This window comes from Cornus florida, unplaced genomic scaffold (assembly GCF_030987335.1).
Source record: "Cornus florida cultivar Cherokee Brave unplaced genomic scaffold, ASM3098733v1 CherokeeBrave_3.0.0_Hap2_Chr04, whole genome shotgun sequence".
NCBI classification, from domain to species: Eukaryota; Viridiplantae; Streptophyta; class Magnoliopsida; order Cornales; family Cornaceae; genus Cornus; species Cornus florida.
Genome location: NW_026775574.1, coordinates 13,751,759 through 13,812,706, shown reverse-complemented (window position 1 = coordinate 13,812,706; position 60,948 = coordinate 13,751,759). Strand labels below are relative to the sequence as shown.

At 35.0% G+C, this 60,948-nt stretch overlaps 2 protein-coding genes and 1 non-coding gene across 3 annotated transcripts; all 3 read left to right on the top strand.

Annotated features, from left to right (window-relative positions):
- Positions 1-16,888: 16,888 nt before the first annotated feature.
- Positions 16,889-19,392, top strand: LOC132302176 (uncharacterized). Its single transcript, XM_059799051.1, has 3 exons — positions 16,889-17,879; positions 18,118-18,174; positions 19,110-19,392. The coding sequence occupies exons 1-3, from the start codon at positions 17,000-17,002 to the stop codon at positions 19,142-19,144; spliced, it is 972 nt and encodes a 323-aa protein (XP_059655034.1). The 5' UTR covers positions 16,889-16,999; the 3' UTR covers positions 19,145-19,392.
- A 3,916-nt stretch (positions 19,393-23,308) lies between these two features.
- On the top strand, positions 23,309-24,570 carry LOC132304739 (uncharacterized). Its single transcript, XM_059802463.1, has 2 exons — positions 23,309-23,952; positions 24,414-24,570. Exons 1-2 carry the CDS (start codon positions 23,309-23,311, stop codon positions 24,568-24,570), a joined length of 801 nt encoding a protein of 266 aa, XP_059658446.1.
- A 27,739-nt stretch (positions 24,571-52,309) lies between these two features.
- On the top strand, positions 52,310-52,416 carry LOC132305672 (small nucleolar RNA R71). Its single transcript, XR_009481666.1, has one exon. It is a non-coding gene; the product is annotated as a small nucleolar RNA R71 (small nucleolar RNA).
- The last annotated feature ends 8,532 nt before the right edge of the window (positions 52,417-60,948 follow it).

Genomic DNA, 60,948 nt, shown 5'->3' with positions numbered 1-60,948 from the left:
AATATCTTCGAAATATCTCAGCCTTGTCCTTATCCGGAGGAGTCAGACCATTTCGATCGATCCAAGATTCAGTTCGATCGATCGAACCCATCTTCGATCGATCCAAGTTAAGGTTCGATTGATCGAACTTCCTCCAGCGAGAAAAAGTTAAAGTCCAGCTCATTTATTCCGTCCTTCATCCAATCATTGGAGAATATGCCTTGCACGACCACAGCTCATCATAGGGTGTATTTGACCTACCTATATAAGGAATATGATACACTTTTTGGAGAGGAGTCTAGAGTCTCTTGTCACACATTGAAAATTATTTTTGAAGACTATTCTTGGAGAGGAAGAAGGGAGGGAGCTAGAGCAACCATTGGAGGAGATTCTCACCAACAAGGAGTAGCTATGGAGTTAGCCCTTGGGGGTTGGATCATCACTACCATGAGTGGCTAGACATCTTCTTGGGGCTAGAGTTAGCCCCAAGCATGCTTTCTATACTCTAATCTTGTGTATTATTGAGGGATTAATGTTGTATGATACATCTTGATATTCATGTATATATAAATCTTGATTATTTCATGGTTTGTATGGTTTAATGCTTCTAATTGACTATTCTATTCTACCCATATGTCTATGTATGCTAAAGTAGGATATTCATGTGCTTATATCTAGATTTAGTGTTTTTGATGCATATCTATGTGTATTAATGCTATAGATCTAGAGATTATCAAGATGATATACTTAATGAATGCTATTTTGGTTCATTTGATGGTTTATGCCTATTCTTGATGGTTTGTGCCTCTCCCCTAGTCTAGATAGCTTTATTTTCATGCTAGTAGTGTAAATTTAGTGTAGTGGTAGTATAATGTTAGATGGGAGAACAATCTACTCTTGATTTTTGATATTCCATGCTTGTGAGTCCAAATGGCATATTCCTCTAATATTGTGTTGCATGTGGATTGTGAGCTTAATAAAGGATTAATGACTTGTTTTGATCTATTGTGCTATCCCCATGTTGTCTAGACAATATATGCTCTATTGTTTAGATATATTGTGCTCTTCACATGATGTTTAGACAATACTTGCTTGATTTGTCATCCTTGCCAATTGAATCAACCTAATGCACACACACCCTTATCATATTGCAACACATCCATTACCCTCAATTGATCACTTGTTAGTAGTATATAAAAGTATTGCTTGGTGGTGATCTCTACACCCCAAGACCTCTCTCTCTCTTGTTTACCTCATATTATTTTATTTAGTTGAATTCAATCTAGCTTAATCAACTAACCAACCAATTGTGTGATCACTCGACCTACTAACCCTAATTACCATAATTTCACAATTCGATACACCATCAAATCCCTTGGGACGATCCCTACTCGCCCTATATATATTTTATATAGAGAAAGGTAGTAGTGGCTTTCTATGAATGTAAAACTTGGCCACCTCCTAAATTCACACACAACTTTCAAGCTTGACTTGGTATCGCGACCCTTGTAAAAGAGGACCCGGTCATTATTATTCTATCACTAATCAAGAAACTAGTGAATTGAGACATCGATGACTATGCTGCGAGCCTGTGAGGAAATAGATAGGGTTTCAGAAGTGAATATATTATAATATATATATATAGTTATGTAATTTAGTTATATTTTATAATATGTAAGGGTATTTTTATAAAAATACACTATAAACGGGGCGGGGTGGGGCGGGGTTACCCTCCCCCCGTCCCCGCCCCGTCCTCCGCCGGAGTTTCAAATACAATCCCCATCCCTTTCCCATTTACATAAATGGGTCCCCAAACCTGCCATGTTTGGGGCGGGGACCCACTAGGTATGGGGATTTTGCCATCCCTAGTCCTATCTATCTATAGTTCTATACCCACCCTCTCCATTACGTAAGCTACACCAATGTAACAGACCATGTATCTCTAACAACAATGGCAATAAACTTTAAAAGACTTGCACTCACTTTCACTGTTACAACTTTAATGTAACAACTGTAACCTTCACTCTCTGTATAGTATCCTTCTATAATTAATGACTCAAACCTACCTTTTAAACTAACTTTTCACCTAAAATATCTTAGATATTTACAAACTTCATAAAATTCTTACTCTTCTATAATCTTTTTAATTTATGAACTTTTACAAACTCTTCAATGTTATAAAATTATTCATTCATCTCTATACAATATTCGGGTGAGCCACCCCAAGTAGTCAGGGTGGTCCGACCGCAATTAGAGCATTGCGAGTTCAAGCAAGGGAGAATGTTACAGTGGGAGACTTGTCCCACATCGGATCCAGATGGGAAGTGATATGAGTATAAATGGGTGGGTATGCAACACTAACCAACAGTTTGAGTTTTTGGGTAAATAGGCAAGTGCCCACCCGTTTACACACATCCACGCACAACATAATATTTTACATGGTTCACCCAACTCTAGGGTTATGTCCGTGGAGAGAGATATTTTATTATTATGAATCAAAAAAGAGAACATACAACCACATGTCAAAACCCCATTCACTCGCTCATCGCCTCTTTTGAGGCTACATGTATACACTCGAGAATTACATATACTCTCTCATCTCCTCACAACAGTCATCCTTAAACCCCTTACATCTTTTCTCTCATTTATTTCTCTTTCTAAATTTCTCATATTTATCTCTATTTATAGAGTCTTCAATATTAGAAATAAGAGAGAATGGAGAAATTGTATATTATATTGATGTGTATAATACAATAGTACATAGGGGTTTATATAGGAGAGGTCTGTGTGGAGATTGAGTAAGTAAACTCCATATAAAGTAATGTTATATATGGTAATGAGGGTAGGTGAAGACGGCTAACCCTAACCCTATAATACAATACATAATATAATCTAATAGCCCCCTCAAACTCAAGGTGAGTATGAACTCAACTTGAGATTGAAGGCAAGATCATGAAAGTAGCCTAACAGAAATTTGATAGAGATGGGTTTTCATCCATGATGCTGATGGAGGCACGGTTAACAATTGACGTGGCAATTGCTGGCACAGCTACTGGCTGTGTCTGATATGGCACTACTGCTGGCATCGTTGCTGGTTGTGTCTGACATGGTAGTTGTCATGACAGGTGACGTGGCACTACTACTGGCACCGCGGTTGACCATGTATAAGGATGAAGAGCTGACGAGGCTAAATTATGGCACTATGTTGTGTAACTGCGTTGATGTGCCTTGGAGGTTGATTGGGCAGCCAAATAAGGTTTTTGTTAATTATGAACTTAAGATTGAAGGTTGGGATGTGGAAGCATGTTGATCACCGCTGAGGATGGGGCTGATGGTGCCATCCCTGGCGGTGACTACGATAAATTGGTAGATTATTTATTAGGGATCAAAAGGCTCTGATACCATGTTAGAAATAAGAGAGAATGGAGAAACTGTATATTATATTGATGTGTATAATACAAGAATACATATGGGTTTATATTAGAGAGGTCTATGTGGAGAGTAAGTAAACTCCATATAAGGTAATGTTATATATGGTAATGAGGGTAGATGAAGACGGTTAACCTTAACCCTATAATACAATACATAATATAATCTAACATTTAAAACCCAATTCCTTGTTGGACAAGTAATCCCCAACTTGCCTACAAGGTACCATATCAGTCTTCAATTCTAAAATAGTAGGAATAACTTCTTTTTCAAATCTTCAGCCTTTTCCCCAAGTTTTCTGGCTTCCAAAGCTAATTAGGAAACTGTTTCTCACAATTTCTAATAACACACTGTCAAGTTAAGCAGGTTCTGTCCCTTGGAACAGGTTCTACTTTGGTAGTAGCTAAAGCCATCTACACGCCTAGCTAAGTGGAACCGGTTCCACTTTCGCATTAGCCAAAGGTAAACAAAAAATTAGCAATTTTGAGCATCCCAATTCTTCATGTAATTAACACGTAATCAGACTATATCTTCACGTGCGTGCTTTACCATAGCTCCGCCTCGAACAATGATCTTTTCATAGCTCCACCTCAAACTGAAGGTTTCTCCACCTTAAATAAAGCACTATGATGAATTTGATAAACACTCTAATAATGCAAAGTCCTTGCATGCCACTTGCATTGCGCAGCCTCTCTGCAAATACATGGATGACAACTTGTGCCGAGAAAATAATAAGGTACCAAGAGAAAACAAGTGGATCCATATTTTTTATTTCATGTGGTCCTTTTCACACTTGTACTTAGTTTAATGAGAGGAAATTTTCAATGAATGAATGAGATATCTTTGTTGGTTCATTAATTTCTACTCCTTTAAAATCAATGAGAGGGGGAAAGAGAACAATAATCATTGCATGAACCCTTCAATTTTTGCATGATTTTGGATTTTAATTTTTATATATTTTTCTTCAAATTTCAAGTTGATTATATTAAGTATAAATAATATGTACAACAAGGGGACTTGGCAATCAAACAATCTTGAAATTAGCCCAAAAGCTTGAAGCAATAAAGTTAAAGAAATCATTTTAACACTAATCTTTATGCTCCGTTCGGTAGGAAGGAAAAAATTGAATGGACGGGAGAGAAGAAGGGATGACTGAGACATCCCTAGGGAAGAGATTAAGTGTTTTCATCTTTTTGTTCGGTTGGATGGAAGAGAATGGAAAAAAACTAACAATTTAATTTAATCTGTAGGATAAAAGGAAAGATAAATTTTTAAGTTATTTTTACCATTAAACCCATTCCTTACTTTATTTATGGGATTTATTAAAGATTTATGAAGGGTGATTTAATAATTTAAAACTTCTATAATAGGTTCACTTATCTTTATTATCTCCTATTTTCTGCCCATATTTGGACGGATGAAAATTTGTGAAGGCGGAATGATGACTCATCCTTCCTATTATTTTTTCTTTCCTTATATCATATCTACCGAATGAAGGAAATTCCTTCCTTCCTATTTTCCTTACACCCCTCTTCTTTCCTTCATACCGAACATAGCATTAAGAATAAAAGAAGGCCCAATCTTATATGACTGTTACACTCTAACAACATATTTATGTGAGATATTATTTTGTAATTGACAATTATCGGAAACAAAACAACTCCTAATCGAGTTGTAATTTCAAGTTACTATATCAGGATCGACAGTGTGATACCCCTCGATTCTAGAGCCACGAGTGATCAAGTTCGAGCACAGATTCGAGAGATACCAACCAATTAAGTATATAAACAAGTATAGAATACAAGAAGGAATAAATAATAAATAATTAAATACGCCGAAAGAATTCTAAATAATAAATCCTCAAAGTACTAATAAAATAATCCAATATTTCAAAACCTCCATCATTATTACAACTTGGGAATCCATCTAGTGGACCCCTAAATAATAATATCCCAGCTGGAAATTAAATACTGAAAAAGGAAAATCAAAACTAAACATAGATAATAGTCCTATGTACTCGGAGGAGTGAGTGACTGTCGTTGCTCCGCACGATCAAGCTCTAAGACTGGAACTGTCGAGCACCTAAGAAAAATAATAGTGGGTCAGGCCCACGAACAAGTTTTACTCTAACTACAATCCAAATAGAGACCCAATATGAAGATACATCTTAGATAACTCAACAATAATTATCTAATCCATAAATATATATATCCACACTAAGGGACTCTCATTGGACTACAATGCGATCTCAACCTGACTAGTAGGCAACATGCAAAACGCACCTGAAGTGAGCATGAGTACCTAGACCTAACAGGGTACACCACTAACCATTATAGCCAGCTATGCATCCCAATGCATATACCCTCCCTAACCATCGATCCTGAGACTCAAGCTCATATCGTGGTGCTATAATATATATATATAATCCATCCAAAACCAAAGTAGTGCCGTTTAACTATTTGTTGCCTTAACACGACATATAAGTAGGATTTAACCTTATAGTTAATCCATTCCCTTATTTCTGAGTAGGTAGGATTTAGTATTTTGAACTAATCCATCCCTAGTATGCCACCGTCCCATACCGGTGCATACAATCCACAAAAATCCAATAGTTGACAGAATAAAATAAAATAATTCTTCAATTAAAATCCAGAGATGAGTATAATGAAAAATCAAATATTTTCTGAGCATATTATACTGTAAATACAGGAGTAAATTTATTACCATCCATTTAACTTGCTAACATGAGGGCAAGCAATTAAATCCTTTAAAGCCATTAACAGCATGCAAATTTAATTCTAAATCTCATGATGTTCAAGTTTATAGCATGGATTAATCATTTTGGGATTTTTTTTTATGCTTATTTAAATCATTGTATACCATCCTTACAAGTTCAGAACTACACTGGAGCCCTTGAAAACCCAAAAATCGTCAAAATACACCTACTGTTGTATTCACAAAAGGGGAGCCGGCTCCATTAAAGGTAGAGCCGGCTCCACTCCCAAAGGAGCCGCCTCCTTACTATATGGAGCCGGCTCCACTTCAATTGAGCTGCCTCCATTAAAGAAGGAGCCACCTCCACTCCTCACAGTCTCCATCTTTTATAGTTTCCAGCGAATTTCAGTCCCTCTATCCTCCTTTGCTGAGGTTCCTAGGTGTCTAAACTAGGTCTCAACATATCCCCATCATGTATATAACCCAGTATGCATCACAAATACCAATTAAAAACACATATTCATGTACTACAATTCAAGATTAAGCAATTTCAAACAACATCATATAATACTGTTTTAATTCTGAATTAGCATGCAACTAAAACCAGTTTTAATATCCGATTAAACCCTGGAGATTAATTAGGCATGTACAGAACACAAGTCTAGGGAAAAGAGTTAGAATATAAACTTGCCTTTGAGGTTTTGGACTAAAATCTCACCGTCGTCTTCTTAAACTTTCGGCAATTTCTTGACCGTTCTTAACCTCTACCGCTCCTGGTTCAACCCACAAACAATCTTCTTTCTTCCTCCTTGGTCCGACCTTTAATCAATGGCCGAAACCCTAACTGGTTCTCTCTGTTTTTCTCTCAAACCTCCCTGTTCGTGAATAGGGTTTGTGTTTTTCAACCCTAAGCAGACTTATAACGCTGTATTTGTAGGCAAAATAACTTTAACCTAATTCTATTCATGTGAGGAGACTGAAAAGAAAAAAAAACTGAAATAAAATATAAAATAAAGTCGGTGATTTCATACATATATATAAAACCCTAAAACTATATAATACATATATAATGAATAATAAAACTAATTTAATTATTAATAATAAATAATAATTAAACTACCCTAATATATATATATATATACCCATATATATACGTATAACCACATCCATGGGTATTAACCGTACCCATTTAATCACTTATCCAAGTAGTCCATGAGACCTAAACGGTTGGTTCATTACTACTATCTAAGCCCAACTCCTTAAAGTAAAATAAACATTTAATCACATAATTTAATTAACCAATTTATTCATTCATTCATAAAAAATAATTATGTCAATTTCCACATAAGCATACAATGTAAATGAAAACAAATAATTAAATTAAACAATTAAACAACTAAACAATTAAACAATTAATCAAATCATCAAGAAATTAAATAAATAAATAAAAATACAAATAAAAGAATTAAAAGAAATACCGAGACTATCATTTTAAAATTAGGGGTATTACAGACAGCGACTGTGTAATACCCCTAGTTTTCAAAAGGATAAAATGGGAATATTTTGGTTTGTTTTTCATTTTTATTTAAATTATTGGACTTATTTGTTATTTGGTTAAATTAGTTGTTTTATTATTATTTGTGTGTATTTAATTAATTGTTTATAATTGAGTTATCGTAACGTAGGGTTTAGGTTTTATCATAGCCGCTGTCTGTTTCAAATTAGGTAGTTTCATGGGCTGATTAAGGTTGGAATTAGGGCTTAGTCTCTAATTTTTACACGGATTAGGGTTATTGTTTTGGGCCTATAAATATATTTCTTCATGTGGGTTTAGGGTTTAGCAAACAAACATCACACAACCTGCATTCACGTATCAGGTTTTCAGAGAGGGAAAAACAGAGAGTTGTAGAGAGTTTCAGAGAGAACCTTTGGGGATTGAAGGAAGAATTCAAGGAGAAGGTTGGGGATTGAATTAGGAGCAGCAGAGGGAGTTAAGACAACCATTGTTGCCGGAGTTGACAGAGGTCTGCAGTTCCACAGTCTGAAACTAAAGGCAAGTTTCATTCTGTCTCCTTCCTGTAAACTTGTGTTTAGTGCATTCTATATAGTCTCCAGGGATTAATTCAACCTTTAAAACTAATAGTTGATGCATGTTATATTAGACTGTAACCTGTTTTACGTTTAAATAACTGAAATTGGGTTTTTCTCAAACTGTGTTGTTTTTTATTTAAACTTCTGTTAATCAAGTTCATAATAGAATTTGAGAAGTTTCTATGATTGTTGGGACTTCTATTGAACCTTAAGAACTTTAAGGAAACTTGGAGCAGAGGAGTGGTCTTCGCCGGAAGCGAAGAAGATAAACAGAGGAAAAGAAATTATTTCGGTTGAAGCTTTGTTAATAAATTCATATTGGAATATGTAGGGTTTCTAGGACTTTAGGAACTTGAATAAAACCCTAGGAATGTTAAAAAGATTTGGGATAGGACATTGGGCTTCGCCGGAAGAGCAGACGACAACCGGACGAAGCAGTGAAGTAGAGAGGGGCTCTCAGGGGTGAGAGCCGGCTCCTAAATGGTGGGAGCCGGCTCCCATGAAGAGAGATCCGGCTCTCCATGAGGGAGAGCCGGCTCTAGAAGCCTAGGAGCCGGCTCCCATGGAAAAAAAACCCCTACGGGTGTTTTCTGCAATTTTTCTGAAGTTCAGGGGCTTAAAGGTAATTACTGGATAGTGATGGGGGGTTTTAAATGATTAAAATTAACTTGTTAAAGCCTTCAAATAGTTGGTTTATGCTAAGGTGCTAAACCTAAATGCATGTCATAAAACATAAGCTTATAATAGGCCTACTGTCAAGGAAGGAGGAATGCTTGTTTTGCTAAGTTGTTTTGACAACTTAATTTGGACTGATATTGTAATTATTGTTAGAATTTATATCAATGATATATTTAGCATAGTTCAGTTCCAGGAATGTTGGTTATGACGTCATGTACTCGTATCTAATAAGTTGTATATTGTCGAGAGTAGTGGAAGGTTAGTTGCTAGTTTCGTGTTAGCAAATTAAATGAAACTGGTATAAAATACTTTGGAAGTTTCATATGATGTACTTAAACTTTGGAGTGTCATTATATCCGACACAGAATTTATAATGGGGAATTACATAGATGCCATGAGATTTAATTATAAATTTGCATGCCGTAAAGGATTTGGGAGGAAGTAAATGCTAGTCATCATTTTAACATTTAAAACGAACTAGTATGGATGTGTTGATTTGGAATTCTAGTATAATGTGCAGTTTAAAATTCTGATATTCATTATATTATGTTATGGAGGATAATTCCTGGTTCTGTCAATTACATGGAAATGGATGGTTTAAATTGTTTATTCTTATTTTAACAATTTAAAAGGAGGATCTATGATTATAAACATATACTAGATGCATGATAGGATCTTATCAATATCTGATTTCTATTGTGTTGGTTTCCGGATGGATTTGATGTTTAAACATGTGTGCATCATTGATGGATCATTTGTATTATATGTACCGGTATAGGACGGTGACATATTAGGGATGGATTAGATCAAAAAAGCTAAGTCCTACCCCTTTCATACATATGGAATGGATTAACTCAAATAGTTAACTCCTACATGGATGCATGTCCTGTCAACTAAAACAGTTGAACGACATAATGGATGGTTGCTTTACTTTTCTGTATTAGGAAGAGATTTAAATATATACTTAAGTGCTGTGATATGAGCTTAAGTCTCCTGATCATGGTTAGGGTGCGTATATCGCCTAGGATTGATAACCAGGCCTGATGATGTTTCCTTGGTTGTTCTACTCGGGTTGAGACGGATTATGTGGGCTGGTGAACGTCCTATAGTGTGTACTTATATCTATATGGACTATCTTAGCTATTGTTGAGCTATCTAGGATGTATCTGCGTATCGGGTTTATGTATGGATTGTAGTGGCATGGAACTTGCATGTGGGCCTAACCCACCCTTATTTTTCAGGTGATCGTCTATAACAGGTTTAGAGCTTGTTCGTGGTGATGCAGATACAGTCATTCACTCTTCCGACTAAATAGGATTTTTCTTTCTGGTTTTAGTTTTGGATTTTATTCTGTAAAGTTTTATCAGTTGAGATTATTAGGGGTCCACTAGTTGGATTCCCGAGTTGTACGGATTGGAAAATTAATTTATATTAAAACTTTTATTTTTGGAGGTTTTACAATTAGAATTCTTTTCAGCATATCATTATTTTATTCTTAATTCAGTTTTATTCCTGCTTGTTTATATATTGATTGTTTGGTATCCTTCGGATCTGTGCCCGGACTTGATCACCCGTGATTCTAGAATCAAGGGGTATCACAGACTGCAGAATTGGAAGTTTGTTCAAAGTTACCATGACTGAGATCATTCAAGAAAAGGTAAGAACAACAATTTTAGGGAGGAATCTAAAGAGGTTAGGACATATTCTATACTTGGTATATTTTAAAAACTTACCAAAATAGTATTTTCATCATTTCAGAACCTAAAATTCAAGTTTGGCACACTTGAACTAGTTCAGTCTTTCTTGAACTGGTTTAAAGCCTTCAGTTGGCTTCGAAAATCAACTTTACCATTTTTGAACCGGTTCAGCATTCCCTAAACTAGTTCAAAAAGTCCTGTTCAGGTTATAACTTCAGTTTCCTATTCCTGATTTATTTCTTAGTTGGTTTAGAACTGTACCAAGTCCTATACACGAAAATTTCTATATTTTCAGAGGGATTAGGTCATTGTAAATTCTATATAAACCCTGATAGACATCTAGGTTTATTCATGGTTTTTGCTCTACAACTTCATTAATCATAAAAAGCCTTAAGAAGATTATTTTTGCAGAAAATTCAAGAGATTTGTCTGTTGGTCTTTTTAGAACACATACATAATCAAATAGTGAGTTTAGAGTTGTGTTGTTCAAATCCTGATTGTGATCATACAGTTGCATCTACATCGATCAGAGAAAAGCAGATATACTTCTACATCGAATTCAGATATTGAAAAATAGAAGTAAAAGCGATCACACTTTGAAAGGGTCAAAATAATTCATGGAGTGTTGTTTGATCTACCTGCTACTCTTCTACAAAGATAAAGTATAAGTCTGAGGTCAAGTTATTGTTGGACGGGACGTCGCAAAGCCAGAGGATTGTCAGCTATTGGTATTTGGTAAAATGATAGGGTGTGAGCCAGAGTTAAAGTTCAGTGTATTTTGTTTCAAACATAGTGGATCGATTTACTTTGGACTGCACAATCCACGAAGTTTTTTCCGCACAAACAGTTGACATTTTTTATCAATTGGGATTTCCTCGTTAAAAATCCTGGTGCCATCTCTAACTCTTTAATTTGCTTTATTTTATCTTGCATAAGATTAATTGTTTGATTGTTAAAATAAGTAAAGTTGGAAAGACATAAATCTGTTTCTAAAAATACAAAACTTTCTAATATTTCATTGCGTACAACTCATAATTTATTTTAAATAACAAGCATATAAAGGTAAAAAAAATTATAAAACTCCATTTCATTTTTTTTAACCGAACATTTTCTCTTTTCTAATAATGTGTCATTTATAATTTCTTATCATTCATTTTATTTAATTTTTTATGGGGTAAGTATAAGAAACACCCCTAAAGTATACATTTCATAGTATTTTTACCCCCTTTTTAAAAATGTGTGCAAAAAACAACCCTATTCTTTTCAAATTGTGCAAAAACACCCCTTAATTAATATAATGCCCATTTTACCCTTTTAGTCTTCCAAAATTGCCCCTACTTACTCTCCACCCCCAAAACAACCACCACCGGGCAAAGAAGTTCCTAAGATTGAAGCATTGCCATGGAGTGTCGCACCACCGTTGGCGACCATAATGGGTTTTGATGCACCATTGCCTACATGCTTGACTGGTCTGAAGGCTTCAACGAAAAAAGAGGGGCTCAGTAGCTCTGTTTGAGTAAAGACAGAGTGCTCAGGCCCACGTACACCAAAGAAGAACCAATGAATGAATATTAGCTTATAAGAGCAAGGTTCACTTTTATAATGAAGATTTGACTTACCTAGCTAGCGTAAAAGTGCATTGAGGGGGTCTTACTTGGAACCAAAAGGTGTTGTGTTAACATATTAGAACGGAGGACTCGGCTGTGTTGAGTCGGCGCGGCATCGACGGGCAAGGAAAAGATGGGCTCGACTGTAGTAAGGGATAGCCAGTGAGTGACGGCTTGAATGGCCATGGTACAGTATCGTGCACGCTGCTATCATCATGCCCAGGTCCTCTTCACAGCCGACCGCAGTTCACCGCCACGAGTTTACCGTCACAGCCCGTTGCTCGCCTACTGCCGATTCAATCCAGCCCTCCACCGGCCGAGCTCTCCTTGCTGTTCTCTATCTTTTGCTCACCGCTGCCTCCATCACGGCTGTGCCATATCGCCGAGATCTTTTTTGCTCGCCGCCGTCTCCATCACTGCCATCCATCATAGCCGAGCTTCACCTCACCGGCCGTCCCTCACCACAGCCGAGCCCGTTTTCTCATTCCCGCCGATGCCGGGCTGTAAGGTCATAGCCAATTCATTACGGTCATTCAGCCATCCCTACTTGTCAGTTCCATCTCACCGTCATCCCGTCTATCGCCTCAATCCCCAATAACGGCTTTGCAGTCGTTGGAAGATCCGAGAACGCTTCGTCGGTGGGGACGAATAGGGTAATTTCGGCACCACCTTCACGGGCTTCACCTTCGGATACCCCCACGCAGTGGCACCACCGCTCTTTGCCTTCTATACTGCCACTTACCACCACCAATTTCATATCCATGGTCGCTACTCTTTCCTCTGCCATCTCATTGCCACCGTTCTCACCGTCGTCCTCATAATTGGAGTCATCTTCTTCATCGTCTGACTCGTCCTCCGCCCCCGCCTCCCTGAGTTCACGGTCGCCTTCGCCACCGTTTTTCTTCATCATCGTCTGCTATAAACCAAGACAGAATTGCAAAATGGGTGTGCAATTGTCCTTTTTGGTTTTTTTACAAAATTTTATATTTTTATATATTTTATAAAATTGTTGAGTAAGAGTACTTTAGTCAAGTTTAGTTTTAAATATGTCAGAGAGACTTAATTGCACCAAATTGAAACTTGATGGGTGTTTTTTGCACGGGAGGAGTGTGATATGCATTATAAGCATACTTGAGGGGTGTTTTTTGCACTTGACCCAATTTTTTGTATTTCATACTGAAAATAACATTATCTTCAACCATTTTAACTTAGCGTTTCCTCATTAACTAGAGTTAAATTATGACTAATAGATATGGCTAATTCTTTAGGACAATTTGAATTTCTTATTTTAGTATATACTTTTTTTTTAAAAAAAACTCAAAATTAGCTAAACAAACTCAAAAAAATTACGGTTGACTTGAACATAGAAATTCAGTCTTAATCACAAAAAACTCGAGCTCGAATCGATTGAAACACAAGTGATAGAGCACCCATTGGAATTATTTATTACATGTGATTTATTTTATTTAAAAAATATATTAGTTTAATGATTTGTATAATCGCATGAGAACAGTAACAATGGATCACTCGTATATTGCAACGAGTTTCGGAAGTTCCTAATTCACTTATATAAAGATTTGTTTGGTACGCATTTTATTTTTAGTGTTTTTATTTTTGTCAGGTAATGAAGTAGTGAACAGTGAAAAAAAAAAAGTTTGATAAAAATTGTTTTGTTTTGCATAATATCAAAATGTTTCATGAATAGTGGCCAAAAATCGAAACACCAATTTGGTGTTTTTATATGTTTTCGCACTTCAGCGTTTGGTATTATAGCGATGGACAATAATATATATATATATATACACTTGAAAAACTCTTAAATGACATTTTTAAATTAACCATTATATTTTTCAAACTTGCAATACTTTTTTACTAAGTATGTTTTGATATTTTTGCTTCCAAAAATCTTACAACAACGTTACCAAACACAGTTCCGATTACTATTTAAAACACTCTACAATAAAACACTAATTTTATTTCAAGTTTTAACAAAAGTTAAAAACAAAATGTACCAAACAGATCATAAATCAGCCAAAAACATAACGAAAAAAAATAAAGAATGATCAGATAAGGCATGCATATTAGCTCAATCCAGCTCAATTAAACTAGACATAATAGAATTCAAGATATTTTTGTCATTATTTTTTTCAAAATACCTTTTGATAACACTTGACCACGCCATGTTTTCTATGTTTTACTTTCAAAATTTTGAAAACATGTTTTTTATTTTTAATTAAAAATTTTGTATAAAAAATGAACGTTATCAAATAAGTTTATAAAATTAACCAAAAACACTCCTACAACAAAAATGATTATTTCTATTTAGGGTTAATTTCACTGACACTTGTCAAGTTTAACCAAATATCACATTGAAATATCTTTAAAAAATGTGTATCTCCTTTACCTTCCAAAATATATGATGAGAGTTCGAGTCTCTAAAGGGACAGACCAAAAAGACAAAAAAAAAAAAAAAAAAAAAATAGAGAGAATAACCGGAGAACATGTATAAAGAAACAATTATGAAGTGTGCACCACATTTTTTGGATTTTGTTTACTGCACTACAACTATATTGACATTTTTATATGCATATTATAAAGGAAAATGATATTTTTGACGACTTCTTTGTACCGATAAAAAACCGACTCAATATATGGCTGAACGCTATTGGTCACCTAACCACGTTTATTTAATATTAATATATAAAGAAAAAAAATAGAGTTTCACAATTCCTCCATCTCTGGTGGCCCACATTTTTTAAAAATCACTATAGCGTTATTACTCTACCACCGGCGACACGTATTTCACCATGGATATAGAGATAGACCTATTTTACGGAATGACAAATTTGCATCTAGGGGAGGTGTTAGCATGGTGATTGGGACTCCATAATTACATCATAACGTTTTTCAACCCACAAAGTAAAAAAGGGCAAAAAAAAAAGAAAAAAAAAAGGGGCCTTTTAAACAAGAATGTTCTTGTCCCTGTTATGTGGTTATGAGTGAGTACTGCCTTGCTGTTTTGGGAAGAGTGAGTGTCTATTTGAGATTCTATGATAAATGAATCTGTGTGTATTTGGTATTCTATGGATAAAAGATGAAAATTGAATGTGTGTTTGGGATGGCACGAACAGAAGATGAATTTGATGAAAATTGAACGTGTGTGTTTCATGGTTATCAAAATCGCGATTCTGAGTCGTACAATCGCACGATTTTACGACTCAGAACTCAAAATCGAGTCAAATCGTAACAGAATCGCTCAATTAATAGAATCGGGTGTAAAATCGGTAGAATCGAGGGTAGAATCGTACGATTCTACACGATTCTACCGATTCTACAAAATTAGTTGTTTGGGCCTTTATTTTTGAGCCTTTTTTTTTTTTTTTTTTTTTTGTTGGTTTCTTATGGGCTACAAAATAAAAGAGGCCTGGCCCAAGTATAGTATATAAAGTTAAATATTTATTCTATAAAATATAAATTATTTTTCATTAGTGGCAGAAAAAGAAATATATATATGTATATATATCAATTATTTTTACCATGCATGTCGATGTTCTGTAATATATTTTTGTGTTTAATTATAAAAAATTAAAATGATCAATTATATTTCAAGGATGCGTACTCGTGACTAACAGGTTTAGGCAAATTTTGGTTTCATGATCAATATTTTCATTTGACTAAATTTTATTTTTTTTGAAGGCTTATCATATATATTAAAAATTAAAAATAATTTAAAAGTTTAAAAAACTTGCTAGATATGCCAGCCAAAGTATAATCTTGTAGTCTAAACTGATAATATAATGAGATCGAGTTAACACGTGGTTCATTAATTTTGTTGTGCTAACTCTTGATTAATTTCATACTTGTGACTAATAAGGTCACATACACCGTAACACTTGGATTGGTGGATAAAAAGGTCTTTTTATTTCTTCACTTTTCGAAAAGAAAAAAAAAAGAAAAAAAAAGAAAGGAAATTGCATAGAGTTAAAAAAAAAAAAAATCATTTTGATATGTAATTTTAGTTTCTAACTTTGGAGATGGATGAGTTAAGATTTGAGACTTGTAAACTCATGTTATTTTGAGCTACATTCTCTTTTATTTGTATTCGGACTTTGAAATATTGTTAGGATTTGAGATTTGTGAACTCATGGATATGTAATATTGTGTGTTTTGGTCTCATTTTTGTTATATTTTACGGATCTTATTTAATAAGTTAGTTTTAATTGTTTTTTCATAATTTGGTAGAATCTTACGATTCACGATCCGATTCTACAGAGTCCAAAACGATTCTGCGTAGAATCCCGATTTTAACAACCTTGGTGTGTTTGAGATCGTACAAACAGAAGACGAATTTGAGTATTGTTAGAAGTTCTTGGGCAAATCTAGCTGGATCACCGGTGGTTGAATTAATGAAAAGACCACCGTGTTTTGTAACCAAAGTAGTTTTTTAAACCTTCAATCCACACCTTCACAAGATTTGCCGATGGAGAAAATAAAACTTGAGAACAATGATATTTGCATATATGGTAATTTAAGTATGGAGTCGATTATAATTCAGTTTTTTAAAGTTGGGCTAAACAGTAGTACTCTATTATAAATTTTTTCCTCCTCTTTCTTGAACCTTTGAAAAATCCCATAACGCTTTTTAGCTAGAGCCCGTGTTAATAGATAGGCTCTGCTTTTTAGGAATTTTTAAAATAATCACCTCCACCGAAAAAACAAACAGTGCCTCCTGCTTTTTCAAATCCTATCAATTAATGCTCAGATGAAACACACACTGGTATAGGTTTTATTACTTCGTGTTTCATGTCTCTCTTTCTCCATCTCTTCCAAAAACCTACACAAATGTCACCTACCACAACAACTTCATGGATGCTCATCCACATTTTGCTTTTGTTCCCTCCACATTTTGCTTTTGTTATTCATCCCTTCTCAGCAATTAATCACGCACTCCCACTCCCAATCAACCACACATGCACTGAGAGATGTGGCACCATCCCCGTGAAGTTTCCATTTGGTACCGGATTCGGTTGCGGCCATCCTGATTTTGCTAGATACATAAAATGCAGCTCCGGAACGCTCCAATTCACCACAGTTACCGCCGTTTACACCGTCTCCTCCATCGACTACGCGACCAGCACCTTGATCGTCACTGATCCATTCATGTCGACGTGTTCTTCAATGCAGAACTCCGGAAGCTTTAGCTTGGATCGCGCTAGCCCATTCAGTCTAGTGGCAGAAAACATCTTTGTTTTGCTCGGGTGCTCCACCACATCTCCAGTGTTTGATCAGGATGAAGATTTATGCGATTCCGGGTCGGGTTTACATGTCTGCAGAGGGTTGTACTCTTGCAAAGGTGTTACAGGGATTGGATTGGATCCGAATGCACCGATTTCTACTTGCTGTGTTTATGATTCTCCGAATGTGCTAGGTTCGGGGTATAGTTTGGATCTTCCTAAGCTTCAATGCTCGTCTTATACGTCGATATATGGATTTGGGGGAGATGAGGGTGACCCTATGAAATGGCAATTTGGGATTTCTTTGCAATATAATGATTCTTATTACACTGAGACTTGCAAGAACTGTGAAGACAGTGGAGGTTTGTGTGGCTTTGCTGGTTTGCATCAGTCCTTTGCTTGCGTTTGTCGCAATGGTGTGAACACCACTAGCAATTGCTTCGGACGAGGTTAGTTTCCTTTTACCCTAGTACATAAATTAGACCTAAAACACTTTTGTTATTCTAATATATAAGTTAGACCTAAAACACTTTCAGTACGATTCTAAAGATAGGTAAATCCGGTGTTTTAGATCTAACTCATTATCTCAGATATCATTTTTATGTTTAGTCCTTGTGTTACTCCAGGCCATTTTTTTTTTTTTTTTTTTCAATTAGTATTGCTGATATTTGGTTTTGATATGATTAGGATATGCTTGGAGTGGGACATGGAGACCCAAAATTCAAACCAAGATTAGCGTTGGAGGTAAATAAAAGGCACTACATTTGGTTTTTCTTCACTTTCTGCTTGTCAGCTTTCAACAAAAGTCTTCTTTTGCAATGAGATATTTGGTAGCAGGGTCATGCTTTTCCATCACTACTTTACACTTTTTTGTCCAAATATATCATTGTGTTCTCACTTAACCATTTTTTTAAACAAGTAAAGTTCTCAAATGAGTTCTCACAGTATCAGAGTGCAAGAGGAAGCATAGATAATATGGGGGTGTAAAGTGAGAAAGAGCGGGCCCATGCCCCATTATGTATTGCAGTCTTCACTGGAACCAAATAGAGTGGATCCCTCACTCTTAATTTCCTCTCACATGCCCAAAAAATATATATATATATATGTATTTTTCTTTATATATTTAATGAATATTTCTCTAAATATATATTTAAATTTTTTTCAACAAATATAATCGAATTATAAAATAATAAAATATTTTTTATGTTATTTTTTTTAATAAATAAATTAAAAATTAAAAATTAATAAAATAATAAAATAGATAGCAAGATCACACCAAAGGTATATGGTTGGTAAAATAAAGTGGATAGATAGTGTTGAGTATGAACACAAGATGCCCTAAGTTTGAATAAATAACGGTTCACAGCAAAGTACATTTTTATCTGGAGATGCTAAAAAGTATTTAACTGCCATCTGCTTTATAATACGAGCTTTGTTAAACACAATTGTGACTGTACAGCCGCAATCCTTCAATCTTGTGGGTATAGATGAGCCCGGGATCCTAAGGGCTATGCCTGCACAGTCGTGATTGCACTTAACATTTCTTTTATAAAATTATGTGTAGACAGGATCAGAACTGAGTAATGGTCTTTATTGTAATGGCAAAGTTATATGCGGCATTAATTAGTGCACAACGCGTGTTTATTAATTGTGTTTATATTTTGCTGGAATTGATTTAGGAGTTCTGCTGTCATGGATGTTGCTCTTGATTTGAAGTAGAATAGGGTTTGGAAGTTTTGGTTGCAGAGAATGTGAGTGAAAGAGCAGCTTCAGAACTGGCGGGAAAGCTCGTCATCTACTTGGTGAAAGCAGTGAAGTCTTCATTTGTTTGGAGTATAATGTATTCACAAGAATTTATTGGCAGATGTATTGGTTTTTTGCTCATTAATGATTACTATAATCCCATTTATATTACAAATCATTTTTGCTAGAACTTGGTGACAGATTACTATATGGTTTGGATGGCATGACAGTTGTAATATCCATCATATAAAAACATATATACTAATTGTATTTTAATTATTTGATTTTTGGTAAGGTCTGAATTCGATCTCCTACACATTGGCTAATAGCGACATTTTCTATTACAAGACTAATAGAGAAGACGTTTGATTGTGAAAAACATGGAGGAAAAATAATGATAATTTGGAAATTTTGCAGACAATTTGTGAAATTTTCAAATGTTAAACTCGAAATCAAACTCTGCATTTCAAAATGAAGTTTTTTTTTCAGCATTCCGACTGAAAATCAAAGACTGAGATCATTAATTAAACAAATTAAACTCGTACCATCAAGGGTTTAGTCTAACTAGTATATGTGAGTTGTGCAGTGGAATAGATTATAAAAAAAATTAAGTTTTTATAACAGTTTTGAGAGAGAATTTAATCACGAGTTTCTCTATTCAATTTATTCTACTAAAATTACGGTTAATTAAACAATCTCACGCAAATTAAAAGCAAGTAAAGTTTAGAGTGACACCAGATTTTAACGAAAAAACCAATTCAAAAATCTCGAGATTTTGTGCGCTATCCCAAATATAAAAAGATTCACTATGTATGAAGCAAAGTACGAACTTTGACTCAGACTCAAATCCCTTTCCTCTACCAAAACTCAATCTACTGAACATCCCTGACTTTGCAACTTCCCGTCCAACAGTTCTCGATTTCAGACTTATATATGCCTCGAACCTTATAGAAGAATTGCTGGTAGATCAACAACACTCAGCACCTGTGATCCCTTCAAAGTGTGATATGAAAATTTTCTTGTTTGAATCTGAATTTGATAAATGAAGAAGAAATAAGATTTGCTTTCTTTGATCGTTGTAGATGCAATCCTCAATAAACTTGAACACGATCAGGATATGAACAATACCTTAAATTTACTCGTGTGTATATAGTGTGTATGTTCTTAAAAATCTCACAAAAAGGCTTTTAATAAAAATTCAGAATTTTAATCTAAAAAGTCATACCAACCTAGATGAGAAAATATGTTTATATAAACTTTTAAAACCCTAGTTATACTTGGAAAATAAGTTAATTTCGTGCATGGGTTTTTGGAAGAAAGTCTATCCAAAATAGAAAGATAAAACAGAGTAGGAAACTAGTTACCTAAAAGACAAACTTGAACTGGTTTCAAATTGGCCGGTAGGATTTTTTAAAAACGAAGCTTTACATTTTGAACCAGTTCAATTGCCTTGAACCGGCTCAAGTTGGCCAGACTTGAACTGAAGGCTTAAATACTTAGAAAAATGTTGGCAACACATGCACTTTTGAAAACATGCAATGTATGCAAGTGTCCCTATCTTTTAACTCAATTTCTTAAGGTGTTGTTCTTACCTTTTCGTAATCTTCAAACTGTCAAATACGAACAACTCTTCGATTCCGCTACTGATATCGAACTTAAAATTTAAACTCAGAATTACAACTCGATCGAACTTATTTTAACAACGAAATTAACGAATTACAAAATATATCTTCACAATATAATATCTTCATTATTTTCAAATGAAAATGTTGAGGGTTCGTGTATCTTTTGGGGCAAATGCCGCAAATGGATGTATATGATTAATTTAATTTTAATTTTTATTTTTTAAAGAAAAACTGTAATTATAAAAAGAGAAGTGACTCATCCTCTGAATATAACGTGGTTGGGAATGAGTCGAAAAGAAATAGATATTTACGGGATTTTGTTTTAAGAGTTTCAATGTCATCCAATCACATTATATTCGAATAATGAGTCGTCAATTTTAATCGAAATACCTATCATTTCTCTTATAAAAAATGCAATGATGTAATTAGAAATGAATTGCATGCTTTTATCTTTTTTCCAATTTAAAATCTGCCGTCGTAGGGCATACCATTGGTATGGTTGACTTTTTAATATTAGTATTGATGACAAAAGTTAGTGACGTGGCGCCCTACATATAGCCAATGAAGCACGTGCATGGTGCGTGAGGATGTGGTTGAGGGAACTGGCGCGAAAAGGAGATTGGGTTAGTTATATTTGGGAATTGAAACCCTAACCCTCCCGAAAGCGTCGCTATACCTTCCGTCAGTCAAATCTACAGATAATACTATCTCCCAAAACCCTACTCCATTTTCTCTCTCCTCTTTCTCTCTCTACCCCCATCAAGTTTCATCACATCCCCTCCATTTCCGTATTGGTGCAATGAAAAAATAACTTTGATTATTGAAGAAACATTTCTAATCTTCTCCTCCCAGCATCCCGCTTTGGCGGGACCTGGATTGCTTAATCCTTCATTTCAAATTACAACAAATATATATTTATATATATAAACAATATATTCAAGAATTGAAAGATCATCCTCATTTTAGTCGCTAATCAGCAGTTTTAATCAAGGTAATTAATCCTAACAATTATGATTTTTTGTTGTTGTTTTGTATCACAACATGCCTAATTTTGATTTTCCTCTCATTCTGTTTCGAGTTCTTAAATTATATATTATGTAATAGATCCAAAATAGGTGCCTTTTGATTTTTGTAACGTTAAAAACTAGAATTGTGACCTTTAATCCCTTTCAGTACTTTTTATTTTTATTTTTTGGATAGTTAAATACCTAGTACATTTGATTAACAGAATAATGACCTTTCTGTAATAGATTCAAATGTTTTTATTTATATGTACAATTTGAATTTATTCATTGTATTTTCTTTTCTTCTGTCAGGTTTCTTCTCCCCCCCCCCCCCCCATCGTTTTGGTGTTTTGTAGATTGAAACAAGGCCAAAGGGTATCTTCTGTTCGCCGGAGCAGTGGCCGGCTAGCTGGAGCTTAGTCGGCTGGATTTACAGGACACAATTTTATGAATTAGGTGAGATTCTTAATAATGCTTGCTCATCTCCATTTAAAATTTTTGCTAGGACCCCTGTTTTTCGAGGAATCGATTCAAGGGAAGAAAAATACCATAAAACAAAGTCAAATAGTATTCTTTACAGTCTACATACCCTATAACTAGGAACGCGGTACAAGGAATTCCCGGCATCCAGTAGAAAAAGAATATAACCAAGCAAAAGTTTTTCTATCATAATTTAATTTTTTGACCATAAATAATTGTTCCTTTATGGCCTCAATTAGAGAAACTTAATTTTTCAATTTTTTAATAATGTTAGATTGCTTAAATGTATGAATCAGATTTTTGGGTTTTAACAAATCAGAAGCATAAGTTGTGCCATGGAAAAGAATTCTGAAAAAAAATGGCACAACACATTGCCCTAAATGTTGCAGCCTGTAATGAGAAAGTCTTGTTGAATGATGACATAAATCAGGTTTTGTTTCTTTGGTTCCGAAGAAATTAGTTTGTTGAGTGGAAGAGATCTTAAATTCTTGTAGACTTGTCTAGTTCTTGGAATAGTTTTGTGCTATGAACTTCAAAGTAGTTTTTTTTTTTTCGGAACTTAAAACTTCCTTGGGCAGGGCCCTTTGGACCCACCCCAAGCTATAAACTGAGGGTGCCGCAACCAGCCCCACAACGACAACGACAGTTAAATCAGGGGTTATAATGGAGGTGTTGAGGTTCGAAACCGGGACATATCAAAACCCGGCCCCTTACCTTACCACCATCACCAAACCTCTTGGGGCTAACTTCAAAGTAATTGATTGCCATGGTGATACTACTTCCTCCGTCCCAATTTAAGTGTCGTCATTGGGAACTGTGACTTACAAAAATTTGGATGGAGGGAGTATTTGATATTATTGCAATGCAGCTGCACATTTTTTCTGTTCTTGATGTATGGAATGTAAGGTTTCTACATATTTTTACCCATATGAATTTAATTGGATCTTTCTTTCTTCATACACGAAATTAAATGGAAATTGCATATTCGTCGCATTTTAATGTGATTTTCCATCTCTCACTTCAGTTATGGACTCTGAAAATGGGATTGGAAACAATAAGAAATCAGGAACAGATGCATCTAGCTCATCTGCTACTGGATGTATAGACAGTACCATCTCTCCCGTTTCCAATCTCACAAATGAATCTACCTCGCAGAGCATGGCGCCGCCAACACAATCTCCTGCTGTCCAAGTGATGGAAAGACCTGCAGGTTACGATCCCAACAGGATCCCCTCATCTGTCTTTGCTACGAAATCCCCCGCGCCAATGGAATGGAGCGTTGCTTCGAATGAGTCATTGTTCAGCCTTCATATGGGGAACAACAGTTTCTCCAGAGACCATAATCTAATGATGAGTGGAGACTTCTACAAGCCTGAAGAATCCAGAGAATTCTTCATTTGCAGAGATCTGACTATGTCCGGTGAGATGGTCTGTCTTAAACCACCCCCTCCACCTCCAACGGGAATGGACAGTGAACCTAAGAGTGTGGATGCGAGAAAGAACAACCTCCAAGCAACGGGAGGAGCAGAAGATGCAACCGTGAAAAATGTTCCGAAAGTCACTGCCGATGCTCAACAGAAGGGAAAGGTGCCTTCTCTAGAGGTCTCCTTGAGCATGAACAGGCGGTCGGATGTGAGTGGAACTAGCAGCAAGTCTTTTGCCTTTCCCATGTAAGTGTTCTGTCTTTCAACAAATTAGAATAATGTTTCATTTAATGTGTTTTACCATATGCACATGATTGTGGTACTGAATCTTTCATGTGTATTGGAATTGATCATGTTTGTTCATTTTTATGGTCAAGATAGATGTGTGCATATATACATGCATAACATGATTGTATACATGTTTGCAGACTTGTGTATGTGTGTAGGAGCTTCCACAGAATGTGTCTCATCTATGGGTTTTAGTATGTGATGTAAACTGGAGATAGAAATATATATATATATATTTTTCCAATTTTATACATGTATATCAATTTGTATGCATATTTGCATAAAAAGGAAGTCTGCAAGACCATTGTGCAACTGTTCTAATTTAGGTGATACCTTTCAGATGTTCAATACACAGGAATGCATATATATTTTTTTTAGTTGAATTCTTCGTCAAAGTGATTTCTTTTGGTTCATCTCAGTTTGACAGATGGGGGAACAAGTACGGCTGTTAATGGGGAACCTGACCAGAAGCAGAAGCAGCAGCATTCACAGCCACCAGACTCCAAAGAAAATCCGAAGACAGCTTCCAAAAAGTGGTTTTCTTGCTTCTCGTGTTGCCCAAAAACTTGTTGTTGAGGAAGTAGAAAATGTTCCCAAAACATTTTTAAGCCTCTCCCTAGTCTAGGTCCCTCTCCAAAATGCATGACTGCCTAATCCATCATTTAGGTTAGTTTGAACCGAGGAAAATATGGGAACTTTCCCACAATTTATTGGCGGCTGCAATCATCATAACTCCTGTAGAATTGTAATTTTTCGTTGGTTGCAGTTGCTCGTTTCCCTCTGACCGAACAAAAATGAAGATAATTTTGTTATCTAGTCTCGGGTTTAGACATGGTTTCTTTCCTCAGATGGTTCCATTGCACAGTCAGAGGTGTGGATTCTTCTAAGGTTGAAGAACATATTCAATTGATTTTTGATGTTGGATTGGGGAGAGACATGTAAACTATTCTTGTAGAGTATAATTGAACCGAATATGTTATCTGTTACACTTCAAATTTAGCAGCATTTGGTTTTTCTCAGTTCATTCTGTATTCTATTGATTATTTATACAATTGATGTATGTTGGCTGTAAGCCTGGGAAAATCCCATGAAGGTTGGCCTCAAAGTGGGACTTGAGTCACCCCATCTTACCATAGAGTATTACATTTACTTCATTAGCCCTTTTTATTGATTGTGTGACCTTGTAGTTGCCCATTTTGAAGGTATGTGTAATTTTGAACGGTTTGAAACTTTTTTTATTGTTATTATTTTATTTGAAGGATCTTCTAATTGGATGAACCCCACTCATATCATACCTATGACATAAGTGAGATTTAAGTCGCGGACTTACGCAGCGAAGGAGATTCGAACCCACGCTCGATACAATGGATACAGTTCATCTAAGAATTGAAAGTCTGTTCTACTTTGGAATGGCAAAATTTGACACGACATGTTAACACGACAAGAACACGGCACGGAATAAGCGAGTTTGGGTTTGGCTTAATCGTGTTCGTATCAACTCGTTTTGACACGGTAATTAAACGTGTCGTGTTCATGTTTGACCCACCAACCTATTCATAACCCAATTAACATGTTTAAATAAACGTGTTGTATTCATGTTAAAAATGATCCATTTAGGTGAACGTGTTGGATAAAAGAGTCGTGTTAGTGTTAAAAATGACTTAAATGTATCTTCTCGCGTCATTTCGTGTAATTTCGTCGTGTTTAGTCTGAATCCATTTATTAAATGGGTTACGCGTGTTATGTCGTATTATCCGTTTAATAATCATGTCGTGTTCGTGTTAAGATTTCTTGACACAAATAATAATCGTGTAGTGTTCATATCAACTCATTTAAATACTCATAGATTTCACTCGCCCGACAAATTTTCCGATCATCTTCTCCGGCGACGTTCTACGACGACTTTCAACAAACTCTTCTTGCTCGTCAGGGCTGGCTTTGCTTCTTTCTTCCTTGTTTGTCGCCAGTGTGTTTATAAGATTGATGTGGGTGTGTTTACAGGATTGATGTGGGTTTGTAATTTGTCGGAGGACTGAACTTTATTTTTTAATTTTTTTTTGTCCTTATTTTTTTAAAGTGGGAATGGATGGTCATTCGAATGATTTTGATGGAATGATCATTCTCGAAGAATAGTAGGGAATGATGATTCCAATTTGATTCCAATTTGCGCACTAAATACGAGAATGAAAAAAAAAAATAATTCCATTCCACTTTCTTTTATTCTAGAGGGATGCTAATCACAGTCGCCCTCGCGACTGTAGAATTTCAGTAGCTAATTTAACGGTTGACGCGTGTATTTCCTTTCCCAATAATTAATTACTATTTTTCTGCTAACTTCTTTTTGGGTCTCTCATTATATATAATTACTATACTAGCCTCCAAACTTTTTGGGCCTCTAATTATATATAATTACTATGTTAGCCTCCTAACTGAGAAACCATTCACATAAATTTTCTCTTCAAAAACCTTCACGATTCCATCTCACTTTAAAATTTTCCTTTTTACAAAATTCCATATCTAAATGTTTGAAATTCCAACACTAAAATTTTCTTTTTTACAAAAGTCCATATCTAAATGTTTGAAGTTCAAATTTGAATTTTTTTAGATCTGTATTCTTTGTATTGCTCTGATTTTTCAGATTAAAAAAAAAAAAATTTATCATAAAATAAAAAGAAAAAATACTATAAATTTTATTCAGATTATACTATTTTTTCATCTGATTTTATTTTTTCTAATTTGAAAAACAACAGAATACTTCGAAACAAGAATAGGGATCTAAAAAAATCAGATAATTTTAAAGAGAGAACCAAATTATAGTACTTTATTCACTAATTTTTTTTTTATTTTTTTAATCTGAAAAATTAAAGCAATACTTCGAATATAAAGAATACGGATCGAATGCAAAGAGTACTTTTTTTTTTTTTTTGCATAAATTCTCTCTTTAGAAAGAAAATGAGAAAACCTCCACGTTTCCATCTCACGTTAAAAATTTATTTTTTACAAAATTCCATATCTAAATGTTTGAAGTTCCAACACTAAAATTTTCTTTATACAAAAGTTCATATCTAAATGTTTGAAATTCAAATCTGAATTTTTTCAAATCCGTATTCTTTGTATTCGAAATATTGCTCTGATTTTTCAGATTAAAAAAATAAAAATAAAAAATATCATAAAATAAAAGGAAAAAAGTACTATAATTTTTTTTTTTTTTTTTTCCAGATTATACATTTTTTTCATCTGATTTTATTTATTTTTATTTGAAAAATAACGGAATACTTCGAAACAGATAATAGGGATCTAAAAAAATTAGATAATTTTAGAGAGAGAACCAAATTATAATACTTTTTTCGCAGATTTTTTAGTTAGGAGGCTAGTATAGTAATTATATATAATGAGAGATTAAAAGGAAGTTAGCAGAAAAATAATAATAAATTATTGAGAAAGGAAATACACCCGACAACCGTTAAACTAGCGACTGAGATTCTACAGTCGCGGGGGCGACTGTGATTAGCATCCATCTTTATTCTATTCCACCACACCAAACTTAATGAAAATGTCTCATTAAGTAATATACTGTGCCATCTACTCTTTAATGTTATTTGATACATATGTAATACTTATAACCGAGAAGACTACCATATAAGAGCAACTCTAATGCTCTCTCATTTGGGTTCTCAAACTCAAAATATGAGAGTTGGGTAAAAAAAGCCTCTCCAATGGGCTCTCATCTGGGCTTATCTGGGCTCTCAAATTTTGAGGTTCTCAAATCTCCTCTCACATATAGAGGCTGTCAAATTTTTTTTGGCAAGTCTCTCATTTCCCAATACGATGCCGTTTCTCTTATTTATCTATGGAATCACAATCTTAAATCATAACCCACTCACATCTCTCTCTCTCTCTCTCCTTGTCTATTGCAATATAGAGAGAGAAAAGTTCCGGGAAAATCATGAGGAAGAAAATCGATGACAAAAAGAGGGTTACTGATGGACCTCGATCTCGATCTTGATGGTTCCTGGCCATTAGATCAGATCTTCGTCTCCTCCAATCCTACGTCACCGTTCCTTCTCATGTCCTCAGTTACCTTCTCTTACGAAGCTGGCCTGACTTCGGTTTTTCATGGTTGTGGCCGGATTCTTCTCGTTTTTGCCATGTTATGTGTTTTCGGTGGATTTAGGGAATTTCAGAAAATGTCATTGCAATTTAGGGCAAGTTTGAGATTAAAATTGTTTGATTGCAGAACAGTGATTGCAATTTTGGACAAGTTTGTTCTTCGTCTCCGACAATGTTAGACGCTTCATCGGCGTTGATGACGGAGGAATTCGGAGTACCAGAATCGTCCACTTGAGCTCCGACGCCTTCAGGAAGCTTCTGGACAATGTAAGTCGTCTCATTTTCATCGCAAGTTGAATCAACAGAGACTATATCAACATTAAGATCCAACATCTCTCTTTACAAATATATATGTGTGTGTGTGTAATTAATTTATCATTAAGATCCAACATCTCTCTTTACATATATATATGTGTGTGTGTAATTAATTTATGAGATTGTCTCATGATCACATCGTCATTTTTTTTTTCAATATACATATATATATATAGAAATATATGAAATAAATTATATATAGAGAGAAATAGCTCATGACCAACTCTCTATTCTCCTCCAATATATGTGATCCTCAAGTTGCAGAAGACATTGCTGGTTCTTCAAATTGGGATTTCAGAACAAATGGAACTTAATTTTTTTTTTTCTATCTTTCTCTTAAAGCTTTGTTTATTGAATAAAAACTTTCCTTAGTGATATTTTTTATTTTATTTTAAGTAATGAAATAGTCACATAAGATTTAAATATATAAGCATACAAACCAGTGCAAGATTCAATGTTGTGAAATGTAGCTACAACAATAAATTTATAATTTTTTTTTTCTAAGTTCATAAAACTATTTTTAGACAACTAAATAGCTTTTCGAGTTTTTATTTTCGAAAAATTGTTTTGTAATTTAAATTTATCACTAATATTAATTTTATCACTAATATTGAACTTTATCAAAAAAAAATTTCAATAGCATTCACCCTTATTTTTTGAAGTGTCGTGGGGCTGACACCCTCGTTTTCTGAGTTCATCGTATGATTCAATATGGTTGAAAAAAAATGCTATTGAAAAGAAATAGTAGTTAAAAAATAATGATAGTTGAGTTAAAAAATAGCATTATGGATTAAATGCACTATTATAACAGAATTGGTAAAATATAACATTTTAACACTGTACCTCTTTTCAAAATATAGATTTGATATGCAAAAATGACATTTTGTGTTGATGATGGATTCTGCGCAACCTGGATCTGATCTGACTTCCTGAATAAAGAGAAGAAAAAGTGATCCTACGAACACCGGTGTGTTACCGGTGGAGTAGGCTCCGACGAACAAGTCAGTGTGAATGATAATCTCTCTGGAGAAATCGAGAAATTGAGTTAGGGTTTATTACGTACCTTAAAACGTTGATTCCCCTGCCTTTTTTATAGGGTTTAGGTTAAGATGTCACGTAGCATTACCTTATTGTAATCTGTAAACTTAATTTTCATCGTAATCTTTAATCCTTATCACAATCTTTAATCCTTATCGTAATCTGTAATCTGTAAAGCCTATCTCAATCTGTAATCCTTATCGTAATCTGCAGAGCCTATCTCAATAGTGCGTTAATTTAGTAATCTTCCCTTAATTATGGATATTTAAATTTACATCCATCATTTTGCATTATAAATGGTCTAATATTTGTTATATCCAATGCATTTAAAAGATAAGAAATCCTAACCTAACCTTCTCGGTTGTTTGAATCGTATTGTTCTTGATATTATGTAACAAAAGTGTTGAACATGATTTCAAGTATGGTTATTTGAATAGCATTGTTCTTAATATCAATACATCAAAGAATCAAATTCAGTAAATTAATATCTTATTTTATTCCAATACCGATTGATGTGCTGGTGAAAATATAATGCAGAGAGATTCAAAGAAATCATTTTAAAACCAAATTTCTTATTTTTTATTTTTCTCTTTCGGTAAGTAAGTGACATGCTATTAAAAAGAAAACAAATATTTACAAGTAAGGAGGGCAAGGACTCATCCCACAAAATGGACCCCAACTATGCCGCAAGGAAAAACGGTAACCAAAAAAAGAAATAAAGAAACCCGGCTCAACGCTTTAACAAGAAGCATGGACGGCCCGCAATGAAGCCCAGATAAATCACTTCAAAAACCACTTAGGCGCAAAGTTGTTGGACTCTCTCCCCGATTCACTCTCTCTTTCTCTAACCCTCTTTCAATCTCTCATTCTCTCTCAAATCCAATCCCAACTCTACCTCCAAACCCCAAGGTCGCCGCCGTCCTCCATAAAAACCGGCGAGAAGCTTTGGCCATTCGGCCAAGCTCGTTTTCTCTCTCCTCGCTCTAATTTTTCTTAGATGCTCTCTTAATCTCCCTTCTCCGGCCGATTTAGGCCAAGGAGGACTCGATCCGTCTCCGGCGAGCCTCTGTAATTTCCGGCGAAGCTCCGGTCATCTCTTCCGGCGACGGTTAAGCCGGAAAACTTGAGTCAATCCCGAATCTCTCTCTCCATCTCCTCTTCTCATTTCCAGATCGGGTATGTGGAATTTCATCATCCTTGTTTTTAATTTTAATTTTTCTCTTATTTTTGCATTTTTCAATTTTTAGTTTATTGTTCTTGCTTTAAATATATGTTTGCATATATATTTTTGTGGTTAAATCATGGAAAACAAAGAATTTTTTTTTTTTTTTTGAAAAATCAGAAAATAAATTTTTTTTTTATAAAAAAAATGGAATGAAAATGGAACCATGGAATCTTGGAACTTTTGCCTTATGAGCGGTGTTGTCGAGAACCAAAGTGCTCAAAGTGGTATGATATGGCCAAGTTTAAATTTGTAGAATGTCACTACCACTACTAACTACTAACGTAGCAAAAGTAAGTAGGAATCGTCCCAAGGGAAAGGAAATGTATTTTGGAATCAATTTTGGATTAGTAGGTCGAATGATCAAAAGAGGGATTTGTTGGTTGAACTATACTACAATTTAAACTAAAGTAATACAATGTAAAACAACTAAAACAAACGAGGTGTAGAAAATGAGAGAGGATTCTTGGGACAGAGAGTTCACCACTAAGCATTGCCTTCCTACACATGGATTAAGGGGATTATGTGTTGTAAAAGAAAGTGTGTGCCATTAATTGAAATATTAAACATGGATGGCCAAGTAAGCATACATTGTCTAGTCAATCTAGTAAATAATACAACATATCAAATTAAGCCATTAATCATTCCATAAGCACACAATTAATGCACACTCAATAAATTAGAGAAATATACTACTTGCATTCATAAGCATGGAATATCAAATCACAAGAATGGATTGTCCACCTATCTAGGAAACTAAACAATTACACTACAACTATGTTAATGACATGAAAATTAAACTAATTAAACTAAGGAGGTGGCACAATCCATCAAGAAATAAGTATGAACCATCAAATAAATCACAAGAGTAATCAATTTAAGCACTATGCATTGACCATCACTAGATTCATAATATTAACATACATAAACATGCATTAATATCACAAAATCTAGAGAAAAACACATGAACATTCATTCTAGCATACATAGACATATGGATAGAGTTAAATGATCAATTGGAAGTATTAAACTACACAAATTATGTAGAAACAAGATTTATATATATAAGAGGTCAAAACAAGAATTACAACACAAATCCTCATTAATTACAAAACATCAAAGTCTAGGAGGCATGCTTAGGGATATCTTTAGCCCAAAGAGAATGGTTTAGCCACTCATTGATATTGTTATCTAACCCTCAAGGGCTATCTCCATAGTAGAATTCATCCTCCTCCTTTGTTGTTCTTGGTAGAAACCCTAGATGAGTGGAAGAACTTTCCCAAAATGTATGTTTCTCTCTCTAACTTTAGCCAATTTTCTCTCTAACTAATCCACCTCTTACTAAAAATGGCCAAATTCTTTATATAGGTAGCTCAAATGTCACACCCAATGGTTAGACCTCGTGCACTAGGACCTCCAAATGATTGCACCATGGGCACACCTTCAATTCGGCTTGAAATATGTTTTTCACGTAATTTGAGGCAGTTCGATCGATCATATGGTTGCTCTGATCGATCGAAGTATGGCAGCGCACTTTTTGGATAAGGACAAGGCTGAGATATTTTTGGGAAAAGGACAAAAGTGGTTGGTAAGAATAAGATCAAAAGGCTCGATCGATCGGATAAAAGGTTGGATCGATCGAATAGGAAATTTTCCAGAGGATAATGACAAAGGGCTAGATCCATCATGGCAAGGTTAGAACAATCATAGTGTAATCGATCATAGCTTGGTCCGATCGATCGAAGAAGAATTTTTCACCACTTCGCTTCCACTACGCTCCTTTCTTCCACTAGACTCGAGATTGCTTCTTTAAATACTCTAATTCAGCTGAATTAACTTATTTTGGGGATAAGTGCCTGAAAAGGGAAATAATATGAAATTAGACTAAAACGGGAAAATAAGATAGAATAAGATCCTAAAACATTCAAGATTAAGGAGTTTAAATGCGCACTTTTCAGCGGTTATCACACCCTCAAACTTAAATATTGCTAGTCTCTATCAATGAACTACAAGAAAAACAAGAAACCAACAACTATACAAAAATGAATGAAAAAGTAATAAATAGATAACGCCATTTTTGTAGGGAACACGATTATATTTAGCACATGCAACAAGCCTTTTAAACCCCTAGGTTATTTCTAGTGGACGAGTGAAGTCTCGTGAGTGTTTCCAAAAATGATATCCATAAACATTAAGCTCTTTCTCACTAAAGAGCCACCAATATTCCAAACAAGCATTAGGAGAAAACTACCTCAAGTATGCAATTTTTCAACCATTTGTAAGTAATCTCCCAAAATTTCAACATTAAGCAAGCAAGTATGGTCCTCCACACATCAAGACAATGATCATGCAAATCAAAACAACTCTATAATTCTTTTTAAGTGAACCGACATCAAATATGTTGCTATCTAAGCCAACTAAAGAAATGATCACATCCGGTCTTAAGTTAGCACACAAATCTAGTACCGATCATCAAAACAAAGAATGAATATTTTATTAAAATTTTATTTAATTAGGTGCACTTATTCTTTTCACTCGATTTTTTTTTTTTAAACTAACCTAGAGATCAAAGATGGAAGCATGGTGTAATATGTAATGTGTTGATTTATTAAGCTTTCTAGCGATATATGAGGTCGAGCATTAGGTTAATGACTCCCAAACCGGACGACTTTAGGGCATTAGGTGTTTAAACACCCCTAAGGACTTACAAGCTCAAATCGATTAGGTTACAAATCAAAACAACCTCCATCTAATTATTTCCCACTTCTCACCTTTTGGGAGAAGTCCTCATTTTTTTTAATTTGCTTTTGCAACTTCTTTTTCTATTTTATTTTTTTATTTTTTTGTAAACCTAGAGTTTGGGCCCTCTGCCTTTCGGCGCGAGAAATTCAATACTTGATGAGGTTAGAATCCCGGCTACTTAGTGAAAAGGGTTTATTATCCACTTTTATCATGAATGAAAACTTTTAATGCACTACTAACTCAATTGGGATATAACCAAATCAATAATCAATAAATCATGTACCCCACATATGAATGCTAATGTGCGCCTGTGCTAGTATAGAATCCTAAAGTGAATCTCAAAACAATCACAAAATCAAGATGATGTTGACTACAAATGCAAGCAAGATATCAATCTTTTGAAAAATTTACTCCTAAATGGCATCGACAAGGCATACAAGGAGTATTGGACTGTTAAGTCAAGCAATTTTTAAATTCTAAGCAATATAGTCCTCAACAGATCAAAATCATAGCTAACATGGACCGATCATAGTAAATCTCTAAAATACACTAGTCATGCTCAAAATCTTGAATTGAATGCAAAAAATACACATTACCATTAACCCCCCAAACTTAAACTGCACAATATCCTTAATGTGCAATGACAACAAAAGAAAGAGGAAAGAGTATCCAAAGTGGGTAGGACACAAGTGTAGCTATGGCGAGGAATGGGTAGGACACAAGTATCCAAAGTGGGTGGTATAACCCCTCCCCCCCCCCCCCCCCCCCAAACTTGGGATTAACTGTGGTCCTAAAAAGATGGTATTGGGATAAACTCTCAACAAATAACAAAATGAGATAAATAATGGTGCACAATGGATATGCTCGTGTAAGTGGGATAGTAAATGAAAGAGAGAGGGATAAGAATGGTCCTAAAAAATATGGGTTGCACTCTCTCACAGAAATCACTGTAATGCACCTGATAATGGAGTCAACATAAACAGATATATCAAAATATAAACAGGACATCTAAAATATCCAAAAGTAATGAAAATATACTATACATCACAGATACCAGGCCAACAGACTGGCCGCAAAAATGGAATAAAAGTATCATAAAGTAACAGTCTAAGATCAGAGATATAAATATAAAAGAGAGAGAGGTCAAGCAGAAGACGACGGTCTGGGGGGGCGTGAGCCCCGGATCTAGTTGGATATGTCTCATAGCGAGGTCATGACATCTGTGCGGATATCTGCCTTGAGAGAAAGGACTGCGTCCTGTAATGCCTGAAAACACTCCTCTCGTATGTCTGACTGAGAATGAGCATCAAGAATGAATGGGTCATCCTAATGGTGCAATCTCGAGTCATCAGAAGACTGATGCTCGTCTTGGCTTTGGGAGTGGTGACTCTGCTCCTGTGAAGGGTGTGGTGATCCCACTGGAGGCTCCTGCTCCAAGTCAATACCAACTCCCGCTGCTGTTGCTGTTACCTCTGCCTTTGTTGCTGTTGCTGCCTCCTCCTCCTCTGCCTTTGCATCCTCTGCTTCCTGGGCTGCCTCTATCTCTAGACTCTTGATTAGAGCATTGTAGCTCTTCTTTCAGTCCTTCCATCTGTAATGGCAAGCACCAGGCTCGGTGACCTCATCCGAATCAAATGGGTAGTGCTGGTCCCGGAGGAGCTGTGTAATCAAATGAGCATAAAGGAGGAACTTGGGCCGCTGCGGGTCACTCTTGCTGATGAACTCATCATATAACTTCATCATGACACTCCAGAGGAGTGTAGGAACTGAGAACCAATGTCCTATATCAATGGTATATAAAGCTGCTAGAAAGTCTGCCTGCCGCTAGGTCTTGTGCCCAGCCATACATACATTTCAGTACAAGACTGAATCAAAGAACCACATGTAATCAGGCAAGTAAGTCTGAGTGGCATAAGTGTCGGCGACAGTGATGGTGCCATGGAGATCTGTAGCTATATCTACAAATGATGGCCTTTGCAAAATCGGGTAATCAATCCTCGGAGGATAGGTATGTGGGCACTGAGATGCTATCGATAGTGTCTCGACAGTGATGTGGATAAGGTGCCCATTAATGGTGGTCTACAGCTTTGCCAGGTTACTCAGGCTCGGCCTGTGGTTTTGGTAGAAAAGCTTAACCAATCTCGGATAGACCAGGTTGGTCACTGGGGCCAAAATAGGGGAAAGGCGACGATGGTAGATCTCATCGTACGACCACTTGGTCGTGGCTGCCTGTGCAAAAATGTCCCTATCAAAAATGGACTCATGTGCCACTGAAAGGAGTGCAAACTTCCGAGTAACCCTGTCTCGGACTATGCCTGGCTGTGTCGGTGGTGGCACGGGAACAGGTGATGGAGGTGGCTCGGGCGCACTCTCCGAAGATGATGAAGAAGAGGAGGAAGAATGCTCTGACTGTGCAGGAGCTAGCTCCTCAGTCCAGGGCCTCACCCGGCGACTATAAGTCCGGTTAGCTGTAGTCTTGAACCTAGTCATGCCCTGCAAAAAGAAAGAACACTTGCAGTCAGTAACAAGCAATAGTATATGAGATATAGAAATGAAAGTATGAAAGATAGAAACATGCTTGTCAGATTAAGATAGACAACACGATGTTGAAGTGATGCAAATATCACAGTATAGAAGCACATGAATCTATCTATGCAAGTGGTCATGCAAGCTGATGGCTACAAATGTGTACCACTTATAATAATAGCACATATATCAATGTAGAATAATGCTATAATAAGGGGTTGTCGAACCGTAATGACTGCTAGTTTATGGCAACCAAAATTGTAAAATTACTTTTTAGTTTGATAAAAGAGATGATAGTTTGATTGGTTTGTCACTTAAATTATGAATTAAAATTGCATTAAAGCAGTAAATAAAATGAATAAAATGGATTAAACTTATAGAGAGATAATTGACTTCACTAAAACCTCATAAATATGTTAACTTGTATTCAACTTGGGGATAAACAACTATGTATATAAAATGATGTGTAGAAGTATAAAACAACCACAACATATTTAAGAAAATCATAAATTTCAGGACTAAGCATAACCCATTTTGGTTGGCATGGTTCATCAACCTAAACTAGGTTGTGGTATGAACCATCTTTCCTAGGCATAGCCTATCAATGTCCTTCAATTGTATGTTGTAGCACATGAAATTCAATTATCTATCATAAATTATCTTTAGTTGGTATGAACCATCTACCTAACTAAATTAATTTAAAGGTGTTGCATGGTCCATTTTCCTTAAATATAATCTCTATAAATTCTCAATTACATACAATATAACCTGTTGCCCAAGTATTGACTCTAGATGGGGGGTGAATAGAGTCTATGACAAACAATGTCCAATTTTCAGTTTTGCAAATTTTACTAAAACCTTCTAACAATTATGCAATAATCAATATATAGGCATAAACAATTAATAGCATAAATGTAAATGAGATAAGGGAAGAGGGATTTGTAAACATTCACACGGCGATTTTAACGAGGTTCGAAAACTCCTACTCCTCGGCTCAAGACCCCTCTTGAGACTTCCCAATCCACTATGCCACCTCCTTATGGGTGGAGAACAAACATTTACATGAAGCAACTTCTTACTTCACTTTGCTAAGAGATAACCTCTCTTAGTTTTTCTTTGGGTCATACCAACCCTTACAAATTGAAGCTAGCTTGCTTCTTCTTTCTTAGGCCACACCAGCCTTTACAAATGATTGAAGATCAGAATTTCAGTACACAATAAACTCTCACAGATTTAATGTACAAAGTTTAACTCACTCTAGAGTATATATATGAATACAATGAAGCACAATACTCTTCTAATGATATGGGATGTGTGAATAGAAGAACAAAAGCTCTTTGGATGCTATATGATGTTTCTCTATGGTTGCAACATTTAATCCCAAAGTCCCCAGCTCTATTTATAGAGTTTTGATACAGCTAATTCAAAAATATAGCTATTGTGCATGGGTTTCTAGGCAAAATAGCCGTTCAGATTTGAATCTGCACAAGTTCGGTCGACCGAAATGAAATACTATTTTGTTTCAGTCGTCCGAAATGACTTGAGGCTGCCTTTCACCTTTTTATTTCAGTAGGCCAAAATAGGTTATGCTTTTATATCGGTCGACCGAAATAGCTTGAGTCCTTGTTGCATAGCCACTGTCCAAACCGGTTGTCCGGAATGATTTGCCTATACATTTGGGTCTGTCGAAATGAAACTGCTGCTTCAGAAAATTTGTTCTAAGTTAACAGATGAGATAATTTTTTCACAGGACATCTGCATATACCTTATTTCTATTGAAAACATTTAAGTAAATATCCATTTACTTTAAGTTTACAATGTAAATGAGAAAGTACCCCCCATTTGGATTCAATAAAAAATACTAGAAAATTGAAATCCAACTAAATCAAAATGTAGAAATTCAGTTGTAGTACAAATTTGGATTTCCGACAGTTTTGGTAAAAATGAATCCTTATGTAGACCAATGTAGACTTGATCAAAAATTCTGATAAAATCAGTTTAGGCTAGTTGAAGTATAAAGAGTTATTATAAGGAAAAATTATTTTGAAATATTCATTATTTCAAAAATCCATTTTTCACACTTAGCCAAAAACACAGTTTTTCATGATGCGCATTCTGGGGTCCTAATGTCCGTTACCAACTCATGGTAATGAAGGCTTCTTATGCCCTAATTGTTGACCAATATGAATTATATGATTGATGTGCATGGTCTTAGCATTTCTAGCACAAGTGATGAGTTTTTTCAAAGGTTATGGAAACTTGAACTAACTCACTCTTTAGCGATGACTTCATGTGCAATTATATATGAATGAAGTGCATAGTCTATTGCTAATATATATAGAAACATATGAATGATAATATGATATGCATGGTCTTATAGAGATGAGTTTCAAATGGATTCATAAATATTTTGACATTGAATCCTAAACACTGACCATCCTATCTACCCCTTTCTTTACGCCTTGTCCATGATCATGTAGGCTTTTAGGTAGAGTTGCTTTCTTTCTTTTTTTGAGTTGCTTTCTTGCTCGTTGTAGTCCAAGCTATTTTTGGATGGACTTTGCATTTGCTTCTTTGCAATTTCATGTTTTCTTTGTATCCATTGTTTTCCTTGATGTGATCTTGAATAATGGAATACTTGGAATGATCTTTCGTGCTTCATTGAGGTCATCATTTGAATGCGAATAATTTATAACACTCAATGTAAACATTAGTCCTTAAACACCTTTAATGGTTTGTTATCATCAAAACTTCTAGATTGTCCTTGGATGGAATCTTTAAGGTCAACAATTCCCCACTTTTTGATAATGACAAAATATTGATGTGTTCATAAGCAAGTGGAGTAGCATTTGAAAAATACTCCCCCTATCAAAGTCCACTTAATGAACATAATGTTATAAAATAGCATACTTGTACATTCTTTATGAATTTTAGACATTTATATGCATACAAGATCATTTTAAGCTCTAAGAGATTTCTATAAATCTCCACCCATCAACATACTTCCATTAAAAAGATATATATCATTCATTTGACATGTAAGCACAATGAGATAATGATGTATATATATATATATATATATATATATATATATATATATATATATAACATCAAGTATTTGAATCACATCACACATATTTCTCCCCCTTTGTCATCTCAGAAAGGTGGGAGGCCTAGACAACTTCATTTGACATTTATCATTAAGCATAGTGAAGTGATGGCATCAAGAATTGGCAATATAATGGTAATGCCTATAATATGTTTTGGAGTGCAACATATAAACAATTATATCATAAGATACCAATTTCATTGATAGCATGAGTTCAATAGATCATAAAGGTTCATGGCATATACAAAAGTATACATAAGACATAAACTAAAGAATGAATCATAAACTCAAATAGGCAAAAGTATACATAGTAAAGCATAACAAAAATAAAAATGAAGCATATATTAGAATGAGCCAATAGGCAAAAACCTTGTAAGGCAAATCTGGGAATTTAAGTGCGCTTCAATCCTAATATATTTTTCCTATTTGATGTTTTCAAGAAGAAGGGAAAAATCATGAAAACTCATGAGAATGAATATGATGATCAACAAGTCATTTTGTAGCATGCTTGAAAATTTTCAAAATAAGTCAATTAATCATAACAAGTCATGCAATAAACATTCATAAGAGATTATCAATAATCTCCCCCTATGAGTATGCTTCCATTTATATCATACATCAAGTATTGGAGATATGCTAGATAGTGTAATTAAACAATGATATATGGAATGAGCCATTGGTGCCAAGGATCTTCTTTTTATAAGCATATGATTGAATGATGAAAATCACATGTGGTATTACTCCTAGTCATATGCAATAAATTTTCAATTATGCAAAAATATATTTTCTTTGGCATATATGATTATAAATAATTGGCTACACGATTTTTCATGTGGATGAGCTTGATATTTCTCTTATTCATACTTATCAAAAGGTGATGTCAAGATATTTCATGAATTGTATAGAATAAGGCATTGATACCAAAATGTCTTCTTTAAGAGATGTGGTGAGAGATTGGCTACATGATTCTTTATGTGGATGAACTCAATATCTCTTTTAGACACATTCTTTAAAAGTTGATCAAAAAATATCATATGAAATTCTAGAGTGCTAAAAAATGGATATATCAAATGAATTAGTAGTTGTGATATCTCATTAGTCATCTAGGTTAGAACAAAGTGTTCTTTGAAAAATGTAATCCTTAGACTAAAGTGTCAAATAGATTTATGAAATTTGATTTTCATGACACTAATGTAGTTTTAAACCTTAGTAGAACTCAAGTTTATGCATCATGCTAATTTCAATTCATTTTGCATGCTAGAGGTAAACTTATTTGCACGAATCATAAATGTTGATTCAAGGATAGTATATAAGTGCAATCAACATATTTTCATTAATGATTTTGCAAACACACACACACACACACACACACACACACACACACACACACACACACACACATATCAATTTTGTCAAAAACCATCAATCTTAAGAAAATCACTAAGTCTTTCAAAATGAGCTCTAAGAGCTTGTTTAAAAGTGCGTAAGACAATTTGATAATTTTAAACATATTGTTCAAAATTTTTGCATTTCAAGTCCGGGTGATTTTTCTTTAAAAGACTTTTTAGATATGAAGTCAATAAGTCATGCATTTGATAAAAATCATTTCATGCAAAAACATATAACATTTTTATTACTTTAATTCAAAGTCATATGTGCACAAAGACATATATACAAGGCATTTTATTGGTTGAACTCTTGAGAACATATTCTATTTTAATTACCAATAATGACTCATAAAGCATATCATGATGTAGATATGAAAGCCCTATAAGTATTGGTGTTACACACATATCGGTCGACCGAAATGACTCTATCGGTTGGCCGGTTTACATCCCTGAAGTAATTTTGATTTTCTTATTTCGATTGGCTGGATTAATTTTTAGAACTGCCGAAATAGCTACTTCGGTTGGCCGAAGTTATGTTTCGGTCGATCGGTTTGTGCAGGAATTGCAAAACCAATAAATATTCCTCATTGAAATAGAACCTGACTTTCCAGGTTTGATCCAATTATCTTCAAGTTTAAATGATTTCATTTTATGTGTTAATGATGTCAAGAATGTAAATGAAACATTTAAAATCACAAAGGCACATAAACGACTTTCTAAATATAGTTACTTTAAAACCAATCCAAATGAAGTAACTTTTGGATTTTCCTTGATGGCATGCAATTTCCAAATACCTTTCACAAATTTAGTTTTCATTAACAATGAATGCATGCTAGCATGTTCAAGTCACATAATCCTAGATAAACTACTTTAACATAGGCATTATTGTAACAAGTAACTTTTATGTCAAAATCACCAATCACATTAATTATGCCATAACTGGATGTAGAAATGATAGTATTGTCCTTACCATATAGCACAATTAAATTACATTTAAGCTTATTAAATAAAAGCACATTTGTGATTAGGAAGGGGATATTTACCGAAGTAATTGATTGCACTAGTTTTGGCATGGTTTCTCAATATAGTGCATCCTTCATCCTTTTGATGTTGAGAGGAATTCATGACTTGAATTCTTTTCAAGTGCTTTCATCATCCAATTTGTGTATCCACTTATTCTTGAGTGAAATAGATTTTGAATCTACAAAACATACTCAAGTGGCAATCTTTGGTACCCCATTCTTTTAGGGTCCTTGTGAATTAGTACACACAGTTAAGGTTCCTCTTGGGAGCTCAATTCAATAAAGCACAAATGATGTTTCCTTTAGTTAACATGCTTTAAACAAATTTGCAATTTTAGTGGATCTAGCATGCTAGTGCATTTGTCAATTCAAGGAATAGATGCTTGTGATTAAGTTCACCTCAATGACTTAGTATCAAATGAATAGGAGTTGAGTGACGTAGTATACTTTCACAAATGGATCATGAAAAAAGGTACCATATGCATTATTCATGATAGAATCTAGAATTGACACAATATACGAGATTCTTCCTAAATGGGCAAAGTCAAGTAAGGTGCCCAAATTTGAAATCCTTAAAGGATTCAACAATTATAAGGAAGATACATTTTTTTCCCTAATCAAATTTACATTTCAAAGAATGATAACTTATTGGAAAGTAGTGCTTCATAAGACCTACATTTTTTAAAGTAATTTTATCAAATTTTAAGTGTAGCAATTCAAATACAATTTCAAGTATGTAATGCATGCTCCAAGTACTCATTTTCAATCAATAAACTATACATTAAAAACAGTTTGCATGAACAATAAGTACTTGGAGCATGAAGATAAGAATTCCATAATAAATAGCATATTATTATAGTCTTCGTTTTTAGCATAATTCATTCAAAAGCTCCTCATATATGACGACCAAAAGCTTAAGGATTTGATTTCATTTAGCAACAATTTATTGATCATAAATAATTCTAACATGATAAAAGAGTCCAACAATAAAAAGTTTCTATGAAGTATACCAATGACCATGCTTTTGTAATTGTTCCAATTGTAATGCTCCTTTGCTTTGAGAGTGAAGAATTTGGAACATTTCTTACATCCCATGTTGAACAACCATTATGAAGAAGTCATTTCTCCTTGGATGATAAAGATTCATTTAAGCAACCCTACAAGGTAAACTTAGGAAATTTTCGTTTGGTACCCAAATTTTCTTGGGTCCATAAGTGTTAGGCAATGACACAAAAGTTCATTTTGAAACCCAAATCTTCTTGATCATTTTCTTCTTTCTAAACGGACAATTGTAAATTTTGTGTCCCAACTTTCTACAGTAATTGCATTTAGAGTAATGAAAAGAGCTTTTGATAATAAAATCATTTAATGACTTTCTCTTTTTCAATAAACATGCATCTTTATTGTAAGGATCATATCTTATCCCATTTTTAAAAAAGACATTTCTTTGATCACTAAGCATAGTATTCAAGTTTTCTTTTCATTTGGTGAACTTTGCTAAAGTGTCATTTTGATCATCAATAACTTTATTTAAAGAAATATATTCGAAAGTACAATCAATTGATGGTGATTCTTTAGATAGTACATTATCATTTTCCTTTTTCAAAGATTCATTTTCAATTTGAATCTTTTCTAATTTTTGCTCAATATAATGATTTTTTATTTTTAAAGAATCATTTTCCATTTGAACATTTTCATGTCTTTGAGAGAGATCATGATTTTCCTTTTTAAGAGAATCACATTTCATAAGTATTTTTTCTAGTACACCATGCAACTCTTTAAACACATCATGTAAGTCATTATGCTCATCAACTAACTCATTATAGGAATCATTTAAATCAAAAGAATCATGGTTGGAGTTTACCTTATCTTTGTCGGTCATGAGACAAAGAACAATATCTTCATGATGATCAACCATATCTCTAATGTCATTTGCTTCTTTGCTAGAAGCTTGAAGAGTTTCACTCTTAATTTGAATTGCTTCATTTTCTTCACTATAAGAAGATGAGTAAGTTTTAACAAGATCATTCACATGATTAGTAATGTTAATAGAGCTAAAATTCATCTCATTATTTAAACCATTGTCATTCATGCTACAAGATTCATTTTTATTGATAAGCATGCATAAATTTGATTCCTTAACATTATAAGTACTACCATGGAATATCTCAAGTGAGTCCTAAATTTCTTTTGCCATTTTACAATTTGCAATTCTATTGAACTCGTTTTTGTTCAATGCATAATAAAGATTATTTATGGCTTTAGCATTACATTGAATTAATCTATGGTCATTTGCATCACATTCTTTCTTTTCTTTAGGAACCTTTGTCTTTTCTACTTCTTTCATGGGAATGAATAGTCCATTAACTATGGCAAGCCAAATTCTATAGTCTATGAATTGAAGAAAGTTTATCATTATACTTTTCCAATAGCTATATTTAGTTCCATTAAAAATTGGAGGTCTATCAATACATTGTCCTTCTGGGTGTGTGAATATGCCATTGTTGGCTATGATTGTACTCTAAGATGGTTAAGTTTTTCTAATTAGAGTTAGGCTCTGATACCAATTGTTGCCCAAGTATTGACTCTAGAGGGAGGTGAATAGAGTTTATGACAAACAATGGCCAATTTTTAGTTTTGTAAGTTTTACTAAAATCTTCTAACAATTATGCAATAATCAATATATAGGCATAAACAATTAATAGCATAAATGTAAAGGAGATAAGGGAAGAGAGATTTGCAAACATTCACACAGCGATTTTAGCGAGGTTCGGAAACTCTTACTCCTCGGCACAAGACCCCTCTTGAGACTTCCCAATCCACTATGGCACCTCCTTACGGGTGGAGAGCAAACATTTACATGAAGCAACTCATTACTTCACTTTGCTAAGAGACAACCTCTCTTAGTCTTTCTTTGGGTCACACCAACCCTTACAAATTAAAGCTAGCTTGCTTCTTCTTCCTTAGGCCACACCAACCCTTACAAATGATTGTAGATCAGAATTTCAGTACACAATAATCTTTCACAGATTTGATGTACAAAGTTTAGCTCACTTTAGAGTATATATATGAATACAATGAAGGACAATACTCTTCTAATGATATGGGATGTATGAATAGAAGAACAAAAACTCTTTGGATGCTATATGATGTTTCTCTATGGTAGCAACATTTAATCCCAAAGTCCCCAGCTCTATTTATAGAGTTTTGATGCATCTAATTCAAAAATATAGTTATGCACGGGTTTTAAGGCAAAATAGCCGTTCAGATTTGAATCTGCGTAGGTTCGGTCGACCGAAATGAAACACTATTTTGTTTCAGTCGTTTGAAATGACCTGAGGCTGCCTTTCACCTTTTTATTTCGGTAGGCCGAAATGGGTTATGCTTTTGTTTCGGTCGACCGAAATAGCTTGAGTCCTTGTTGCATAGCCATTGTCTAAATCGGTCGTCCAGAATGATTTGCCTATACATTTCGGTCTGCTGAAATGAAACTGCTGCTTTAGAAAATTTGTTCTAAGTTAACAGATGAGACAGTTTTTCCACAGGACATCTGCACATACCTTATTTCCATTAAGTATTTATATGTCCTACTTTAAGTTTACAATGTAAATAAGGAAGTACCCCTTATTGGGACTCAATAAAAAATACTAGAAAATTGAAATCCAACTAAATCAAAATGTAGAAATTCAGTTTTAGTACAAATTTAGATTTCCGACATTTTTGGTAAAAATGAATCCTTATATAGACCAATGTAGACTTGGTCAAAAATTCTGATAAAATCAGTTTAGGCTAGTTGAAGTATAAAGAGTTATTATCGGGAAAAATTATTTTGAAATAATTATTATTTCAAAAATTCATTTTTCACACTTAGCAAAAAACACTGTTTTTCATGACGCGCATTCTGGGATCCTAATGTCTGTTACCAACTAATGGTAATGAAGGCTTCTCATGCCTTAATTATTGACCAATATGAATTATATGATTGATGTGCATGGTCTTACCATTTCTAGCAGAAGTGATGAGTTCTTTCAAAGTTTATGCAAGTATGAACTAACTCACTCTTTAGCAATGGCTTCATGTGCAATTATTTATGAATGAAGTGCATAGTCTATTGCTAATATATATAGGACCATATGAATGATAATATGATATGCATGGTCCTATAGAGATGAGCTTGAAATGGATTCATAAATACTTTGACATTTGGTGTGTTATCGTCGCATGTGCACCAAAGTTGCAATAAAAGTGTGACTAAGTTTAAATTTATAAAGTGACATTACTACCTCTAACTACTAATATAGTTAAGGTGAGTATGGATCGTCCCAAGGGATTGGGTGCGTGCTTAAAATGGAAACAAGGTTGGACTAGTAGGTCGAGTGATCAAAAGATTGTTTGTTTGGTTAATCAAGCTATAATGTAAACAAATTCAATATAAAGCAATTAAAATAAATAAAGGGTAGAGAACAAGAGAGAGAGGTCTTGGGATCTAGAGGTCACCACTAAATATCACCATTCTAGATACTCAATGTGTAATGAATGAGGGAAAATATGTGTTGCAATACAAAGAGGTGTGATTGATTGAATCAACAAGCATGGATGACTAATTAAGCATATAATGTGTAAACAACGTAGTGAATAGCACAATATATCAAACTAAACCATTATTCCTTCCTTTAAGCTCACAATCAACACACTAATAAGTTAGAGAATTATACTACTTGCATTCATAAGTATGGAACATCAAACAACAAGCATGGATTATCCTCACATCTAAGAAAGTAAAGCAACTACACTATATCTAAGCTAATGACATGAAAATTAAACTAAGGTAGAGGCACAATCTATCAAGAAATGAGTATGAACCATCAAACAAATCACAAGAGTATTCTATTTAAGCACCATGCCTTGACAATCTCTAGATTCATAGCATCAATACACATAGACATGCATCGATATCACAAAACCAAGAGATAAACACGTGAACATCTATTCTAGCATACATAGATATATGAATAGAATGAAATGATCAATTGGAAGTATTACACAACACAAATCATTGTAAAAACAAGATTCATATATAAATCAAGTGTCAAGACAAGATTACAACACAAATCCCCTCAAAATACAAAACATCAAGGTCTAGAAGGCATGTTTAGGGCTAACTCTAGCCCTAAGAAGATGTTTAGCTACTCATTGATGTAGTCTTCCAACCCTCAAGGGCTATCTCCATGGTAGAAATGCTCTTTTTCTTGATGGAAACCCTAGAAGAATGGAAGAACTCCCAAAATAGTGTATGTCTCTCTAAGCTTTAGCCTCCTCTCTAAGATAGTATATGATATCTATGATGATGTATATGTAAAATGGCTCAAAATCCTTATATAGGTAGCTCAAATGTCACATCCAATAGTCAGGTCTCGTGCACTAGGGCCCCTTCAATGATTGCACCACTGACCATTTTTTAATTAGTTGGACTCTGTTTTAATTCGGACTTGAGGAGGTTCGATCGATCGAATTTAGGTGAGATCGATCAAACTGTGGCCAGATCCATCGAAGTAAGGCTAGATCGATCGATCCATAGCGGCGCCTTTTTAGAATAAGACAAATCTGAGATATTTTTGGGATATTTTGGGAAAAAGATAAAAGTGGTAGGTGGGGATAAGATCAAGGAAGTTCGATCGATCTGAAGAAAGTTGGATCGATCGAAGATGAAAATTCTTTAGGATAAGGACAAGGGGTTTGATCCATCTTGGTAGGGCTGGATCGATCAATGTGAGATCGATCGAAAGTATTCCTGATTGATCGAAACTTGTTGTTTTCCACCACTTTGCTTCATTCTTCCATTTAGCTTGAGATTGCTTCTTTTGTGCTCTAATTTGGCTGAATTAACTTATTTTGGGGATAAGTATCTGAAAAGGGCAATAACATGAAATTAGTCTAAAACGAGAAAGTAAGATAGATAGTGGTTCTAGAATACTCGAGCTTAAGGGGTTTAAATGCACACTTTTCTGTGCTCATCAACATTGAATCCTAAACACTTACCATCCTATCTACCCCTTTCTTCACACTTTGTCCATGATCATGTAGGCTTTTAGGTAGACTTGCTTTCTTCCTTTCTTTGAGTTGCTTTCTTGCTCATTGTAGTCCAAGCTATCTTTGGATAGACTTTGCATTTGCTTCTTTGCAACTTTATGTCTTCCTTGTATCCATTGTTTTCCTTGATGTGATATTGAATAATGGAATACTTGGAATGATCTTTCGTGCTTCATTGAAGTCATCATTTGAATGTGAATAATGTATAACACTCAATGTAAACATTAATCCTTAAACACCATTAATGTTTTGTTATCATCAAAACCTCTAGATTGTCTTTGGATGAAATCCTTAAGGTCAACATAACCATTTCATAAATTCATTCGCATTGTCACTATAGGAAATCAAGTACACAATTGTGCCAATATGATTCTAAAACAAGATAAACATATCAACATAACTATATATTCAAATAAAAATCACATACATTAATTCAATGTAAAAACACATCAATTCAATGTAAACAACTTCTAATTTATGAAATCACATATATACAAGATGAATCCCCAAATTGAAATAGCAACTACAACATATTTACTTGGTCTAGGTTACATCAACTCCCTAGGAAGGGAGTTAGTTTCTCATGGACATAGTAGCAACTTCAAGGATTGAAGAAGAGAAAGATTTCCCTTGCCGCCCCATTGTTACAAAACTCAGTATAAAACCCTAAGGAAAATCCTCTCCCTCTCAATATCTTTTTTAGAATCCAAAACTCACTAATTCAATTCAAGCCTTTGCCCCATCTTAATCCCAAAATGAGTTTCAAAACAACCCAACTCGTCAAAATTCAAATTCCTACTTAATTGGGAACAAACTTTGACTTATTCAAAATGGGGTCCCATAGGCTTGCTTCCGAACGTGAAGCATGGCATCTGGACGCGAGGTGTAGCTGCTTGGCGTCCGGACGCAAGGTCCTGATACTTGGCTTCTTTTTCTCTTTTGTAGTGTTGACTGTATCGGTTACATATTTGGGCCATCTCTTCTTGAAATCACTTAATATATAAGCCTGATATGACTTGTTCTTCAAAAACCCTTAAAACTTTATTTTTATTTATTCTTAGCAATTAAATCTGCAAAAACACAAAAACACAAAAAATAAAGATAATCTATATACAAAGATCAAATAATGGGCTTAACTAATGCAATTAAGGGTGCTTAAATATGCAATATTCGGCGCTTATCACAAGCCATGTATATACAGTGAATTAACAAAAGGTATATTCTGATTATTCAAATATTGTAAAACATGCTAAACATGACAAGTAAAGAATGCAACCAACGTGGAAAATATAGGCATTGGGCATAGATATGATAGCATGGAACACGGGACAGGGTACAGGAGTATCAATATGCAAAACAGTGAAGTTTGAACAATCATGGAAAAATGTGATCGATCCCATGTTGGATCGATCATGACATGTATTGGATCGATCGTGCTCTAAACGATCAGAGCATTAGTGTGATCGATCGAACTTGCTAAAAATTGAAAAGTCACCCGTTCGTGATGTGGAAGACACAGGGCAAATCCCAATGGCCACTTTAAGGCTCGTGACCCCCTATACACCTCAACAACGCAAAAATGGTCACTTAAAACAGCACGTAACCCCCGAACCAAATTCGGAAACAAAAACGATATATACACATATATACATATATATACACATGCTCACAATTCCAAAAATGGAAACAAAATTAACATTAAAAGCTTCGAATCTAAGGATGACAACAAAGTAACACATGAATCAACACAAAAATAGAAAATGAAGCTTGAACTTACCAAGATTTGAGGAGAGAAGTGAAGAAAGAGAAGAGATGAGGTCAGAGATGGAAGATTTGAAGCTTGGGGCTTGCAGGAGATGGGGAAGACGAAGGAGAGCCTCGGGAGAGAGAGAAGGGCGTTGGATCGATGAAAGGAATGATCTAAATGTCCCTTGGGTCTATTTTCAAAAATTGTTCCCGACATATGTGATCGATCACATGGTCCACCAGATTGATCGAACTCTAATCGATCATGAAGATACTCAGATCGATTAAACATGTAAAACGACAAACTATTTTTTAAAAAAATTTTGAATTTTTGAAATTTTAAAATCTTTTTGAATTTTTGAAAATATATTTATTTTTATTATTTATTTATTTATTTTATTATTATTATTATTTTTTGAAAATTCAAAGTTAACAAAAAGTCAACAGGGAAAACTCTGAACGATCGGAGAGAATTTCGAACAATGGGACAAAGACATGAAATATGCAAAGCTTTAAAAAATTTCTAAGTGTGGAAGTGAGATCGATCGTAGGGATAACCAGATTGATTGAGGTGCACTTGGAATGATCGAACAGAAAGTTCGAACGATGGACAGAGACCTGAAAATATGCGGAAAACCTCGAACGATGGTACAGAGACATGAAAATATGCAGAGAGTTGACTGCAGAGATATTCGATCGATTGAAGGTGCTCTTGTGATCGATCGAACATGCACTAAATGCCTAATTTGGAGATCAAAGTGCACTCATTCCCTATCAAAACCTCAAAACAGAAATGAATGATCATAAATTGTATCTAGACGACTCAAGAAAAGAAAATAAAAGAGAAATGAGGGAGGAATAGGGTTGAAAAGCCTTACGAAGCACTAGTGTTTAACATCTCTAGCAAGACGTTGGGCTCTTTTAGCCCAGATCAACGATCTTATTATGCATCACCTCCTTAATGGGGTGAATGGAACTTCGAACCCCACCCAACAAACTATTCCCTAAGAAACTTGTTAGATTTGGTTCAAGTGAAATCGATGGCCCATGGTCAACAAAACTTTTAGGCTTCCATGCCCGTCGATTTGAAAACACTTTCTTTTGAAATCTATTTGGAAGACAAACCAATTGAAGTTTCAACACTAAGTAAAGACTCATTTTTGTTCAATTCATTTGCAAAACATTTTTCAACAACACATATCTCTTCATATTTGTCCATAGAATTAGGGGTTGGATTAAAAATATTCAACTTCACTTTCATGTGACCAAATGAAATCTTTATCATCCCTATCCTACAATTGATGTTGGCATTAGCGGTAGCCAAGAAGGGACGGCCAAGGATAATGGGAATTTGGTTCTTAGGATTTGGGACCAATTTTGTGTCAATGATAACGAAATCAACCGGGAAAAAGAATTTGTCAATTTTAATCAAAACATCTTCAATGATACCCCGGGGCTTATTAATTGATCGGTCGGCTAGTTGCAAAACTACCGATGTCGGTTTCAAATCACCTAAGCCCAATTGAACATAGACCGAATAAGGGAGAAGATTCACACTCGCTCCTAAATCAAGAAGAGCCCAATTGATAACATGATCACCAATAGTGTATGAAGTAGTCGGTGAATCAGGGTCTTTGAATTTTGGGAGGGTGTTATGTTACAAGATAAAGCTTACTTGTTTGGTTAAAACAACTTTTCTCGGTGCTTGGATTTTGTTTTTCCTCTTAAAGGTGCAATGATCTTTCAAAAATTTGGCATAAGCCGGAATTTTTCAAATTGCATCCAAGAGAGGGAGATTGATTTTTACTTACACAAATACATTAATGATTTCATTTGCCTTGTTTTATAGCTTTTCAAGAGAGGTGGACACTTTTAAAGCATTTAAAAATGGAGCCTTAGACTCACAAGCTTTTTCAAAAATATTCTTTGAAGCATTTTCAACAAATGATTCTTTCACATTTAATGAAGGAGGAATATGGTGTGAAACGGGACGGGTGTCAACTTTGGGTTACACTGATTCACTCTCTTCATTGGAAACACTAACTTGGTTATCAATAACTCTCCCACTTCTCAAAATGGTCACCACATTCACATGTTCTAGTGTATGACCTTCCGAAGAGGAATTGGTCTCCACAACAAATTATTGCTTCGGTGGGGGATTCAAAGACATTTTCCCTTTCTCCCTTGCATTCAATGTGCTAGCTATTTGCCCGACTTGGATTTCTAGCTTTGCGATCGATTGGGAGTGAGAGTGAAGCAATTGAGTATTTATTTCCAAAGTACCCAAAGCGGATAAAACTTTCTCTTCAAATGCGGGACTCTTTGAATTACCTTGAGAATATGATAATTGGTTTGGAAAATGAGAGTTTGAAAATTGGTTTCCATGTGATGCTTGGTAAGATGAACGATAACCTTGGGAACCTTGGCATTGCAAAGGGGGCAGAACATATTTGCTTTGGAAACCACTTTGGGGAGGGTTTGAGCCTTCCCCTTGGCTTTTCCAAGAGAAGTTTGGATGGTTCATCCACCCGGGATTATAGTGAGTGCCATAGGGATTATTCCCTTGGTTAACAAAAACAACATTCACTTGTTCATGGCGTTCACTTTGTGCATGGCCATGGGGACAATTGGAAGTAGAATACAAAACACTAAAACAAGTCATGCATGATTGATTGGAAGGATGATGAGCATGATTAGGGGAGGAAGACACTTGGTTGGCCGAATTTTGGTTGATCAAAAATTGATCAAACCTTTGGGATAAAGACTTCACTTCGGCGACTATATCATTAGAATGGTTAACTTGATATAAGCCTACATTCTTCCTTCCACCTACATTTCTACCGATTTTAGATGATAAAGATTGATGCATGGAGTTGTCACTCATGCTCTCATATAAGCGCCACATACTTGCCTATCAAGATAAGAACCACCAATAGAAACATCAACCATACCTTTATGATTGTCCGACAAACGTTCAAAGAAGAATTGAACTAATTGCCATTTAGGGATGTCATGGTGTGGACATTTCTTAAGCAAATCGTTCAATCGCTCCTATGCCTCATGAAACATTTCCCCATCCCCTTGTGAGAATTCACGAATTGAAGTTCTCATTGCATTGGTTTTAGACACAGGATAGTAATTTTTCAAGAACTCTTGTTGTATCTTTGCCCAAGTAATATTTTGCTTTATCTTTTAGGGTGAAAGGGAAGAGTTTTAATCTCAAAACTTCTTTCGGCATGTCCATGTATTTCATGGTGGAACAAACTTCAAGAAATTCATCCAAATACTTATAAGGTTCTTCATTTGATAAACCATGGTAATTGGGAAAAATTTGGATTGTTTGTGGTTTAATCTCATAATGGTGTGCTCTAAATAGAGGAAGTTGAATGCATGTTGGTGCATTATACTCATTGGGCACATAATGGTCTCTTAATGCAAGGGAAGGATTCATAATTGGTGGCTCTACACGAGCACCATGATTTGATTGAACAACGGGAGGTAGAGGTAGTGCAAAGAATGGCCTTGGCATTCCTATTGGAACTTGGCCTTGTTGTTGTGGAATGAAAGGTCTTGGCATGCCTAATGGTACTTGAATATTAACATGTTGATGATGTACATTAGGGTGAAGAATGCCTTATTGGTCGATGTGACCAAGGTCTTCAACATGGTCCTCATTATGTTCCTCCATTGATGAAATGGAGTCACTTGAATTACCCCTTCCCCTCGGATTACGAACAATTGATTCAAAATTAAAATTGAATGGGACAAGAGTAGGATTTAAAGACCTATGACCATGCTTGCACAATCAAAACAAACAACAACTCAACCAATAACAAGTAGCAAACACTCTTCCTCCGCAACAAGTCAATTAACAACAAACCTCTACCTACATTGATCCCATACTCCCATGATTTCAATCAAATACAAGAAATAAATTGCCTCCTTGGCCGATGATAAACAATGAAAATATAAATTGGCACCATACGGGCCGACGATTTAACTAAGTAAGAGAGTTAGAAAAGCTCACAAAGGGTCCTTGAGCAACTTCAAAATATTTTTAACTTTTTCCTTGCTTTGCTTTATAATTTTTTATTTTTAGCTTTTTGTGCTTTTGCTTAACTTAGCTTGCTTCTTTGCTTTAGAATTCCTTTACTTCACTTTCCTTGGCTTTAAGTATCTAACCAATTAAGAACAAACACAATAAGTAAACAAAGTAAAATAAAATAAAAACAAGATCAAAGGAGTACTAATTCCTAATTAATCCCAAAATACGGCGTTGCCAATCCCCGGCAACAGCACCAAAGCTTGGTGTTGTCGAGAACCAAAGTGCTCAAAGTGGTGTAATGTGGCCAAGTTTAAATTTGTAGAATGCCACTACCACTACTAACTACTAACGTAGCAAGAGTGAGTAGGGATCGTCCCAAGGGAAAGGAAAGGTATTTTGCAATCAATGTTGAATTAGTAGGTCGAATGATCGAAAGAGGGGTTTGTTGGCTGAATTATACTACAATTTAAACTAATGTAATGCAATGTAAAATAACTAAAACAAACGAGGTGTAGAGAATGAGAGAGGATTCTTGGGAAAGCATTGCCTTCCTAGACATTCAATATTTGATGGATTAGGAGGATTATGTGTTGTAAAAGAAAGTGTGCGCCATTAATTGAAATATTAAACATGGATGGCCAAGTAAGCATACATTGTCTAGTCAATCTAGTGAATAGCATAACATATCAAATTAAGCCATTAATTCTTCCATTAGCCCATAATTAATGCACATTCAATAAATTAGAGAAATATACTACTTGCATTCATAAGCATGGAATATCAAACAATAAGAATGGATTGTCCACCTATCTAGGAAATTAAAACAATTACACTACAACTATGCTAATGACATGAAAATTAAACTAATTAAACTAAGTAGGTGGCACAATCCATCAAGAAATAAGTATGAACCATCAAATAAACCATAAGAGTAATCAATTTAAGCACGATGCCTTAACCATCATTAGATTCATAATATCAACACACATAGACATGCATTAATGTCACAAAATCTAGAGAAAAACACATGAACATTCATTCTAGCATACATAGACATATGGGTAAAGTTAAATGATCAATTGGAAGTATTAAACTACACAAATCATGTAGAAACAAGATTTATATATATAAGAGGTCAAAACAAGAATTACAACACAAATCCCCATTAATTACAAAACATCAAAGTCTATGAGGCATTCTTAGGGATATCTCTAGCCCCAAGAGAATGGTTTAGCCACTCATTGATGTTGTCATCCAACCGTCAAGGGCTATCTCCATGGTAGAATTCATCATCCTCCTTTGGTGTTCTTGGTAGAAACCATAGATGAGTGAAAGAACTTTCCCAAAATGTATGTTTCTCTCTTTAATCTCTAGCTAATTCTCTCTTTAACTAACCCACCTCTTACTAAAAATGGCCAAATTCCTTATATAGGTAGCTCAAATGTCACACCCAATGGTCAGACCTCGTGCACTAGGACCTCCAAATGATTGCACCACGAGCACACCTTCAATTCGGCTTGAAATATGTTTTTCACATAATTTGAGGCAGTTTGATCGATCATATGATTGGTTGAGATATTTTTGGGAAAAGGACAAAAGTGGTTGATGAGGATAAGATCAAAAGGTTCGATCGATCGGATAAAAGGTTGGGTCGATCGAATAGGAAATTTTCCTGAAGATAAGGACAAAGGGCTCGATCCATTATGACAGGGTTGGAACGATCACAGTATGATTGATCATAGCTTGGTTCGATCGATCGGAGAGGAATTTTTCACCACTTTGTTTCCACTAGGCTCAAGATTGCTTCTTTAAATGCTCTAATTCAGTTGAATTGACTTATTTTGGGGATTACTTCCTGAAAAGGGAAATAACATGAAATTAGACTAAAACGAAAAAATCAGATAGAATAAGGTCTTAGAACATTCAAGATTAAGGGGTTTAAATGCACACTTTTCAGCGCTTATCAATGATCATTGTGTTGAGGAGGCTGGGAAGTACGTTGTGAATGAAAAATTGGGACAACATTGAATGTTTGAAGTTTGTAGAAAAATATGGAGTATGGTTTGTAGTATAGGAGGAGAATGGGCAAAAACTTGAATATGGATTTTGATTGTGGACAGTGTCCCTTTTGCCGTGTTGAATGGAACTTGAGAATTTAAGTTGGTTGTTTATGAAACTTTGAATGTATATTTTGATTAAATGTATATATGCTTATATGAGTGCCTTTCTTGAAAATTTTTGTGGAATGCACATTTTTAAGGGGAACCCATGCCTGGATTTTTGTAAAAATGACCTTAAATTTTGGTTTTACATTCTTTAATGGCATTTGGTTTATTTATGTGAACTTGAATTGGAAAGGAAATTGGAAAAATTGATTTAAAGTGTGTAATTGGATTGATTGAAAAAGAAAAATAAAATTTGAAAAATTGTGTTGCGATTCTTGAATGGATTTGGAATTTAAATGTCATGAACTTGGAAAGTTTGCTTTAGAATTTGGAATGGAAGCCTGAATGTCAAAAAGGAATTGTTTTGAAGTTCTTGAAAATTGAAATGAAATAGAAAATTTTTGAACTTGAAAATGTCTTGATCATTTTGAAATTGCAATGGCATATGAATTTGAATATTGATAAGTGTGATTCTCAACTTGTTTCATTTGTTTGTGTTGATTATGAAAATGCATGGATATTGTTTGTTTCTAAGTTGTTTTAAATGCATGTAAGCATGACTTGATTTGAAACTTGAAAATGCAAGTCATGATAAACTGTATAAATGTGATTTAAAATGGAATCTAGCTCTTTGCAAGTTTTTGATCTTAAATTGTTGATTGCTCTTGGTTAAGGTGCATTGGTTTGGTAAAATGATTCTTAAATGTTTAAAATGCCTTTGTGATCACACTTGTTGGTTCCAAAATGTTAAAAAAAAAGAAGGAGTTTTTAAACTTTGTTTTGAAAATGAGAAGTCAAGTTGCTTAATTTCTTCCTTTGTTGAATATTCAATTCATGATTCTTGTTATGAAGCTCATCTACAATGCATGTGAATGTTTAGACCTCAAAATTTTTAAAAATTTAAATTTTGCCCCAAAAGTGTTGTAAATTCTAACATTAACCAAAATGCCCTCACTTGAGTTAAAACTTGTTCCGCTTGTTTTCTCTCCATCCAAATGCATGTGTTACGTGCCATTGAACTTGTTTGTTCTCAATTCTTGATTTTTGCCATGCTAGGATGCAAGTGTGATATCTTTTGACCCCAATTGTCACGATTTTGAACTTCTCTTGAAAAGGTGTTAAATTGCCATTCCAAACCAAACTTTTTGAAGTCAAATGTTCCAATGTTGCTTGATAAGCTTAAAACTTGTCAAATGTGATCTTCTTTGAATAATTATGTGCATATTGGAATAATTTGCAACTTGTTGCTTGTATATACACCTTTTGCGCATACTTTTGTCACATTGATGGTTTTGAAAGTTTTTATGCATCTTTTGAGTAAATCTTTTTGGAATTGATCTTTGAATAAGTTTGGGGGAGGGAAATGAAAGTTTAGAGTTCAAAATGCATGTCTGGGATGCCATTGTTGTTCTTTGGCCTTAGTAATCACTTGTGAACTTCTTTTGAATTTTAAACTGTCATTTGAAATAAGTTTTGGGGTATATTGTCTTGTCTTGGAAAGTTGTTTGTCAAATGCCATCTGCTTGATTCTATATACTTGTGATCCATTTCTGAAAAGCTAAGTAAGGGCTTGAGACCGAGGTTATTTACCGGTCATGATTTTTATTCAAAAATGGTAAGTTTCTTGCTATTTTCAGTCGCTGACCATTCTTTGCTTCATTTAAGCTTTTAAGGGGGTCGTGAACCATAAACGATCAATTTTCTACTTATATATTGCTTAGAGGGGGTCATGAGCTATGAGTGATCATAGGATGTTGATTTTGTTGAAATAGAGTACGAGATATTTCTTTGATTGGAGTTTGACTTTGTGCATCATTCAGATACGTGCCATATAGTTGCATACCATGTCCAGGATTCATTTTTGAACTTGTGTATCATAACATGCCTAGGATAGAAGTGTTTTACAACCGTGCAATTCACTTAGTCTTCATTTCATGATATATATGCTTCTTGAGTTCTAGGTAGATAGTTGCCATGATTATATTCTCCATTTTATCCCTCTTGCTCCATTGGTCTTAAATGTTGAATTTGTAGACATTCTTGCTTAGGAATTGATACGATGTCATCTTAGGGTCTACTTGCCATGAAATTGTAGAATCTTCTTGAGTTTTAGGTTTGTGAATGCACGTTGCATCCTTTATGCACATCACATCATATATTTGTCATTTTGATCCCATTTTTGTTCAAATGTTTCCAAAAGTGACTTTTCTGCCCTCTATACTATCATTGCATTGTTTTACACAATTGAGATTGCTTCTTATGCCATGATCTATTCTTGTCTAGTTAAAGCATGTTGAAGGATATTCTTAAAGCTATCTTGATCATTTCTTGCACAAACATATTCTTATGTGTCTATTCTCTATTTCTACTTGATTCAGGCATACTTTGTGTCTTCTTATCAGATGATTACCTCATTCTATATCTGTGCACTGATTTCTATACTTGTACTTTTGCAGATGCAGCGTAGGCAAAAGACTCTTGCCAGAAAGAGAGTAGCTAGAGCTATGCAGCCTCCTCCATCTGCTGAGGAGGAGTTATCTTCATCATCTAAGGCTACTGCATCTGTATCAACACCTTTGGAGCCATCTTTCATGGAGGCACAGGGTCCCATTATCAGAGCAGTGCCTATCATCTTTTTCTCTGGCAGGAAACTGGAGCCAGAGTTCAGATTTGACCGCGATTTATTTGCCAGGTTAGTGCAAACAAAATGGTCTTTTGAGGAGCTCACCCAAAGGGGCATCGATGCTATCATGACTCCGGCAGACACTATAGTCTATCTTCGATTGGTTGTTCTATTCCTCCAGCACCTCCGAATGGATGAGGATGACCGTCAGTTGATGCATACGACTCTAGATGGTCAGGATATTGACATATCTATCCCTGCTATTGCTACTACCTGCCGATGTCCCTATCTTTCATGATTGGTCATTGACTCTGAGGATCCATTGTACCCCATTATTCCAGCTTACCCTTCTGAGATAACCATGGTTGCGGCACTCTCTCCACAGGCTGCCTTCGAAGGCAATATATTTATAGAACGGGTTGATATTAATCCTCGATACTGGTTCTTCGACTTTGTGCTACATCTCAATGCCTTTCCTTCAGGCTATGGTACACAGAAGTGGGATGGGATTGTACAGGCTCTATACTATTTAAGCCAGGGTTGCTGGATTTCTATTCCTGTTCTCATCTGGGAGATTATTCACAAATACTATGACAATCTAATCTTCAAGCACAATTCCAGATCTGATGCTTGGCCTTTACCATTTGACCACTTGATTAAACATCTATTGATTGACGAGGGCTATCCTTTTGACCAAGCAGAGATTCTAGAGCCTGTCGCGCAGAGAGTGAAGAGAGTGTATGACAATAGGAAGTGGACCAAGACTTTCAATGCTTACGCAAAAAATAAGAAGAATAGAGAGTAGAAAAAGGTAAAGCCCAACAGAGAGCCGCGGAGGATGTAGGCGAGGGATCTCAGGGATCACCTTCTTCCTACAGACCTCTACAGCGGTGATGCACTGCTACTTCCACATCTACCTCTCAGCCGGATCTGCCTCTCCTTTCCAATCCATCCTAGCTGGTCAGCCCCTCACATATCCCTCCTACAGAGCCGATGCCCCAGGTCAACACTTGATCCCATCATGCCAGTTCAGATTCCAGCTACAGAGCTGATCTAACTCAGCTGCATATAGATTTTATTTCTTTCAGAGCTGATATGACAGGGCAGTACGATAACATTAAGAGACGTCACGATGATTTGGTGAGGAGGCACGATGATTTCGTCCGGCGACCTAATAATTTGAGGAGCGACATTTCCGAGGCGATGAGAGATATTTCCACATTGCGGACAGACATTCAGACATCGCTCACTCGACATAGCCGAGTGATGTTCGATATGCTCTAGATCATTTCCGACATGCTTACGTCGAATGCTGCACCATGATTCCACCATTCTCTCTATCTCTATCTCTGTTACTCATTCCTCGCCCTATTATATTTTGATACACTGCTATTTCTGGGATATTTTTGCACTGTCCTGATGCATTTACACTGATATTTTTGGATATTATTTTGCACTGCATTGGATACATATGGTTTTTGGATGTTAGTTTTAGACTCATTTTCATATATGGATTTTTGAGATGTTGATATTATTGATATTGGTTTTGGATATTCTGAGCTTTATAATGCTATACGCCATGATTTTTTGCCTAGTTCTCCGTTCCACCTCTCATTTATATCATTGATGCATATGCTTTGACAGTTGCTAGTGTGACCATTTTTAGACAGGTTTTTGGAATCTAAGTTTGGGGGTGTGCCTTGTTAAGCTTTCGTTGCCGGGTCCTATTTGCTTTACCCATTTGGTATACTCTTTTCATTATCTGTTACTTCTTGGTACATTGAGAACAATGTACAGATTAAGTTTGGGGGTGTGTTCGCATATTTTGACATGTCGCACTTAGTTTCTATGCATGTGATATAATTTGAGAGCATTGTTATGATTTTGATCTTTTGAGGACCATGATACTTAGAATTTAAAAATTGGTTGACTTGAGAGTCCAATACTCCTTGTATGCCTTGTGGATGTCATTTAGGAGTAAATTTTTCGAAAGATTGATATTTTGCTTGCATTTGTGGTCCACATCATCTTGATCTTGTGATTGTTTTGAGATTTACTCTAAGATTTTACACTAGCACAGACACACACTAACATTCATTTGTGGGGTACATACTTTGTTGACTATTTATTTGGTTATATCCCAATTGAGCTAGTAGTACTTTAAAAACTTTCATTCTTGAAAAAGGTGAATAACAAACCCTTTTCATTAAGTAGTCGGGATTATAGCCTCATCAAGTATTGAATTTCTTGCGTAGAAAAGTGGAGGGCCCAAACTCTAGGTTAAAAAAAAAATTAAAAAAAAATCGAGTCAAAAAAATAAGTGCACCTAGTTGAATAAAGCTTTAATAAAAGGTTCATTCTTTGTCTTGATGATCGGTACTAGATTTGTATGCTAGCTTGAGGCCGGATGTGATCATTTCTTTAATTGGCTTAGATAGCAACATATTTGATACCAGTTCACTTAAAAAGGATTCTAAAGTTGTTTTGATTTGCTTGATCATTCTCTTGGTGTGTGGAGTACCATATTTGTTTGCTTGGTGAAGAAATTTTGGAGAATTGCTTAGAAGTGGTTGAAAAATTGCATACTTAAGGTAGTTTTCTCCCAATGCTTCTTTTGTATATTGGTTCCTTTTTAGTGAGAAAGAGATTAATGTTTGTGGGTATCATTTCTAGAAACCCTCACGAGACTTCACTTGTCCACTAAGGCTAACCTAGGGGTTCAAAAGGCTTGTTGCATACGCTAAATGCAATCGTATTTCCTACAAAAGTAGTGTTATTCTTTCATTCCTTTCTAGTTCATAGTTGTATAGATG

Bases quoted from the DNA above. Each gene is read 5' to 3' on its own strand.
- LOC132304739 (XM_059802463.1), top strand. From the start codon at position 23,309: ATGGACTCTGAAAATGGGATTGGAAACAATAAGAAATCAGGAACAGAT. The intron at 23,953-24,413 runs GTAAGTGTTCTG...GGTTCATCTCAG, and splicing joins AAGTCTTTTGCCTTTCCCAT to TTTGACAGATGGGGGAACAA.
- LOC132302176 (XM_059799051.1), top strand. From the start codon at position 17,000: ATGTCTCTCTTTCTCCATCTCTTCCAAAAACCTACACAAATGTCACCT. The intron at 17,880-18,117 runs GTTAGTTTCCTT...TGATATGATTAG, and splicing joins TAGCAATTGCTTCGGACGAG to GATATGCTTGGAGTGGGACA. The intron at 18,175-19,109 runs GTAAATAAAAGG...GAATTGATTTAG, and splicing joins AACCAAGATTAGCGTTGGAG to GAGTTCTGCTGTCATGGATG.